General features: G+C 36.0%; 3 protein-coding genes across 3 annotated transcripts; all 3 read left to right on the forward strand.

Moving 5' to 3' along the window:
* Nucleotides 1-28: 28 nt before the first annotated feature.
* MS3_00000198 (uncharacterized protein) lies at nucleotides 29-7,598 on the forward strand. Its single transcript, XM_051208058.1, has 11 exons — nucleotides 29-161; nucleotides 1,303-1,392; nucleotides 1,751-1,813; nucleotides 2,413-2,460; nucleotides 2,508-2,564; nucleotides 3,443-3,481; nucleotides 3,967-4,032; nucleotides 4,996-5,055; nucleotides 5,626-5,694; nucleotides 6,466-6,500; nucleotides 6,949-7,598. Exons 1-11 carry the CDS (start codon nucleotides 95-97, stop codon nucleotides 6,967-6,969), a joined length of 615 nt encoding a protein of 204 aa, XP_051067218.1. The 5' UTR covers nucleotides 29-94; the 3' UTR covers nucleotides 6,970-7,598.
* Nucleotides 7,599-31,163: 23,565 nt separating this feature from the next.
* MS3_00010714 (uncharacterized protein) lies at nucleotides 31,164-38,796 on the forward strand (the record flags this gene model as incomplete). The annotated part of the gene is made up of 2 exons (XM_035729564.2): nucleotides 31,164-31,727; nucleotides 38,779-38,796. 2 exons carry the CDS (start codon nucleotides 31,164-31,166, stop codon nucleotides 38,794-38,796), a joined length of 582 nt encoding a protein of 193 aa, XP_035586665.2.
* A 3,970-nt stretch (nucleotides 38,797-42,766) lies between these two features.
* On the forward strand, nucleotides 42,767-44,299 carry MS3_00000200 (uncharacterized protein). Its single transcript, XM_051208059.1, has one exon. The coding sequence runs from the start codon at nucleotides 43,330-43,332 to the stop codon at nucleotides 43,636-43,638; it is 309 nt and encodes a 102-aa protein (XP_051067219.1). The 5' UTR covers nucleotides 42,767-43,329; the 3' UTR covers nucleotides 43,639-44,299.
* Nucleotides 44,300-60,948: the final 16,649 nt, after the last annotated feature.

The raw sequence follows: 60,948 nt of genomic DNA on the forward strand, positions 1-60,948 counted from the left end.
AACTTTTATATGGTAAATAATATTCACACCATCTTCCTTCTTCATTTCATCATCGTATATAAGCAGAAGAATAAATTCTGTAGTTTCAATGAATATGGTTCGTTTGGTTTTGGTTCACGTTGCTTCGCTGCTTTTTCTCCTTCAAACATCCAAACAGACTGGTAAGTTATCAGTATTATTGAAAATGCACTTTTACAAATACATGCTGAGATATTCACGTCTTATACAGTGTACAAACAGAGTCATATCACTAACATTTTCGCCATCGCCATCATCGTCGTCATCATTCTTTAATCATGACTTAAACATGATGTAAAGCGTATGATGTTTACGTGGATTATTTTACTCCTACTATTGTTTGGGCATATTAGTCTGTTTTATAAATTTGTCGTTTCTCCTTTCTATCTGAATAATGCTAAGATAGGTTCTAGACAAATGTATACCGTTTGAATTCATTGTGATGACTCAACCACATGACACTAATTGACCGGAACACTGATTGAATCGAAATACTTGTTTCTGTTGAAAACCATACGTTGATATTCGACCATTGGCTTTCTCCTTACATGTATCATTTAAGGTGTATCATCTTGGTAATAATTGTCCACCAGGACAAACACAATCACGAACCTTCAGTCAGTCAACATTTTATGAATTTGTGGTTTGAAACCACAAATTAATCAATACAAATACCATTTCACTCCATAATTGAATTTGTCTGACATAATTGCAATCGCAGATCAAACCATATGAAGCGTTATTACAATGAGTAAGTAGGTAATAAATTCATCCGTTGACCGATGAACCGTTACGACTAATTTATGACGAATCTGTGGTTTCACTTCATTTCACTTAGCTTTCTTCTCTTCGCTTCGTTCCTTTGATTATTTCTCCAGATCAATGATCGTCCAAAATACATGAATTTGAAATCCATCCTCATATTTGACCTATTTAATTGCGTTATTCACCAACGCTATTAAATAAGTCGATGAAATATACGGGGATGGGCGATATATATATTTCGACAGACATCCAATTTAACTGGGGTCAGATCCCAGATCAATAAAGTGGTGAGCCTATCGACAACATCGTGCGGTCTAATCGATGTTAAAGTGATGGGTCACAGAATACTACTCGTTTCGATGATGGTCCATGAGTAACCCTTATTCTGTAGTGTTCTGAATCTTGACAATCACATATCTATCTGTAGTGATCTGGTTCACTGCACTTAAATATGAACGTCAGTTCTCAAAAATCAACTGAACTACTTATTGTTGTGACAAATCCTGTTTCTTTTTTCAGATTACTACTCAATGAATTTTAGGGATGTTGCTCAGATGAGGTTTAATAAGTATGTTGAGAACTTAAGAACAGAGATTTATGATTTGCAACGTAAGTAACGGTTTTTTTAATTTTACAAACTATGTATCATACAAACAAATGTGTTCATATAACACACGTTCTATCGTACTATTTGAATGAAGTAGAATTTGATCCACTCGTTTGTATCCAAGGACCTGAATTTGATACATGTGTAATAGTGTTCTTGAAATCATATCAGCTCATTCATTATTTGCTGAGACGTGTTTGATGTTCTGTAATGTAATGACCTTATTTTACCCACACAAATAAAATCGTCTTTTCCTATGTTACTGGTAATTGTTTTCATAAGTAAATGATTTGAACATCCAGTAACAAACGTAATAATAAAACTCATTTTCATGTATGTGTGTGTGTGTTTAATCTCTAGAAACGATGAACAAATCGGTTCAATTCATCAGAGACCATGACAGCAAAATAAAAATTCTGAAAGGTAATTTGATTATTCAATCTTATATGACATAATCGTTTATACTAATGAATTTAAAGTCAAAATAAACTGCGCCCAATTAGTGCAAATCCGTGTTCAGTATGTCCAGTTGCTCGACTGATCCAACTATTTTCAAACCTTAAACATTTATCAATGTGATTCATTGAAAGATTAAATTAATTCTATCACGTTCAGTTTCTTCGTGAAAATTAATTGCCTCTCTATTTGTACACTCATGAAATTATTAACACCATTCATGCGCCCACTCTCTTTATACCTACCAATAAAATGGTAAATTAAAAATATAAAATTCTAGTGTGACAATAGTGCTATCTGTGCTATCTAAGGAAATTCCAGGGATTATTGATGTTTCACTTCCTCTCACCTGATGAACAAAAAACTATTGATCCAGCTTGCCAATATTCTCCAATAATACCACTAGTAGAATGTGTGATTGATGTCGTAATATCAAACCTCATTCATCTTACTTCTGTTACATCACATTATAAATAATTCGAATACAGCACAATACTATTTTTGAAATGTAACTAAATCACCTTGTTATTCAACCGAGTTGCCCAAATTTATTGTGTCTATTTCAGATGAAATCAGAAATTCAGTTCCAAATGGAAGTGAGAATGTTGATCAGTGTATGTCCAGAAATAATCGAGTTCCATAACTACATGAATGATTTTAGATATCAGCTGTAGAACCAACTATTGGACCGGTGATGCAGCCGCCAATGCTTTGTATCGTAAGAGAAATTATTCTCATCCAGTGTTTTAATTTCTATTCAGTATTTCATTATTATTGACTTGCGTTTTGTAGTGTTGAATTCGTTGGCCACAAATCGATCTCACATGTGAAAGTGAACAAAGTCCAACTGTCGAAGATATTATTCTTTACAAAATAAGATTGCAGCCTGATTGACGCCAGTAATTAGACACCCTGTAGTTTATCTTTGATAATTCTGACAAAATACTACAATCTCTCTCAGACATATGTACAGGAATAACACCCTGGTGAAATAGTTAGTTAGAATGAGAGGTTACTGAAGTATGATCCGTCAGTGAATAGTCTACACTAAAGTGTTGGACCTCGATGTGTGCGATCATTATTTTTAGTTGTATACCATAAACAATCCATCAATTTGATATGTGACTGCTCTTTTGCATCACAACTGGTATGCTTAAGCTAGTGTAAGTTTTATTCTGATACTGTAAGCAAACATGCTGTAGAATTAGTCACTTGTTAAAAGAAGTGAAACGAGATGCCTTTCGTCAGGGATTCAACTCTACTGTCCATCAACGCAACTTGAAGTGTAATGCACACTTGTCTCAGGGAATTGAACATTCTCATCAAAAGTTGTAATCAACATCCACATATCATGGTGAGGGTCAATACTTTAGACCAGTAAAACGATATGAATCGTTTATTTGAGATTTTCACTCCATTTCTAGCCAGTATCCGAAACAATTTCAAGAGTTCATATTTTCATGTTGAATCAGTTAGCGATATATTCAATCGTTCATCAAACCACATTCACTTGTCACTACACTAGATGTAAATTATTCATTAATATCCGCATTCAAGGCAAATTCATTTGCAATCTGCTTTTAATGCTTTTCATAGTTATCCAGAATATAAAGAACCATTACAAGAAAGAGAATAGTGAGTAATTTAATAATCGAACTGTTTTCAACATTCGGAGCATATTGACATACTTTAAAGACTGTTTCACTTTTCATCATGAAGTGAAGAGACAAATATGAAACACCGTCTCATACCACTTCGAAAATTCCGTATGCAGTACATTCTTCAAAATGAATGATGCTGTGCATTTAATTTTAATACTTTTAGTATGAATGGTCTAACACTCATCGATTCGTGATGTCAATCAAAAACATAACAAGTGACGATCTCGAGCTGAAAGTGAAGCGAATCATGAGTTCCACATATTTCAACATATCAGATATATCGAAATCCAATTTCCAGACAATACTCTCAGAAAGCTCACATGACAACAGTAGCTCATCAAATTCAGTCCTGAACACTGTTCACGAGTACCACAACACATTATTATTTTCCACTCAAATGTTGTAATTCTGTACGATGTTGCAGCTTGATGTTTGTTCGATTTCTCCAATTCTATATAGCGTTTGCTTACTTGATTTCGGCGGAACTGATTGCATGTTTTAAGGAGAAGGATGAACATTATGAAAGTAAGTCAAAATATTGAAATGCATGTAGTTCATTCCTATGCATCTCAAACATTTGACCGCCTCTTATATTTTTATCGGATCTAATCCATGTTGTTTGCCTGTCATTAACTACGTTTGTTTGATAGTTTAAAGACCGAAACATGGTATAAATGACTTGTGGTCAGCAGTTCAGTAAATAGAGTCGTTTTAATTCTTTCACAGCCTCGCATGCGTCTGTCAAGTATATAAGGCTGTTCGTCTAGTTCACCACAATTAGTGCTTTCGTGATCAGCATTTACGCGTTGCTGATGCATAAACGTCGCTTATGTGATTATAACGAAAGAAAATTAATTCCACATTGGGTCTGATCGACCTCTACTTCACACACTTTATGTCCGTATCATCGTTGCTAATTGCAGTATGCAAAATCTAGTGTTTAGTTAACATCGATAATTTAGCTGGGACTACATGACCATCTTGAGCATTTTCAATTTTGTAAGTATCATTTTCATCTCTAATTAATTGTAGGTTCTATGCAACACAAGTACATCATGTCGACATATAAAGCCGCAGATTTGGTAGGGCATCTTAAATTTACAATGAGAGTTTGTGTGGTGACGTCCAAAATTGGAGTTTATTCAGTTTGTGTGTATTGATTATTTGACTCTTCCATTGATGTGGTAATAACACAACTGATCAGTCTGTTTTGGCAAATGTGCATCTTGTACGGATTGCCTCCATATTGTCACTGAGTCGTAAGTGTTTTTAGCAGACATGGATGGTGGCTAGTAGAATGTCGAAGTAAACATTAACCCTAATATGTAGAGATATCCAATTGAGAAGTCTCTTATTCCTGTGTTAGCCATCATACATCTCTGCTCATAATTCATTTCCCATAGATCAACATGGTTTCTGGTAAAAATGACTGAATATGAATCTGATGAGGTGATTGGTCCTTTATTGTTTCTTTTATCAACTAATTAGAATTGAAGACGGATCATAGTGAAGCATTCTGTAATGGGTTGATACCATACAGAACGAAAGGTAATCTTATTTAATCTATCTCTCTTGATAATTAATGAATATGACAGACATAACCTGACATTCCTTACCGAAACACATACTCACCATTACAAACGTGTATTCTAGAATATCTACTTGCCTTTTCTTTAGTACGCTGAACTCGATTTCCCTCAATCAGGACATCATAGAACGGTCTGTGTCCTCTTTAGTAATAAGTTAAAGTAATCAGTTATCGAAATGAGACAGAAGCTTCATCACCTCCAGAAGCATTGCAACTCAAAATGAATAACAACGGGTGTAGTACTCATGAACGAAGTATTTCATGTTACAGCACAAATCAAGTCAATGGAATCAAAGGTGAAATCACCATTTTGATTTCAAGGACTAAATATTTACAATCACATTGACAATTAGGTGAGAATATGGGGAAATGGTAAAGAGACCAATGTGACTCTTTGTTATTCTTTCGCAGTCCATCTAGTATTATTATACAGTAGTCTGCATTAGTTCGATGCTGAAAACACGTTAAATGATATCTTCAAATAAACAATATTTCTGGGTGTTTTCCTAACTGAAATTATTTTGTTTCAGGTATAGTAGAAATGGACAATTTGTTTTTTGAGAAATCCAAGGCTGTTGCATATATGAATTCCAAATTCTGTGAGAAAAACCAATTGAATATTTTCATTTTTTGATTGATATCATGCACCGATTGACGCTAGACCACCTTTGGAAAGCTGGAAGCACTGGACGGCCGTTTCGTCCTATTGTGGGACTCCTCAGAAGTGCGCGTCCACGATCCAGCTCGCGGGATTCGAACACAGGGCCTTCGGTCTCGCGCGCGATTGCTTAACCTACTGGATCACTGAGCTGGCCGGCATCCAGTGGTGATAGTGTCTAACATCAATAATTTCATTGATTTATTAAGCAACATTGTCAGGTCTACATGCAATTGACTAAACGATGAATATTCACAAACTTTGGTACTATATGAAATGTCAATGAAAGCTTCAATCTGATGGTTTAATGGATGAAGGTAGTCACCAAGACACGGATGCCATAAACAACATAAAACAGTGTATTGATACTTATCTAAATTCGAAAATTCTTGCACAACTGACCCGCCATATTTGTGATAATTTTCAATTCAAATATCAAGGTGGAGACAGTGAGATAGAGTTATACGTTACAGACTATTTCAATGGCTGGAATTAAGCAGACCGACAAACAAATTGCAAGTATTCTAGTAAACATCACTTTCATATGAATATTGTTGAACGAGAACAACATATCGGACAGTTGCTTATACAAATACTCTTTGAGACAAAGGCAGAAAGCAACCACTAATTTATTTTCTTAGTCTTCTCATCAATGACGAGATGGATGTTGAAGTAAATAAACTCTCATTCATTTCATTTTCTCAAATTTCAGTTCAGTATAGACTTCTATTAAAATCACTCAAAGTGGTAAGTAACCAATTGGATCACATTTACTGACAATTATTATATGAAACAATATTTCATGGAAACATGTTGTACGAAGACCACACACTGTGTGCTCGGATAATGGAAGTGCACGAAATAAAGTTACAAACTACTTCAATTCAGTTCATTAGATTCAATTCATGATTCCTGTTGAATTGCAATGTCTTTTCAAATAGTTGTTTGAGATACAGTCTAGTGAAGTGTAGAATTGAATAAATGTTTACGATTGCAGTGCACAGTTGACCATACACGTGATTTTCTGATCCATGACTTCAGTGGGATCTACATCATGTTGCGTAGAAATGAATATATACATGTTGATCAAGATCAATCAGACAGTTTTACCTTTGTACAGTCTTTCATTTCAAATGTTCACTTGTATGGTCTATCATTTTATTAATTATTCATATGTTTTTTGTTTGAACTTCAGGTGATAATGCAAAGTCAATAAATTTGGATTTGGGAATGATGATCCGAACTTCACTCATGTTTCATTTAATCATATGTTGTAACAATTAATTTACTGTCAAAATAACAAATCACAAATTTTCTTTTTCATTAACAATATTAACCGTTAATATGAATTGATTATTAGTTATACATGATCATCACATTGGTGCAATAAAGGATCGTAGGGTCTGAAGTTAAATGTCTATAAATTTGTGTTCACTTGCAATGAGAATTTGGCTAGTGGTTGATGGAAATGAGAATAGTATGGAGAACATGGTGAATAAAAACGATGGATAAAGAGCATTTCTGAAAATGGCGACTGATTTCTGTGAATCACCGTGTTCACTGCAATTTACTCATCTCACTCGACCTTCTGAAAATCACTTTTCTAACTGGAGTAAATGTATAAGTATGAACTAACATCAGATAAGAAAACGGACCAATGGAGTTTCAGGTCCTTTCAGATAGTAAACACCAACTGGAAGTGGAAGTGGTCGTTTTCCATATAAACAGAGGAAACGAAGATTTTTGCAACTAACTACAAAAATGAGGATCTCAACAAATGATTTCTCGGGATCTCGCATCCCCAAAACCTCCATGTTTTGTTGGAGCGTGTTCTTGACATTCACACTCAACTTGGTCACTTGTCTCAGTTGTCGGCGCGCTTGCCTTTTGGATCGTAGGCTGATTTATTTTTTAACCTCTTCATTTTGTTGGGACTGGAGGTAGGTTGGAGCTGGCCAGCAAAACATCGAATGGGGGATTTGTGTTACTCGATGAGGAACATGTGACTCACCGTTTTCGTAGCTGGTTCCGGTGTCGAGTCCCCCTGTCTTGTTCTACCTCTACTTCATACATGTCTTGACCTAGATAACCAGCCACACATGTATCTGTCCAGAGATCATGGTTTGGTATGTTGTCCCGAAAGAACACCGGACGTCCCACTACGTACGTTGGCAGCTCGTGGATAGTAGGTGTGGTGTGGTCCTCTATAGCGTCAGGTTTTAAAGTGTCCTCAGTCTTCCTCCAACTAGGATCTCTGACGGGGACTTCCAGTCTGGCAACTCGTTGTTCGATAAACAAATGAAAAGTTCCATAGAAATTCGACTTTAGTAGAGCCCTTTTAATCGTGTTCACAAATCTTTCTGCAAGGCCATTCGACTGTCAGTGGTTAGGAGGAAAGAGGGAATATTTGATGGCTAGCCGTAGGAGGACTTCTTGATACTGACTGGAAGTACCTTGGGAACCATTATCAGATACAATTATATCAGGCGATCATTTCCAGGAGAAAATCTCCGTCGAGAGCTATGGTGTCTTGTTCGACGTTGGTGACACGACGAAGAGGATTTGCAGCCACCTCGAAAACCGTCAACCACGATTAAACAAATAATTTCGTTGATCGGGCCAGAAAATACTTTAGAGACTGGTGTTATATTAAGCCCACATAGGTTGTTCTGGTGTTTGAACAGATCAATCTATCCATTCTTCTCAAGCCACATATTTACTCCATCACTTATTCGCCTATTAATCCTGACTGTTTATATATCATCGTATGTGTGTTAATTGCTTACCTTACTCATTGTATGCCTGTCTCTTGTTTTTGTTCGACTGTGAATATTGATTCACTTTTGGCTAAGTTGCTCTGGCTCAGTCGCCAAATCCATTACGCGTCATTATGCTTTGTTTCGCTTTCCGATCAGCCATTGTACAAAATATAACTATTCAAAAATCCGTAGCAGCATTCTTACGGTTAATTTTGATAACGGTTAATTTCTGTCAAGCCCTTCCATCTGACAGACAATGTTATCGACATAATAACAATTCGTTTATTTCTTTGCATTAGTAGAATCGCTATTATGCCTACGCAAACGTATATATTTTAACGATTATTGCAGCCCACGGATATTTCTGTCTAACTCAAATCATGACCGCTTAAATATAGGTTGATGTAACAATTCTCCTTCCCCATATATATATATATATATATATATATATATATATATATATATATATATATATATGTACTTGTCTTATTAAAGCTAATTTTAGTCTGATTCGCCATACCTTTAGTTAATGTGACCATGAATTGGCCTCTGTATTCGCTTGCAATTGTTCGTTGGTTTTATCGTTTTAAGTATGCATGGCGTGTTTGTAATCCTGTGGTCTGTGCGATCAGCTAATAAACTGTAGTCGCGGCTTCTTATCGCCTTCTGAATTCTATCCCATGAAGTACGCGTAGTAACGGTTATCAAGGTGAACGTTTAATCAATCTGCGCATACTACAAAACTGGTAATCCTGACATGCAAACACGACTCGATTCCTGGTGGTACATTCCACATTCGCACAATTCAATGTACTTTGTCTCCATTTGGATTGGTTATAATTACAATGGTGCATTCCTACATTATTATTTTCACCATCTTATAAACATTGTTGAATAGAACGAAAACAGCCACTAAACAGCAACATTTCACAAACATTTGGCATATTGGTGCAATTTCGTATGTCTGTTCCATATTACAAACTCTACCACTCGTTATTATCATTGTTATTAACGGTCCATTATTTCTTTTTGACATTTATATGATTTTATGCTTGTACTATCTACTAACTCCGCCTGTAGCTCTTATAGGGTTGCTGCCGGTCCCAAGCCCGGGTAAAGGAGGGTTGGGCATGGGGTTAGCGTCCCCATCCCGTAGAAAACTAACTCGCTAAAAACCAAACCAGAAAAAATCATTCAAACCACTTGAACTCTGCCCTGGGAGTTAGAAGGTCTACATTTAGAAGAATTATGACGCTTCATGGTGAAAGCCGAGTTCCTTCGGAAGCCACGAGGCCGATTCCCCTTCGAACAACCAGAGCAAAAAATTTTATAGGTACATGGAACGTTCGAACAATGTGGGAAACCGGGAAGACCAGTCAAATATCAATGGAAATGAGGAGATACAACTTAGCAGTACTGGGAATCAGCGAAACCCACTGGACCCAAGCTGGACAGAAAAGGCTAGCTACGGGAGAGATGCTGCTATACTCCGGTCACGAAGAGGACAATGCTCCACACACTCAGGGAGTCGCTCTTATGCTGTCCAAAGTAGCACGAAATGCACTTGTAGGATGGGAATCTCACGGATCCACAATCATCGAAGCATCATTCAAAACAAAGAAGGAGGGGATCTTAATGAATATTATCCAATGTTATGCACCCACCAATGATAGCAACGACGAAATTAAAGATCAGTTCTACGAGCGGCTGCAGTCAATCATTGAGAAATGCCCAAGAAAGGACCTAACTATTCTGATGGGAGATCTAAATGCCAAAGTCGGAATAGACAACACTGGATATGAAGATATTATGAGACGACATGGACTGGGAGAAAGAAACGAAAATGGAGAAAGATTTGCAAATCTATGTGCATCCAACAAATTGGTCATAGGAGGCACAATATTTCCACACAAATGTATACACAAGGCTACATGGATCTCACCGAACCACACTACAGAGAACCAAATAGATCATATTTGCATCAACAAAAAATTCTGAAGGACAATGGAAGATGTGAGAACCAGGAGAGGTGCTGACGTAGCTTCAGATCACCACCTAGTTGTAGACAATTTAAAACTGAAGCTACAAAAGAACTGGACAAGTGGACAAACAGCAATACAAAGGTTAAATACAGCCTTCCTTCGAGATACTGACAAACTCAATGAATTCAAGATAGCTCTCAACAACAGGTTCCAAGCCTTACACAATCTACTGAAAGAAGAAGAAACTAGTATGGAGGACAACTGGAAAGGCATCAAAGAAACATTGACTTCAACGTGTCAAAAGGTTCTGGGTCTAAAGAAACACCATCATAAGGAATGGATCTCTATAGAAACACTGGACAAGATCAAAGAACGGAAGAACAAAAAGGCAGCAATTAACAATAGCCGAACACGAGCAGAGAAAGTCCAAGCATAAGCTGAATACATAGAAGCAGACAAGCAAGTGAAGAGGAGCATTAGAGCCGACAGGAAGAAATACGTGGAAGAATTAGCAACGACGGCAGAAAAAGCTGCTAGAGAAGGAAATATGAAACAGCTCTACGATACAACGAAGAAACTATCAGGGAAATACAGTAAACCAGAGAGGCCGGTCAAAGACAAAGAAGGCAAGCCAATCACTGAAATTCAACAACAGCGTAACAGATGGTAGAATACTTCGAGGAACTTCTGAATAGGCCGGCTCCAATGAATCCACCGAACATCAAAGCATCACACACAAATCTTCATATAGATGTCAACCCACCAACGACAGACGAAATTAGAGTGGCCGTCAGACAAATCAAGAACGGGAAAGCAGCAGGACCCGACAACATACCAGCTGAAGCACTGAAATCAGACATCGAAGCAACCACAAGCATGCTTTATCTTCTATTCAAAAAGATTTGGGAGGAGGAACAAGTCCCAGTGGACTGGAAAGAAGGACACCTCGTCAAGATTCCAAAGAAAGGAGATCTGAGCAGATGTGAAAACTACAGAGGCATTACACTAATGTCAATACCAGGGAAAGTCTTCAACAGAGTGTTGCTGAATCGGATGAAGGTTGCAGTAGACGCCCAACTTCGAGATCAACAAGCTGGATTCCGTAAGGATCGGTCGTGCACAGACCGAATTGTAACACTACGGATCATCGTCGAACAATCAGTTGAGTGGAACTCATCACTATACATCAACTTCATTGATTATGAAAAGGCATTCGACAGTGTAGATAGGAGGACATTATGGAAACTTCTTCGACACTACGGAGTTCCTGAGAAGATTGTCAATATTATCCGGAACTCATACGACAGACTACAGTGCAATGTAGTGCATGGAGGACAGCTGACAGATGCATTCCAAGTAAGAACTGGAGTCAAACAAGGCTGTTTACTCTCTCCCTTCCTCTTTCTTCTGGTGGTCGACTGGGTTATGAAGACCTCGACATCTGAAGGAGAACACGGAATACAATGGACAACTCAGAATCAATTAGACGATTTGCACTTCGCAGATGACCTAGCCCTCTTATCTCATACACACGAACAGATGCAGATGAAGACAGCCAGTGTAGCAGCAGTCTCTGCATCAGTAGCCCACAGCATACACAAAGGGAAAACCAAGGTCCTCAAATTTAAAACGGAGAACAGCAATCCAATTACACTTGATGGCGAAACTCTGGAAGATGTAGAGTCCTTCACACACCTGGGAAGCATCATCGATGGACAAGGAGGATCCGATGCAGACGTAAAGGCGAGGATCGGCAAAGCAAGGGTCGCATTCGTACAATTGAAGAACATATGGAACTCAAAACAACTTTCAACCAATACCAAAGTCAGAATCTTCAATACGAACGTCAAGACAGTTAGTTCTATTGTATGGAGCTTAAACTTGGAGAACTACAACAACCACAATCAAGAAAGCACAAGTATTTGTAAATAGCTGTCTACGCAAGATACTCAACATCCATTGGCCGGATACCATCAGCAATAGCCTTCTGTGGGAGAGAACAAACTAGCTTCTTGCTGAAGAAGAAATTGGGAAAAGACGATGGAAATGGATAGGACATACATTAAGCAAATCGTCAAACTGCATCACGAGGCAAGCTCTAACTTGGAATCCTGAAGGGAAGCGAAAAGGAGGAAGGCCAAGAAACACATTGCGTCGGATAAGAGAAGCAGATATGAAAAGGATGAATTACAACTGGACGGAGCTAGAAAGGATTGCCCAGGACAGGGTTGGATGGAGAATGCTGGTGAGCGGCCTATGCTCCTTCACGAGGAGTAACAGGCGTAAGTAAGTAAGTAAGTATCTATTTCTTTAATAAAAATGTTTACGGATAGTATTGAGTTTAGTGTTCCCCGAACGCCGTTCGTGAAGTCCTACAACTTTTCTGTTCCCCAGTTGAAGCAACCAACCCGCAACCATGGTTCATAAGACTAAATTTATTTTTTGGCCAGTCGTAATAATTTGAAAAGAAACTAGCGTGGTCATGCAACCACGCTTCTCATAGACAAAGCAACGGATAGTGTACGATAAGCTTTGGCCAATCCAGACCCCGAGAAGCCAAACGATCTATCAAAACAGGCTGTAATTAGGGCTGTTTCCCCAACCGACCAATAGGCTGAAGATCAGCTTTTTAGTCAAGTGGGAGACAGAACGCCGTCACAGCTAAAAAATTATATGAAAATTCTGTTGGGTGATAGGAAAGCGGATAACAGCATGTTTTGTCAACGTTGTTTACAACGACTCCTGTCGTACGTCGGAGACACATATGCGGACATAGATAATATAGCGAAAATAGCTGGTAGGGTATATAAAAGAGCGAAACAGGAATCCTCAGCTAGACAGCCTGACAATAGATGCAAAACTCGATACGCTACAAGAAAAAACAAGTGTTTTGTGCTAAAGAGTGACTAAATTGACACACACTAAAAGACCACAAAATTGGTCGCGAAATAGTTCACGCACCAGGACCCGTTCAACCTCGAGAACACGTCTAGCAACGTTGATATGTTCGTTTCAGTGAACGTACAGCCACGGAGCCAGAAGGTGCTGACAGCCGCGTAGATTTAATGTAACCAGAGAACGATTTCCCCAACATTCATGATGACAGCATCAGCTAGCATAACCCCTGCAATTAGCCGCCTGTCGTATGTGCAAGGCCAAAAGACGGGTGCGCAATTTCTAGTTGACACGGAGGCGGAAATTAGCGCCGCACCTCCAGCAAGCATTGAAAGATAAAACGTCAACACGTTGCTACTATTGGAAGCATTAAATAAATCGGATATCAAAATATACGGTAAGAGGAAGCTGACCTTGAACTTTGGTCAAGGTGTTTTGTACCGCTGGGATTTTGTCATAGCAGGTGCACCTGTAGAATTATGGTCTACTATGATATTAGTATTGCTCTAATAATAGACCTAATCCTAAATTTGTAGATTTGTCATGATATAACTGCCTAATCCATAAGATCTTACGTGGAAGTCACACCATCGACTACACCAACTCACTGTATCGTATCAATTACCAATACATGATGTAGAACAAGGTTAGGCTAGAGAAAGAACAATATATTTAATATGAATAGAAGATATAAGGTAACATTCCGCAGAGACCACGCCTGCATGGCCGAGCCATACCACTCGATCAACTCCAGTCCATTCAATTCATTATTCGCGCCTTCCCCACCGTTGGGTATTTCTCCGCGTTAAATATTGAATATCTATTTTCTGTGTAGTCTCGTGTTCACGGCTTTGTGGATTGTGTGGCTATTGTCCAATGCCACTACACTACTCTCCCACCAGAATCAACGTGATGTTGGTTCGATACCAAATTGGATGGGATCGTCGCGCGCCGGAGGTTACCAAGAATGGGTAGAATTCTCCGGGTAATGATAAGCTGAAAGATAAATCAAAAAGAAGGCGGCAGCATCTGGTCGGGAAATACATGTAGTAATTCTAAAATATCTGCCTTCATGCTTAAAATGCTTGAAATGAAAATCTGGGTGAAGATTATTTGAGCTATAAAAAATGGGATTACAGTAATAATAATAAAACAATGCGTGTTAATAGCCGTTGGTTAATAACTTGACATATAGGTAGTAAGTATTTTGTGTTTAGAAATATTAAAGTAATGAATATTGTAGAAATGTTTATATCGGTATTAGTTTTGGTTTAAATTATGAAACCAATTATTTATTTATTTTATTTGGACACATGAATATTGGTACAAGAGAGCGCCAATATATGTGCGCCACACAAAACAATGAAAATTCGAAAGGAATACAAAGAAAGAAAAGAAAAAAAGCTAAGGAGCGCAACAAAGAAAAGAGAGAACAATAACGAAGAGATTGGTGCAAGGTAATGTGCTAGTAATCAGGGAACGCAAAGGTACAATCAGAACAAATCTTTCAGGTAAGGCAGACACAACCATTTTTTATGAAGAAAGTAAAAGAAGGTTACAGCAGGATCGCCACTGGCTTCTATTCTGAGCCATATCTGATAACGTCTCTAGCCACTGTGTAGCACCATCTCTCGGACCCCAACCAGGGAGTCGTGAAGGACCAACACAAACCAGTCCTTTGCAGCTTTCTTTCATGCCACGACACCATGTCATGCACTGACCACCTCTCCGCTTCTTCCAACCAGTCCCAGAGTCGGCAAATAATGCACGATGTGGAATTCTCTGGGACGACATTCGTAGAACATGTCCAAGCCACCGAAGTCGGTGTTTCAAGATGGCAACACCAATTGAATTATCATCTCTGTGCCCGAACACACGATGCCGAACCTCTGCATTACTGACATGGTGTTGCCACTGAATGTCAGCAATCCTTCTGAGACAGCGATGATCGAACACAAAGAGTCGTCTAACGTCCTCAACTCGGAGAGGCCAGGTTTCACAAGCATAGAGCAAGACTGCTCTCACCGACGCGTTGTAGATCCGACCTTTTACAGCCAGGCTAACATCACAAAGGCGCCAAAGATGGCCCAGATTGGCATAAGCCGCTCTGGCTTTCACTATACGTGCATTGATCTCATCACTCACACCCCCACCAGCGCTTATGCAGCTACCCAGATACACGAACTTCTCGACTACGTCTATCTGCTCACCATCCAGGGTGAGTACAGGATTGAAATCCTGCCAGTCTTGTAGAAGTACTTTGCACTTCGAAGGTGCAAAGCACAATGAAACCAATTAACAATTATGCCGGTAACCTGTCCATATGTGATTTCCAATTGCATCTGTATTAGTAGGCTAACTGAAAGAACAAAAGTATTACCATGGAAAAGAATTCCAACTAGTGTTCCAGTTAGTTTGATACGGTTTATTTAGTTACGTGGAGATTTTCTCAACCTCGTTTTTACTTGACCGTGATAGAATTTAGTAATACTACTAATACACATGAATGGTTATTAAAAGAAAATTTCAATACATGAGTGATAATTATATGAGTTTTGGACAGATAGCTAAGAACAAATCGTTAAACATGAGTGTATTCGTAAGAGACATGCTCTATACTCAATGTTCTGAGTTGCCATAGACTATTTATACATATTTATACCTGACGGCTGATGATGCATACAAGTTAGTTGCAAGTATGCAGTTTATCATAAGATGGAATACGATTTAATTGAGATATAGTGGTTATAAGTTATTGAAATCAGTTAGGCCTGTGTCATATTACTAGGTGATGTGGTGCTGCAGGATGTATTCGGCTAAATAAGCTTTTACAAGATGATTAACAGTGAGAGATGCTCATGTGATTATCAGGAAGGACACAAGTTGTAACCAAGGGGAGTACACACCCAACTCATGTCTATGATAATGGCTTGAACCTTAGTCAGTGTTGGGGTAAATTCGATATTGATGTTTTCAGTTTGCAGGAGATTTGCTCGACTGCTTATATTGATTATTTGCATGCATGATTGTGTCGCTAAACCATCAATTAGACTGACAAGGTTTTGAGATATTTACTGAATGAGCAACTGGTAGAGAAACATACTGTAATCATCTGTAGTGAATGAAGATAAAAGAAAAACAACACTAGTGATAATTATAAGTCGATTTGATGACCGGTTATGTTATTAGTTTCATTAATTTTATCAATCATATTACGTGATTGTCAAGGCATGACAATGCTTTATGACGATATCCTGAAACTACTATGTTTAACTAGTTATAGTGTTGATTGAGGATTAGCCAGTGGAAAAATAGGTATTTTTTGCTTTAGGTGATTCAAAATTATCAGAAATTTGTAGTGTTACAGAATCCGAGACGCCTAATTATACTATAATTTTAAATTCAGAAATATTCATTTAGTGGTAATTTTAGTAGGCTACGGAGTTTTGACTTTAAACGTTTGTTTAGTCAACAGCTACCTGGGGATTTAGTTATTTGACTAGTACCGTTGATAGTACCTAAATTTGTAATCTAGTTATCTAAACTATGTCTGCATTTTAGGCTGCTACTATGATAAACCAATCCATAAACCCAAATACGATTAGCAACAACGACTATGATGGGTTTATTTATACACGTTAAAGGCGATTCAGATGATTTCTAAATTTAGAAGACATGAAGATATACTGTAACGTATGTACGGGCCAGGTTAACAAGCAGGTTGTTGACGTATATGACAATTAAAAAATAATGAACACGACCAGGCTGCTTATGAAACTTCAGGCAGGAATATGACGCGTTATAAACATTCCATAAGAAGTTACTGCACTCAGCATAGGGACACTTACAAATATATGCCAAAAGCAACTGGAAAACATATATATGTTCAGTACAAAAAATCATTAAGTAAGATAGTTGAACTCGCCTGGATTATTTCTAAAAATTAGATTATTCAGTGGACGACATATATAACGCCATTCGTAAGTAGTAATGATCCAAAAGTATCCAGAATAAAACATGCAGTATGGCAATTAATTCCAGGTTGCTTGATGGTGTTGACGTTTCTGCCACTCGCTCGGATTAGAACAATCGAATGAATTCAGTTAATTGTGTGGTTGTTACTGAACGAGCCATCTAAAATGACCTTATGATTGCAGAAAACCTATAGATGAAACTCACCGTATGTTTTTGGAGAAGTGTCATCCTTGTTGTTTGGCAATGGAACTCGAAAATATGAAATTAGGCAGGCAGTGGTCAGAAGAAAAGATATTACAGGATAGTGCATAGTTTAAAACAGGATGAGGTGTTAGGTGAAGGAACACTGATAATTAGATCCCGAAAACTATTTAGTCCTTGATCGCATTGTTAGTCAATGTATACTTACGCTATTTGCAGGTCATATTTGCTAGAGCTTGATGTTTAAACAAGTCTATGTTGCTGAAGCATGTAAATGCTATTAAAGCTTGTTAACGAACCATCAAAGCTAATTAGTTGATATAGATGATCAACTTTTATTACCGATTGAGCTAGTAAGTTATGTGAACTAATAGATATAACATTACAATAATATATGTGACCATTAATCAAGGGACTATTAGAATAGTGGGTTTACAAAAATAAAATCCGATTGAGAAGGTTAAGGTGGAAATAAGGATTAACAATAATAGGTTGCGTTTCTTTAGTTGGGCTCACCAATGTAGAATTATGATCTACTATGATATTAGTACTGCTCTAATAATAGACCTAATCCTAAATTTGTAGATTTGTCATGATATAACTGCCTAATCCATAAGATCTTACGTGGAAGTCACACCATCGACTACACCAACTCACTGTATCGTATCAATTACCAATACATGATGTAGAACAAGGTTAGGCTAGAGAAAGAACAATATATTTAATATGAATAGAAGATATAAGGTAACATTCCGCAGAGACCACGCCTGCATGGCCGAGCCATACCACTCGATCAACTCCAGTCCATTCAATTCATTATTCGCGCCTTCCCCACCGTTGGGTATTTCTCCGCGTTAAATATTGAATATCTATTTTCTGTGTAGTCTCGTGTTCACGGCTTTGTGGATTGTGTGGCTATTGTCCAATGCCACTACACACCTGTGCCCATTATACACATTGATCCTCTAGAGGGTTTCAATCTGCTAATCAACCCGAGACAAAACCGACTTCTTATCGCCTTCTGAATTCGATCTCGTGAGTCTCATATTAATGGTCATCATTGTGAACCTTTCACGAAACCACGCGCACTACAATTCCATTCTCGTTCTTGACTTGTTTAATTCTGTTATTCACCAACGCGATTTAAGTCATTGATTACACACGATGGTTGGTAACTTGAATATTTCAATAACAAGCAGCAGACGCTTTACCTGAAGTCAGATCCCGGGCCACTAAAAGTCGATATGTATCCTAGACCAGGGTTCCTCAGGCTGGTGTCACACAACCGGTAGTAATTTGGCGTTAAATTCTGCCACTTGTTGAAGATGCATGCATCTGCCTATCAAATCCTCAACGTGCTGTTGCATTGGTGGTTACTATAAGAAGCTTTATGCCATGTACTTCATTTGATTTACTCCAGGATATCTGGTATGAAACTGCTTCAGTACTTTGAACATTGAGAATTCCTGCACAGCCATTCTCTAAGACGGTGGAGAAGTTTGTGCTGATGATGTCGTTAAGAATTACAATGAAAGCTCCACGACCAAACCATCTAACTCAGACAAAAAATGTCCATCATTACCATTCTGAATTCAAACATTCAACATTCGTCTACGGCGTACAACGAACCCCGACGATGACAACGTTCCTTCATTTCAATGTCGAAAACGGTAGACGGTCAACCGTTAATGATGGGGTCGTCCCTGGAAGCGGCTCGTATCCGTGATGCTGATACTGACAAATCACGATTAGTAGTCATCGGGTAACACTCTTCGTGGTCTTCTGTTAAAAGAGTGGATATAGCCATGTCGTCCTCTGCCGTAGGGTGTTCATTGGTATTTGGTATCTTAGCTTCTTTAATCAATCCCCTTGATACCCGTTTTTATATAAATCCCCACGTTGTTTGAAACCAGAAGGCAATGAGAAGCTGTAGCTTCAGTTCATTAGTGGATAGCACTGATCACAGAGCTTTAACTTCATCAAGCAAATTCGAAGTGGAGAGGCGAGTAAGTATATGCATGCTATTACATAGGTAAATTTATAGTCATAGAAATATACCAATAGTCTATTAAGTAAATTAATTATTGAAAATTATCCATAGCCAAAATTGGTTGTAGAATAGTTGGTATAACACAAAATTAATGCAAAACTGAGCGTTTTCGGTAATGAAAATAGAAAATGAGAATTAGCGCAACTAAATTGCAATAATCAGAATTCCTCCAAATAATTTCCGGGCATCTAGCATCCTCAGCATCCACCGAGCAACTAGGTTCAGTAAGCCACCATTTTGCTCCACCAGTCAAGTGTTTATATCACTGACACTTATGGTTCTAGTTAACCCATTGTTGATACTAGAGACTGAATGTTTATCAGTGTTAATATTACGTCCTTGATTTGTCTACCCACTTTTGGTGCTGATGATAACTCGGCTAATGTAGATTAAGACCTTGACGCTGTAGCGGTAAATAAATCCCCAAAATAAATAGCACTAAGTTTTCGACATTGGATGCTGACCATATGTTTTAGTGGACTCATCTAGCTGAAGGCGCTCGGTCAGGCATCCGCACCAGATCACGTGTGGTAACGCCGTGCACAACATCAACCGCAATCGCTAGCCAGATTAGATCAGAGAATTCCGATATATTGGTTATCGCCAAATACGCTCTCCCGATCTCCTCGACTCTGTCTTTTGATTTCTCTGGATGGGAACGAATTATATTAGAGGGTGTTACTGGTAAAAGCGTTGTCAAACACTGATTACCTGTGACATCCTCAACGCAATAGGCTGACCGGATTAACCTTGGGGCTAATACGCGTGAGTTCGAAGTGAGGGAGAGAGACGAAAACTCTTCTATCACCTGATTGACTGACAAGCACGCGAGTGAGAGAAGGCACTACTCGATTTATTCTCAATTCCAATCTGGTTCCAGAGTTCCTGATTTCAGATCAGTGTAAAAAGATACATGAATAACATGAATTACCCGACCACAACGTACAATAATTAGAAAAATACAATTATGTCCAAAACTAGGGATTAGCGTAGAAAATAGATTACAAGATAATACGTCTAAATTACAATAGTTTTCGAACTATAAGGGTTATGGCAGTGAATCATACATCAAATAATAGCTTATGATCCGTAGAAAAGACTGAGGACAAAACTAAATGTTAATGTTTTACAAGCTCTGAATTAAATGAAACGCCGTCCTGAAAAATAGCTGCCGTAGTTTGTCAAAGCTTCTAGTTTCTCTGTTCACATTAGTTGGTTACCGAGTTGGCATTCTGTGAGCACTGCCTCCATATGATCGTTGTATCATAAATTACTAAGAATTAATGGATTCTTCATACCCAACAAACAAGTTACTGACTAACTGAACTCAATGCTTCAACAATTAACGTGTTGTAGACTCGTAGTAAATGATACTAGGTTCTGGTCTCAGTGAATAAATCAATACTAACGTAAATTCCTCCGGTTGGTGAATCCAAAATAGAATGGGACACGAATCCTGGATTCCACTATAAGCGTCAATCCATCAAATATTAATAACTGGTGACACAATGATTAGATCAATGTAAATCACACGATTTGCACATATTCTAAATGAAACCGATTGAAATTCTCTCCCGGAATTCTACAATCGGATAACTGAAACACATTCTTGTCATGATACTCCGTGATACTCCGTGAATGCTCTTGTCAATCTTGATTGGGATTGAATGTGCTGATGAAAGGAATCAATGCAGTTGTAATTTACTGAATATGTGTGATAATTCTGATTTGGAATTGGAATACAAACATAATTGTGGGAATCATGAAGAATGTAAATAACAACTGATGCATGACGCACAAATGAAATATTTAGAGTGTGGCGCCTAAAGTTTACAAAGACACTCTGGAAGTTTGAACTGAATAATGAATTGGTTTTCTACCTTGATTCTTCATTCAGTTATTATTATTGGCTCTCCTTTCAATACAATATTTCTGGTACAAAATAGAATTCTCAGCATAAATTATTTCAACAAGTTTCCTTTTCTTATTGCTTGATCGATCCTTAAGATAAATATTGAGTGGTTAACAGTTAGATGTTAGCAGTTCAGGAACCGACGTTTGAATAAATAACATTCTTTTTGACTCATATTGCAAGCAAGCACGATGTCTGTGATTGTACTGCAAAATGTCAGAAACATTTCATTAACATTCCTGAATACGTTATGCAACTAACGGGCATAATGATGGGTTAAAGCAAACAAGAAAACAGGCAAAGTGTTGAAATATCCAGATGGCGGGAACAGGTAGCCATATATTCAAACAGGTCGCCTGTAACTTCTGCAATTCATCATGTTATGCAGTTTGTCTTAATGAGTAAAGAATTAGGTTGTCAGATCGACTTGAAATGGTAGGAAATTTGGAGAATTTTGATGTGATTTTACAACTAGGCAAATGCTGATAATGTTCACGAAAATTAGAATTGATCAGTGCTGATCAGATCAAGCGACAGGATGTTATTGGAATATATTCGTGTGTTCATATTATGGACAAGACAACATGTTATCCAAATATATGTGGGGAGTATTACCCTGTAAACACATTTATGAACGTAGTATACAAAGGAAAATACAGAACAATGAGGCGATTAACCTCATGACAGTGAAATCAACATTACGAACCGCCTTCAGACGGATAAGTCTGACTGTATCTATTTAATAACTACAGAATTTAAAGGGGGTATTTGTATACATCTGTCGTTAGACATAACTCGGTTTTATGAATGATCTGCAACACTCAGTGTGATACTTCAAGGTCATAGTCAAATGCATGTTGCGGAATAGATGACTTTAAATTTTATAATATAATCTATCAAGCAGAACTGACCATTGTTCACTTATACATTAAATGATACTTCTGTAGAATTATGGTCTACTATAATATTGGTACAGCTCTAATAATAGATCTAATCCTAAAGTTGCAGATTTGTGATGATGAAACTGCGTAATCTATAAGATCTTACGTAAAAGTCACGTCATTGTCTACACTGACTCACCGTATCGTAACGATTACCAATAAACGGTAAAGAACACATTCAGACTGGGAATAGAACTGGAGATAGTGTGGGTTCGAGTCGCGGTTGACTATGATTACCACTACACGATGGTCGCGTACCAGATATCAGAAGGCGATTGTAGGTTGTAGCGAGATATATTTCTTGGTGATCTCGTGGTATCGAAAGAATACCAAGATCGTGCCAAAAGAGTACGAGCGGAATCACCGAGCGAACGTAAGCGCTTGCAAGGTCACAATCGACGGAAGGAAGAATGTCTTCAGTACAGTCAAACAAACAAGTAAGACAATCACTGGTGCAATTGGTTATAATAATAATTGTTTCCATTAAACCAGTCGCGTTCTCTTGATAAAAGTAGGTCACTACAGAACAATATATTCAATATGAGTAAAAGCAAGTCGTACTGAGCAACCACGTCTGCGAAGATGAGCCATGCCATTCGGTTAGTTCGAATTCATTCAATTCATTCTTCTCGTCTTATTCGTCGTTCGGTTTTTCTCCGCGGTAAATGTTGAATGTCTATTTTCCCATTTATCTTGTGTTCAGCCTTGAGGATTGTGTGGATAGAGCTCAGTGCCACTACACTTCTCAAGAAAAAGCCCATGTATTATCTAGCTGCATAGGTGCAGGCAAACTCATACATTCATGATGAACTGGTCAAATGGCATACCTTGTCCTTCGCATTGGCAACCACCAGTGATCGGATAGTCAACAACACTTGTACCAACAATATGCACAATCGTTTTAATAAGTGAACCGATTAGTTTCATATTGAGGAAGTTGGTGCACGCTGTGGATAATACTGAAAATTAAATATTTCAGTGATTAGTTGCAGTTCAGTCTGTGTCTATTGACTAATTATTCAGAACAGGTTATGAAAACATCTGTTCTGAAAATAAACCTTGGTTAAAGCAACAAAACACCTATATGAATTCCCTTCCGAATACAGACGAATTGTACTTATCAACATTAAAGTGGTATTAATACATATTCAGGAGATACTTCACGAACATTGATCAAATACTACAGAAGTACTCAAGTATTAAAAGTAGTAGTTTCCTATTATTCATAAAAACGAGGTCCTTTCACCTTTCCGATTATTCATAGTTACCTTATATTCTCCACGGGAAATAATCCTATGTGAATTTAAGTCAATTTAAGGGTAACGAGCTAATTGACAAGGAATTAGGTCTTGTTCTGAATGTAAATTCAATTTGAAGTGTTACAAGTTTTTGAAACAAAGTATGACACGAAAAAGCTATCATTTTTTCTATCCAACTGATACAAACATATCATCATCTCATGTGTTTAGTGGTAAATTTTGAAGTGATGTCGGATAGAATAAAATAATCGGTGTGAACAGAGAAACAATAAGCTTTGACAAACTAAGGAAGCGATATTTGGGGACGTTGTTACAGGAGAACTAAAGACATTTAGCTGATTACAACATTCATATTGTATATTCATAATTTTTACTGTGTTTTTTGTATATGTTTGTCTTACTCGACTCTTGAACTTGTTTGTTTATATCATTCTTTTCGGACATTTTGGTTTATTTTTGTCATTGGTTTGGTATTTGGGAGTTTTTGCTCCGGGAACCTACAAAATTGAAGGTTCGTTTTGTAATTGTTATAATTATTGTTGTTAGAACGACATTTGGGTCGACTATTTGTGAATTGCGAATAAATTTGGTATTTGAATTGGGGTTTTGGTTCTGTTGTCGATTTGGGTTCGTAATTTGCAAGTAGATCGATAGTTCGTACTTCAATAACGGGAACGAGCAAAAACTTGGTCCTGACACACGTTATTTAGTTTAATTTAATGACCGCACAATTGGTCACAACTGAATGCCAGCGGTTGTTTAATCTCAAATATGATACCGCTATTGTGCAACAGAAGGTTAAATCTTCCGATTTCTGTTCAATAAATGAGCTCAGATCCTATAAATGGTCCGTACGAAGCACTACAAGCGCACCAAACATTCTGTCAAACCTCCTTCACCTTGTTGGTTTTGTGGGGCATGGCATTTTGTGAAAATATGCCCGCTCAAGAACCACAAATGCCGCGAATGTCATCGCATTGGTCATAAAGAAGGCCACTGCTTATCCAATAAACGCTAGACTAAATTTCATAGTGGAAGTACCAAGCGACATCCACAGAGTCACGTTGCAACCTTCAAAGTTGAACTTCCGAGCAAACGGAAGTATGTAAATTTATTAATGAAAGAAAAACCTCTACGACTTCAATTGAATACGGATTTCGATAGTACATGGATTTCCAAGAACACATAGGGTGACCGCGCATCCGACCAACAGAACATGTTGCTCAAAATGCTTCAGTTGATATAATAAGGCTAACAATTCAAGAAACATAGGTTCACTGACGTTTATTATCTGAAAAATAGATATGATTTAGATCTATCAGAATCATACTGGATTGATAAGATTACTAAATTGAACAGTTCATTAAACGAGGTATATTCTCGCATGCCCTCCTCTGAATCTATCTACCTCCTCATGATATTTATGAATCAAATGTTTATGATGTAACATGTTTCCGTGATATTTCTGAATCAAATACATCCAATATAATGTGTTCTTATAATGATTTCAGATCAAATGTCTCCAATAATGCACGCTCTCATAAGATTTCGAAATCTTACACATCTTTTCCTAATGATATGTTCAAAGTGCCCTGGTTCCTTCTATATGCCGAAGACATCTCCAAAACATCCCTGATCGTGTATACATATTGACTTTGCTGGCCCATTCCAAGGTACGGCACCCAGTTTACTTTTCCCATTTTCTCAGATTTCTGCAGCATATCTGGAGTCAAATATGTTTGTTCGTTTCCATACTAACCACAATCGAATGATCAAGTCGATAGATTTGTGGACACCTTCAACTCCTCTTGTAGCTCTTCTAGAGTTACTGCCGGTCCCAAGCCCGAGTAAACGAGGAGAGTTGGGTATGGGTTAGCGACCCCATCCCATAGAAAACTAACTCGCTAAAAACCCAACCAGAAAAAATCATTCAAACCATTTAAACTCTGACCTGGAAGTTAGAATGTCTTCATTTAGAAGAACTATGACGCCTCATGGTGAAAGCCGAGTTCCTTCGGAAACAACGAGGCCGATGCCCCTCTTGCAACCAGAGCAACAATGTTTATAGGTACATGGAACGTTCGAACAATGTGGGAGACTAGGAAGACCAGTCAAATAGCAACGGAAATGAGGAGATACAATCTGGCAGTACTGAGGATCAGTGAAACCCATTACACCCAAGCTGGACAACAAAGGCTAAATAAGCGAGAGGTGTTGCTATACTCGGTCACGCAGAGAAAAATACGGAAAAGTTGCTTTGGCGATAAGCTCCTCAGTTGTGGAGATGCTATTCTCGTCCAAACTGATGGATTTCGCATTTCCACGAAGTTGTTCAGTTAAAGGTCTCACGAGAGACGTGCAGTTTGGTATGAACCGCCCATAGAAACTTACGAGGCCGTTAAACGTGCGTAGTTTCTTGGTTGTGCCGCCACTTTGCTTCTCAGAGGTCGGATGCCTTGAGCATCAACAGTGTGTTCAAGGAAATCTAGGGAGTCAGTTCCGATTTGGCATTTCTGAATTTTTACAACAATGCCATACTTTCACAGTCGTTCGAAAACGGGGTCCATATGCTGGAGATGAAATTCTTTGTTCGGACTTGCGATTAAGTATTCATCAAAATACGCATGTACGAAGTTGTGTCCTCAATAAACGTGATCGATAAATCTCTAGAAAATTTGTGCAGCACTTCTTATTTTAGTATTTCCGTCCACTAACCACCGTTTGCGCCTTTCGATTGGTAGATTATGGTGTTGTGGCACGTCTTGAAATGATTTGCATAAAAACGTCCGAAACAACGAAGGTCCAGTGAACGGGTCTGCGTAAACCCACGTTAGGGTTAACATATCGCTTATCATATGTGGCGATCGGTTTCCACTTTACCGTCTGTAAGTTTAAAACCGATTTGTGAAGCCGGTCGTTAGAATTTGATGAAAGAATGCTAACTTCTGCGCCACTGTTGACGAGGTAGCGAACTTTCACATTCATATCAGTGATGTATAACAGATGGCTATATTCGCCGGCTACAGTCGTCCTCAATGCATGCCGGCTGGAATGTTGCCCGAAACGTTTTTGATGTCAGTCTGTTTAGAACTCGGAAAATTTCAGGTTTTTCTGCAACTTCGAGAGGACTTACCATAACGATTATAGTAGCATCGCCAATCAGGTGTATCTGTTCCTCGAGATTTGGAGACAGATCGATTTCATGAAGAACTCCTTCAAATGGTTTTGGAGAGCCTTTGGTCATGACGAATTTTCAGATAACGTGCCAGAGTCTGGTGATCTCCAGAATCCGATATACAGATGCAGCCAGCTCATCTACAGCGTTATTCCGAAATGAAATAAGCACTGTCTGCACCTGTTGGGGGAAGTTTAAACAAGAACAGTTGTCTAAAAAGGCCTTCGTCAAAAACCCAATGACCAATGACCCCTCACATCCCTGGTAATATTTCTGTTGCTGAGCCATGTTGTAGACCAATGTTGTTGAAAAGTTGGTCCAACCTCTGTCGGTCGGTCATACGTTCATGTTCAAGAATGGCCGTTTGAGTTTCATAAGGTTCTGAAACATCACTAGTAAACATATTAGGTGTGACGTACCAGTCGAATCCGCGCAGTGGTTCTTTCGCCACCGCGAAGAACTGTACACGTCGGTCTGTCACGCCGTATCCATGGAATTCATCTTCCGCATAGCAGAACCCGCTCCGATGTTGTCACGCCAAAATCGTATCAGCTGAAATGAAGGTGGCAAAATAGTTTTGATCTTAAATAATTTAGGGATCCGTTCTGTCATAATGAGTATAAAGTATAGTAATGAACGATGAAAAGGTATCCGAAAATACTAGAACAATATTACAATATGTAAAAATTAGATTTTTAAAAAATGATATACAAAGTCCCACCAAGGAACAGACTCACAGTTCACGAATTGGTGTACCAGATCACGTCAAGCTCACCACTAAAGATATCACAAGTAATCAGAGTTTGACAACGCTTTAACCAGCTTCACCTTTTATAATCGGATTATACCAAGCCAGTCAAATCAGAAGTCAGAAGTGAAGAGGTTCGAAGATATATCTGATAAAACCTCGATAGACCGATAAGTAATCTAAGCTGGTTAGCGGTTGTAGGATGTGTCGCACGGCATACCCATTCGTGATCTGGTGAGGATGCGTAAACGAGTGCCTTCAGATAGGTGAGTCCAATAAAACTAATGCGGTCAGCATGAAATGTCGAAGACTTACAGAGATTTCGATGTTGATGATTTATATACCGCTACACTTTTCCTTATTAATTTTATTGTGGAACAGCGACTGACAATAAACAACTTGCGTTCAATGATAGTGAAAAACTTTGGAGCTGTCTATGATTCATTATCGCCCTATCGATTTCAGATTAGGCTGTTTTCAAATCAACTAACAATCGATAATCCGCTGTCTTGAGTAGAACAATCCAGTTTATACGATTCCTAAAATCACAAAGTTTTTAAATTACATTGTGTTACTAACAAGTATTAAAGTAGTTTGTATTTGTCAGAGCATTTTTCTAACCTCGAAGCTTAAATATCACGTAAATCAAATGGTATAAAAAGGCATAACTGACTTGATAAAGACAGTGATGACTGTTGTGACTTTGAATAACTTACCATGTCACTGATATGAACAAATGGATCTGGATAGGAAATTCATCTGACTATGACATTTTTATGCTATTTCTGACGATGCATTCTGTAAGGAGACATCGACAGTTTCTCTGAATAGCTTCTAATAACCAATAAGATGATATACATCAGTTGAATAATCGATTATCTCTACAAAATTCCAAAGAAATATGGATAGTGAATAATCACATCTTTCTTCATCTTGATTGGACTAATCTCGAATTCGTTAAAAGTTCTAACATGTTATCCAAATACTTCTATAACATCATGGTGAAATACAGTTCTGTAAACAACCACATAATTTAACAAATAATCTATTTTTCAAAGTGAAGATTGTAATGTAGTACTTGGGATTCATGAGGGGAAGACTTTTGAGGACTAGTCAATAGTTAATTAGCCCAAGCAGTATCGGGTAAGATCACAGTTTATTAGTCTGTATCTCACTATATACTTGCGCGATTTATCACCATCATTAGATGATTAGTTTATTCCGATGTTTTCAGCTATTATCATCCCATTTATATGTGTGACCATAAGCATTTGTGCATGATAGCTATACCTGTATCTTTCGTCTCTATAAATTTTGAGTCATATTTTAACCAAATTGAGTAACCATGTTCCCCTACTATTTCTCTTCTTGACTTTATTCACTAACAAAATATGAGAAGTATGTGATCAAAATCTTACTCGTACCTGACATAATCTAAATCTCTAAAAAAATGGATTGAGTTGACTTTTTCTTTTACCTACTCAAACATATTTCTTTTATTCACTTTTTATTACTGACAAATATATTAGTAGCTCAGTTGTACTCTGAAATAGCCATTTGTGATTTACACTGTAAGATATATTTAGCACGTTTGTCTATCATAATTTTAAATAATCACAAGAACAATTTCATTGTTAATAATTGCTCATCAGAAACTTGTCAAATGTTATTGTAAACTATAATTTTTAAGATGAATAAACAAATGCGGACACTCATAAGTTGATTAGCAACATCTTCGACTGTATTGAATCTACATAAGAACAGGAATCATGAAGTACTTCCATCGTTGTATGCTTTATTTAAAGGAACAAACACATAAACTTTGGTCACACAAGTATAAAGGAATTCAAGTCATCAAGATCAAATGCTAAATGTTAATAAATCAACAGAGCACAGAAACAGTTGTGTCTAGATGATATTCAAAAAGAGTCGAAAACCATTGCAGAACTCTCACGACATAAGAAATTGAAAAAACTCATCATCAGTTTGTTTTCCTTAAAAGGGCCCAACTCGTTAACTTCGTTGAAAAAGTCTCTGAGTAATTGAACTAGGATCTAAAACTAACCTCAAAATTCGAGAAACGGATAATACCGCTATATATGAAAAACGCTAAGAAATCATAAAAGCCTTTGAAATTATAGTCCCTCATAAATCAACACAACATTATCTCGTTTTATACAGATCAAAAGATATAGATGTAGAGATTGATAAATTCGATGTTATCTGCAACATAAAGTGAATCAACTGAGAGGAACACTAAATTAGATAATGTCCGTATCCACCTTCACTTATTTATAGACAAATACAAACTAGCGGTGAAATAACATGAAATAGTTCTACTGATATAATATTTTAGTGTTCTGAAAAATAAAACTAGGAACTGGGGGCGATCTTCACTGAAAAGCTTCAATACTTACTTAAGATATAGATGACTAGTTTGGAAAATGGAATGAAGCATATGAAAATTGCATTCTACTATGTTAATCACTACTACAGTAAATAATATGAGACAAAATAAGATCAAATCTGATGTAGTTCTGACAGGGTATTCAAATTATGTTCATGAAGGTTAAATACGAAGTATATTGTTCATTTCAATGGTGGTTAGAGGTAGTCGACAGGATACCCTGGATCCGAGTTTCGTGCTACTTGGCACTCGTCAGCAAGGTGTACCTGTAATCTTGAGGTAACTGATGCTCTCTGGCGGATTCGATCCCGTGTCACCCAGCTTCACAGCCAGGGAGCATCAGTATCGAGTCACCTAGACTGGTGACCACATTACAACTTGGTCGATAGCATTCGATCTGCACTAAGAACGAATTGACACACATGACATTGATCACCACCCAGTGATCAATCAACTGAGATTGTTCATTTCATTTATCTAATCAAATTTACAAGAATATCAATGAATAAAGGGAGATACGAACTCCGCCTGGAGCTCCGTCTGAGGCTATTGTCAATCCCAAACCCGGGTAAAGAAGGAGGGTTGGACATGGTGTTAGTGACCCCATCCCGTAGAAAACTAACTTGCTAAGAAAACGCTCACCAGAAAGAAAAATATTTTAAACTATTTAAACTCTGCCCTGGAAGTTAGAAGGTCTTCATTTAGAAGAGTTATGAAGCCGAGTTCCTTCGGAAGTCACGAGGCTAATGCTACTTCTGACAACCATAGTAACGATTAATTCAGGTACATGGAGTACTCGTACAATGTGAAAAACCAGGAGAGTCTTCTAAATTACTACAGAAAGAGGAATACAAATACTTTTATCAATATAAAAAAGTGGATATTTTAGTCTTCAAATAATAAATTAATAACCATTTCATAATGTCAAAATTCATTAACACATCTCATTTATTGTCTATATATAAAATATGAATTGCGCCATATGGTCGAATGATAGCCAATCACAGTTCAACAAGATTTTGATTGGTCAATTCATTTAAATGTTTATCATTTCTTAAATAATTAGCCTAAGGGGTGTTGCTTCAATATGATTGGATAAAAAGAAAATGAAAGTGAATTCCTCCTTTAAGAAAGATAAATTATTATTTATCATTTTGATAACCATTCAAGTTATTTTAGGGTCATATTTTATTTCTCTTCAATTCATGGAATTTTCTTATTTCATTCAATATTTAATCACTTTAATAGTTTACATTAAATTGATCTATTCAACAACAGAGTTGAATCAACAACAAAACCACCACCACCACCACCATCAACAACAACAACTAGATCGTTTAGCAACATTTTCATTAAAATTTCTAGAATTTCATAATCATGCACATCGACGTATTGATGGTAGTTGTTGTGGTCGTCCTAAACAATCATCATCTTCATTAATAACTACTATAAAAATAGAAACAGAAATATGTAAAGCAGAATGTGCATTAGAATTTCGTATTTGTATTGAACCTTATACAGTAATTAATATATTATCGAATAATACAAAAATTTATAATGGTCCTTGTATGTACGGTGAAGTATATACTGGTCATTGGGGTAATACAGATATTACATATGGATTATTAGAAGCCAGTGTACACTCTATTGGAATTATACATCCATGGCCGGTAAGTTAATGACTGCTTTATTATAATATTAAGTTTATTTTATGAATATTATACAATATCTGAAAGAGATTTTAATGATCGTAAACTAATTCAAGAGAAAGATTGTAGAAAAAATGTATGCGATAATTACTTCGAAGTGTTCGAAATCATGTTTATACATAGAGAATGAGTTTTAAGATACATTCAACTTACTCGAAAATAAACAGAATACACCCATTTAGACATTAAATAAGAAAGATCAATTCAGCGAACTCATTTTCAAAGCTGTACAATTGAAAAATATATATACAGGATGATAATAATACTGATAATAAACTTGTTATACATGATGACAGTGAAACAACCAGACTGCATCTTCTTTGAATTGCCGAAGCAATAGCTGTACATCTGGAAAAACCAGAATTGTATGTGCAAAAGAGACTGGTGCAACCTGTTCTTCTACCATGGTCTTAATGTATTAAAATATTTGTCTCTTTCTTCATACTCTTCTTCCTTTACAGCCATTTGCTGCACTCTCCATCTTCCTCTTAAATTTTCTACCCCTAACTGGTTCATTTTGTTTCCACGATCATCCTTATTACATTTTATCGCAATTTCAACATTTATCTTATCATGTTGAGCTACCCTTTCCCAACGACAATTTCCCTATCTATCCTTTGATGAATACTTAAGCCATTAACAATCAAACGATTATTAAACTTTCCTTGTTTTAAAATTTCTTTAATACCTTTGTTTATTTAACCTCACTGTCACCATGTCTAACCGAAGTTTATTATCGGTATTATTATTATCATCACAAGGGGTTTGTGGAGATTTGTAGAAATTTTCACAGATTGAAATCATGAGTCAGTTGAAGCTAGACCACCATTGAAAACCTGGAAGCACTGGACGGCCGTTTCGTCCTAGTATGGGACTCCTCAGCAGTGCGCATCCACGATCATTTGAAATATGTATAAATATATTTGCGATTGTACAGCATTGAAAATGAATTCGCCGAAAAGAGGGGGAGAACACTTAGCTGAACTAATCTTTCTTACTTGAAAATCACAATAAATTTCATTTACTGAGTTGCTTCAAATTACCGTTATAGTTAATTTATAATGTAACAGGTCGATCATTCTATATCCTTAATAATACACATCATATTTGAAACATGTTTCAACTTTGCCGGTTAGAATTTTTAAAAAAAGCAAAAACAACCATTCACATTTATAAAATAGTTATTCAACCGAAACTCCTTCTGGTTAAATTTCCTTAAACAAAAAAGACTCCATTAAGCGATTGATTTAACTAATCACACTTGATGATACACAGTCACTATCTCCTTTTTACCTTTAGGCTAATGTTATAAATGAGAAGGAAACTGATAGGGTTCAATGCGTGAAAGTAGATGAACGCAATAAATGAGTATTAAATTATACACTGAAAATAAATCAAAACCGTATATGAATAAATTGACTTTTACATGTTTCAAGTACATTGTTCGGCAGTCCAATTTTAATAAACCATACTGAGTAGCCCTATTTATATAAATGAGTATATATAATAAGCAGTATAATAGGATTGAACTGTTGTAACTAATTCACTAAGCCATATGATCTATTCGTTCTTAGTATCGCCCTACTAAGTAGTATTGTATATGAGTAGCTCATCTATTACTTCCTTACTTACCCCTGTTACTCCTCGTGGAGGAACATAGGCTGACTATCAGCACTCTCCATCCAACCCTGTCCTGGGCAATCCTTTCCAACTCTTTCTAGTTTTCACTCATCCTTTTCATATCTTTCATACACATAGTTCCCTTTATTATTTTAAAGAGAGCAAGAACAAAGGTTGGTGCAGAATAATATGAATTCATTTTATTTCGTTAGGTTCTCATCAGCTGCTTACAACCTAAAATATTTGAAATTCAACATTATTACAGATATTGACATACTTATACAACAGAGGGCGATGAAGGATGAATATATGTAACATAGTGTAGCAAAGATTTCGTTAGAGTTAATGAGGTCATAAGATTTTGTTTCGAATATATAGAGTTTGGGAGTGAAGGTTCCAGGAAACTGAAATAGTGATTAGAAATCATATCTGCATATATTTCTCGAGGTAATGTGTTCTTCGGCCTTCGACTTTTCCGCTTCTCTTCAACATTCCAAGTTAGGGTTTGCCTCGTGATATAGTTTGATGACTTCCGTAATGCATGTCCCATCTATTTCCATCGTCTTTTCCTAAGTTCCTCCTCATTTGGAAGCTGATTTGTTCTCTCTCACAGAAGGCTGTCACTGATGGTCTCCGACTAACGGATGTTGAGTATCTTGCGTAGACAGCTATCTATAAAGACTTACACCTTCTTGATGGTGGTTGTTGTAGTCCTCCAAGTTACAGCTCCATACAATAGAACTAACTGTCTTGACGTTCGTATTGAAGATTCTGACTTTGGTATTGGTTGACAGTTGTTTTGAGTTCTATATGTTCTTCAGTTGAAGGAATGCGGCGCTTGCTTTGCCAATCCTCGCCTTTACGTCTGCATCTATTCCTCCTTGTTCATCGATGATATTTCCCATGTAGGTGAAGGATTCTAACACAGACTAATCAAGTGCAAATCCGATTACCATCAACTAGCAAATACAAACACTCGAAAACTCCAATAACTTAATTGTACGATTCTATAGATAGTTTACATTTTACTAAAATTCCTAATCGACAATTTTCTGACTAACTGATACGAACTGACTAAGTAATCAAATTGTTAACACGAACCCCTTAACGATGAAAACAGACAATTTTTCATTCGTTCCAACACATCCAAAAATGAAATTGTCCTATTCATTTCCATTTTCTTCTACTATTGCTCAACATGATTTGTTATTTACCTTATTTGTATTTTGATCCTTAATGTTTTGAAAGTAAGATTTTGATCACTTGACAACGTTCATTATTTGTAAATATTTCTAGGAAGTATTTTATGCATGTTTGATAAAAGTGGAGTGTTCGAATTTTTCACATGTGGTTCAACATCGAGGTGTACAGAACAAGCTGTGAACCACATGTGGAGAGATTCGAACACTTCACTTCTACCTGAAGTTCATGCTGATGATGCCGTTCAGAAAAACGATGAAAGCATCACGACCAAACTATCCAGCTCAAAGAACAAAACTCCATCAATCTCATCCATCTGAGCTACAAATCTTCGCCACCATCTTGAGAATAGTCCTTTCAGGTTAGATTTTATTTGATGATTAAGAGTTAGGTCTCAACTTGATTATGATACACTATCCATAGAAATAGGAATTCTTATTTGATATGTTTAACACTATAATTTTTAAAATAATTAGTTCCTTTGATAAATCTCGACAATGCAATGAGTAGACGAAAGTTTATCAGAATTATGTGATAATATATTTGCGCAAAACACGTACATAGGGAGGAGCAATGGTGATTTGCAATGGGTGAACACATACCAAAATAGCTGCAGAAACAAATGAATTCCAATGATCAAATAAAATCACAGGATAGACAGACATCATCCTACACTGCGGAACATTTGATTGAGACTGGTCATAAGGTTGACATCAAGTCAGCATTTGTAATGTTATACAAAAGTCTTTAAAGGAGTATGCTAAGATTTATTGAACTCTTAGCTATATGAAAACTGAAACCCCCTTTATGTGTTCAAAAACAATTTGTCCTTACACTTAACCTACCATGGTAATACTGATTTATTATCCAGAGTGGTTATCACATTATAAGAGATGGTTAGTAATTAGCAGTGGAAACAAGGTGATGCGTTTCGTCCCACTTCGGACTCGAACTCAGTATCTTTCTCTCCAAACGCCATGACGTTATCCTTTTAGCTACTGAGTCACATTCTTTTCGTGTACTTTGTTTTTTTTTCTTTGTTACGGCTTACCTTTAACCTGTCTAGTTGACCTTTTAGTTTTCATATAGAAACGTCTTAACAAGTATATGATGTGATCAGATATTTCAAAATGTATTGCGCAAATATATCATCACATAACTTTGATAAACTTTCTTCTACCCATCGCATTATCGAAACTATAATTTTTACTCTATGTTGTTGATATACAAACATTTCTAGCGCTGGTTGCAAATGATACTTGAATTTTGCTCATTCTTCCAATCTTCACTGACTTATTACTCACCAAACTGTACTTTTACTTAAGTCTGTTTTATGTATACCTCAAGTGGTAGTCAAATAGGTCATTAACATGTAACTCACTCAATTCAATTTGATTTACATAACCAATTCATAACAAAAATGGCCATCATTTTATTAATCTGATTCAAAGTGAAATAAATCAATGTATACTTGATAAATGGGTTGTATCTTGAATATAAGTTGTTTGAGTGCTAAACTATTGTGAACCATTGATAAATATACAAAATGATTAACGTGTACAACTAAGTTATTCACACACTCACCTACTTACTTACTTACTTACTTACTTACTTACTTACTTACTTACTTATGTCTGTTACCCCTCGTAGAAAAGAATTATCCTTAATACCACTTAGATTTGGTGATGTAATCAACTATAGCCATAGAGATCAATAAAAGTACAACGACTACATTTGTCCATAATATCTTCAATCCTTAGTAGAAGTGTGATATTTAGCCATTTCGGTCACTGTACTATGCATTTAATGAGTCAATATGTGAGTAAGTCTATGAATGAGTAAGCTACTGTTAAACGTTACAGTGTAACTTTCATCAAAGATGTCATTTGAAGTGGTTGGAATTATTCTCAGTTATCTGTAATGAGTCAATCGATGTAGCATATCTGAAATCCCCAAAATGAAAAATTACAAATACAATGAAAGTTAGAATTTGAAATGTAAAGCCAAAGTAAAATCATACTGAAATTCATAAATCACTCACTAAATGAAGAAAAACAAGTGGCTGAAAGTGTTAGATACGTTAGATATGTTTATTGAGCAATGAAAACATCGTGGATTACATAAACGCGAAGCAATTCTATAAAGGTCATTCTAATTATTACCTTGATTGGTTAGTTGGATAGTCGACTGAGAACCAAACTAACTCACTATAACTTTTGGAGTTCTCCATTCACTGTACATGAATAAATCTATAGGCAACTGAATACAAATTGTTCACAAGTGATTGTGACGAAGAGGTCTTTAAACTAATGTTTACAAAGTAACTAGGCAGAAACAATCATCTAGAGTTTAATAACATCCAGCCGTTATCTAACCAATATCATTTAGTAATGAATATAATCCACCTTTCCACCTCTCATTACTCTAGAAATAAATCCGTTCTATTATAAGATGACGTATATACTCAGTTTTTCCTATTTCGTAATGAATACCGCCCACAATATTACCCACATTTTTGTCTTTTTGATTGTAAAATTTGCTATTTGAAGGTAGATGATACACTTACGTGAACAAAATTTGAGTATTGTTATGTGCAAGATGTCTTCATTATGTATAATTGAACAATAGAGTGGTTAGTGATGAGGTTAAACACAAGGTACCAGGAGAACATAGGAAAGTAACTGGTGAGGTTGTGAATCTTCATCATCTGAGGTAAAGGAGAAATGTACTATGCATATTCAACCACTGCACAACTTGATGCACAATATTGATTAGAGTAGGAATATATTGAAGTAAAATTAATCTAATGTAAAGAATATTATTCCCAGACAGTGTCAATTATAGTACAAAATTGTCAGGTATTTATAGGTTTTAGTAAGAACGAAATCATTATTACAGTCCTCCAATCCGCATACAGGGGGTTATTAGCATTGTCTAATCGAGAAGCTACACGTAGGAATTCTAGAATATTCCTCCAAAAGGTGATTGGATGGAATATCTTCGGCTCCTTCTGAGCCCCCTACAGCTTCCTTGAGTTCACCCATGACCCGTCGTCACAGTTTCATGTTGATAATGAAATGAATGTTTACTGATAAGATAAAATAGGGATCACATCACACTATATGTCAGCCTGATCTCATCATATTCGCTCATAGGATCTGAAAATTGTAAATTCACTCTCAACTGAGATGTATGAGTGTTCATTATCTAATAAATGCAATAAATTTAGATGAAATAACTGTTCAGTTCTCTCCTTCGCCCTCCAACACACTCTCTCCTATCTTTAATATTTCTCAAATCAATATCCAACTGTATTGAAACCTGGTGTCTTAAATCCTACGAATGTAAGACTCTAATCTCAGCATTATAATAATGATATAATTTGATTATACGTTCTTATCCTTTTCTCGATTCCTTTCCAACAGAATATTCCTATACTTCATTTTAATGAACATATCTATTAATCAATATTATCTTCATGTTTAGTGAATTGTAGTAAATTGTATAATCAATTCTACCTCTCTCTCTCTCTCACTCTCACACACGCCCTCTCCATCCATCTCTCTCTCCCTCTCTCGTTTGCTCTGATGTGAATTACCATCTGGTCAGTCAATGTTGTTGTTGTTGTTGTGTATGTGTTTTTTTCCCATTTGATTATTTTACACGGGGATTATTACATTCGATGAATAAATTCTACTCAATTCATTGAATCCAATTTTCTCATTATAATGTGCTTATTAAACATGAATATTTAGAAGAATCTTATAGCAGATGATACATTCTATTCTTCTTTCTTAAAGAACCCATTTCTTATATTCTATAGTCAACTAGTTTAAATGGATAACATAACAACAAAACTATATTAGTTTCTATGATATGAGAATAAAGAGAAATATGAAAGGGTAATAAGTTTACAAAACATAAGCATACACCGACATCTATATATATATACACACACACACATACACATACACACACTTACATACATGAATAAGTAGAGTTAAACAGTTAGTGGGAAACGTGAGAATAAAAACAAATGACAATAACACCTGTTACTGTGATATATATATATATATACTACTACTATTAATTATTCAGTAACTTATTAATAATAATGCACTATTTTATCATTCAAGTTTCTCTGTTCTTTTTTTCTCACTCTCACTCTCTCTCCCCCTCTCTTTCTCAAAAGAAAATCCATCACAAATGATCAATAATCCCAATCGATATTTTGATGGAAACCAACTTAAAAAAACCCCACTTTTTGTTGTTTAAAAGGTGAACAATTCTCTTATTTGTCATTTATTATTCATTATGATAACTGGGTAAACTATTTTCTTCTTTAAATGTTTATGTCATATTTCTTCTGAAAGTATATGTATATGTAAGTGTGTGTGTAAGTGTGTGCAAATGTGTGTGTGTGTGTGCATGTACGTATGTATCAGGGAAAAATGAGAACGTGTATTTGACTGCAGTAATAAGTGAATAAAATAACGACGAAAATGTATATTCCCTAATCACATTAATTATTTAATAATTAAAAGAAACATAATATTTACATTTTCCTGTATATAATCTATAGAGTAATTTTTAAAATGTAACCATTAAAAAGTATTCAGTAAGGGGGTTTTTGTCAATATTATAATCATTTAATAGTTGAATTCATGAGTCAATTGAAGCTAGATCAGCATGAGAAACGTGGAAGCACTGAACAACTGCCTCGTCCTAGTATGGGACTTCTCAGCAGTGCGCATCCACGATCCCGCTAGCGGGACCTATCGGTCTGGCGCGCGAACGTTTAACCTCTAGATCATTCAGCCGGTTATTATCCAACGGTGATAATGTCTCACCTCAACCAATCCACGAAATTGAGCCCCCGTCCACCATTGTCTTCAGTGAGTTACTATTTCACAGCAGACCAGGTTGAACTCCACTGGTCACTGTTTCTCACTAGAACTTCAGGAAATACCTGTTGGAGACAGTCATTAGTGAACCCCATACTAGGACGAAATGGTCATCCAGTGCTTCCAAGTTTTCCATTGTGGTCTAGCTTTAATTGACCTATGAATTCAACTATAAAGTTATAAAAATAATGTTGTGACCGCTTTGTAAACACTAACTAAATTAATAATGAATACGTTACATGTGTTTATTATTACTGAGATCACAAACTGATTCAAATTAGACAACTATTGGTAACCATAAAGTATTGGACAGTTGTTTCGTTCTGATATGGTACATAGGTAAGGTATTCACGTACAAGAACAAAGGTCTTTGATTCGACCCCTGGTGGTAGGGTCATAAGTGTGCGCTGCTGTGTAGTCCCATACTAGAATGACACAGACACTCAGTGCTTCTTTGCTTTAAATGATTGTCTAACCTGGATCAGTTCGTGACCTCAATAAAAACATGAATTGACTTCGTAAATAAATGATATCGTACGTTAACCATTGGAACTCTATGCCCTGAGATTTGATCATATTTAGAGGAATTATAGGTGAAACCTTTTGAGAAATCGTCCGATTAGGTAAATTTAAACAATTTTCAACCACTATCTTCATTTTCGATAGCTTTCAAGAAGATCAATCATGCCTTATTATTAACCATCTTCGAATAAACACAGCTTTCATGTAGTAGTTACCAAACTGTGTGAATGACACAATTTATCGTTAGAATGTTGGTATTCTAAAACCAACATACCACGAACTCTCCTCCTAATTATTACAATGAAAGTACACTTTCAGCATAAGTCAATAAGAAACGAGAAAATGACTTTTAGGTTTATGCATAAAACTTACGAAACTACCTTAAAGGAGACAGAAATACCCAAACAAAATAAGACATCGGTTGGAGGTAGTCAATAGGTACCCGTGCTACATGGCATTCGTCAGCAAGGTGTACCTGTGCCATGTCACCAAGCTTCACAGTCAGAGATGTTACCATTGAGCTATTCGAGACATGACCGTTATTCTGTATGTCTGAGATGTGTTTACAACTGATTGATCACTGGGTGGTGATCAGTGTTATATATGTCAGATCCTTCTTAGTGCAGCTCGAATTCTATCGATTAAGTACGTGCAGTCGCGAATTACTTAGTCTAATGGCACATTGACTTGACTGTCCCTAGCTTTATTCCTACTAACAAACGTCTCACATCGAGGTAGATGTTGATCAACCAGACATAATACATATCCTAACTACCTTTATCGATGAAGATACATTACCTAATCAACCAATTTACTATCTTTACTTAATACTGTACAACTAGCCTCATCATTGCTTACACACTACTCCCAAAAACTTGCAATGGTCTTTCGGATATCGGTGTGTAACAGTGCAATTACAGGTAAAATCCAGATTGGTTTTCGCTTCTGTGGCCTTTGTAAAATTATTATAATTATGGACTTATAACTATAGAGCCTGATGATGAAGTTATTGAAAACAATTATTCGCTCAAATATTCTTCATTTTTTGAATATATATATATTGATGGGAAGATTCAAGTAAAACAATACCAAGTGAATTAAACTTTACCCCATTGCAAAAGCAAGTGGCTATCAGGACTCAGTAGCTAAGTGGATAACGCGATGGCGTTTGAGGCGAGCGGTATTGAGTTCGAGTCCCAGGGTGAACATCTACTCTGAGATGCAGGTACATCCAACTGACGAGTCCCAAGCAGGACGAAACGCGCGTCCTCGATTCCACTGCTAGCTACTATCCATCTTTGCTTATAATGCTTGTAAATTAAGGCAATATCGAGGCATACGCACAGTATGCACATATGCCAATAAGAGATTGATCAATTTCAGTCCTAAAACATCAATGGGAAGATTCAAGTAAAACAATATCAAGTGAATATATATTGATTGTTTTTTTTTAGCATTTTAATTGTACAGTAAAACCATAAGACATACACACACACACATGTGCTTTTGTGTAAAGTTTCATTTCACATTCACTAAGAAACAACAACAACATTTTCATTGATTTTACAAAAGGAGGAAAAATAAGAAGGCGGGAACACTAATTCCTTCTCGTATTCATATTTCTGTCATCTTTAAATGATCATTGTAATAAATATTTTCAAATGTTTTGTCAAGGTCACAACAACAGTTGTTGAATATTGAATTAACTTAATATAAATATACATATTAGAAATGTACATGATGACAATTATGATAATGATGAAAAGTGTACAACTGTTATTATATAAATGACTATATTATCTATCTATATATGGGTCTATTTTCTTTTTCTTTTCCTTCATCTACTCTAACATTAATGGTACATAAGTAACTAATAGAGAAGAAGAAGAAGAAGAAAAAACAATGCTACAGTTACATGTAGATAGATAGATAAAGGAAGGATAAGACAAGATTCACATACATGCATACATACACACATGCACACACACACATTCACTTACACAAATGCACAAATATAAACATTGGAGAAATGTAAATGTCATCAAAACACAAAATCACCATTACTGTCATGGTTATTATTAGTATAAGTAGTAGTGGTAGAAAGTGTAAGAGGAAGGGTGAGGGGTGAGGGGGGACGAGTACAAGTGTAGTATTCTCTTTTAATTTACACTAAATGTGAAAATACAATGATATTACACTTTTTTCGATAGATGGAAGACAAGAATGAATGGTGAGCGCACCTACTTAAACACATGAACATTAAACCAAACCTCGTCAGCTGTTCAAACAAACGACCATTTTTTCTTAGAAAAAAACACTTTCGTCTTCATACCAATAAATGAAATCCAAATTGTATAGAATAATTAGTATTATTTTGATGGAGCATTTTTGTCTGAGGTGGATGGTTTTGGTCGTGGAGCTTTCATCGTTCTTCTGAACGACATCATCAGCACAAACTGCAGATAGAAGTGAAGTGTTCGTATTTCTCCATATGTATTTCACAGCTTGTTCTGTGCACCTCGATGTTGATTGGTTCTTATTGACCTTAAATTTGTCATTGTTTACTTCTTTGTTTTGGTTGATGTCGTTCAGAAGAACAATGAAAGCTCCACGACCAAACCATCCAGCTCAGAGAACAAAACTCCATCAAAAAATTTTTATCGTTTACTTAGTAAGTGAATACTGCATATTAAGAGCATCATTTTTACTGAGAATTTCATTTCAAGTCCTAACTTTCACTTCATTTGCTCACTTTATCCATCGATTTGAAATGCGCTACAATACTATGTTCACAGAAGACATATAGATAGCTTTGGATGATTGAAATGAAGTCACCAGTGCAAATGACGCTTCTATATGCAGTATTGACACATTAAATAAACGGTGAAGTACTCTAAAATGTTAGATATTGAACTTATATTAAGGATTGAAGAAAGGATGAATTTCCCTACATATTTTTCGCAAATTATGTATACTCCTCTTCTATTATTTTGTTGCCAAGTGATTGAGAGGAAAGAAAGAAATTCTATAAATCTTAGAATGAAAAATAGAACTTTCGTTTGTTAATATGAGAGTTTGTGAAGATTACTGAATTGTATAGTTGACATCAGAGGTTGGTTTGTTGGTTAGAGAACTACTGAAAACTTGAAAAACACTGGATAGTTGTTTCACTCTAGAATGAAACTCTTCAACATTAAGGGGGGATGTCTACAACATCATCATGGATTAAGCAAACGACATAAGTGTCATGCAAACGACACAGAAAACAAAGTAGAAACACTGTAAAGAAGAAACTAATCGAGATCTCAAAACCACCCATGCAAGAAAACATAAACAACTGCCTGGTTAGCCTATCAACTCGAAAGGGATTAAATTACAATACAAGCGACACCTCAAAACTGGAATTCTTCGCAGCACTAGAGTCATCACTCAGAACTTCCGGAGTAAGTGACGAAACGCAACGAGATATAAGACGAACTATTGTACCGCTAACTTACCGGAAGAAGGACTACAACCAACTGACTTCACAAGAACAAAAAGCTTTAAAGAAACTCAGAACTGGAAAAGATATTGTCACAGTTCCAGCAAAAAAAGAACGCACCACAGTGATTATGGACAAAGAATAATACATCAAGAAAGTCTAGGAACTACTTGACGATAAAAGCATAAATCCACTCAAAAGGTTAAACAACCGAATCTCAAAGACTTTAAACAAGCTCGTCAAAGCAGTATAAAATACAAATCAAGATCAATGGATAATGAAATCCTATGGACCGGTGCTCCCTCAATTTTACACGACCAAAACATCCAGCTCAGAGAAAAAGACTCCATCAAAATCATCTCTTTGAGCTACATATCTTCTCCAGCATCTCAGAACGATAAAATCCCAGACACTGGACTCATATTGAACATTGTGACACAGACATATATTCTACTTCATGAAAAGATATCGATTGCAAGCTTTGAAAAAGTTATCCTTTCATATTTACATTTTTATTCGATATATTAGAAATGCATGCTATTTATTTATCATCATATACTCACTAGTGACTGGCTTTAGGATGGATTTCTTGTAGTTCTAGTGAGAAGCCGTGACCAATGGAGTTCAGTCCGTGTTGGGTAGAGACAAACATCTACCTCAGACATTGAATGAATAGTTACACAAGATTATGAATCATTCGAAGTCAAACATTAACACCGTTAAATATTAGCCAACTCAGTGGTCTGTAAGCTAAGCATTCGTACATGAGACTGAAGACCCTGGGTTCGAATCCTTTTCAGTGTGGGATCGTTAAAGAGTCTCAGCTTACATCGACTCACGTATTCAACTATTAAACTCTGTTTATTTATTAAAACTTCACTTCAATTGTTTCATATTTGCCGAAAAACTTATTTTATATTCAATATTTAAAATTATAGTTGAAATTTAATCTTTTATGTAAGTGTGTTTTATGCGGTTTGTGTTTAGCGCTAAACACAAATCAAATTTCTGACACTATACATTATGTATATTCATTTATATATAACAAACAAGCAAAATATAAATACCCAAGAGATTTTCTTTTCAAACAATTTGACTATGACTACTATGATCATGTTCAAGAACAAGATGCTGAGGATTCGGTTGTGTGTGTGACTGTGTGTGTGATTGTGTGTGTGTGTGTGTGGATGTGCCAATAAATGTATACACCCGTTTGAATGAGTCCTTGTTTTGTACATATGGGAAGTTATTACATCTTATTAAAGAAAATATTTTTGATGAATGATGTTATTGTCGATATTACTGATGATGTATGACATTCCATTGACGTGAACCTAATTAGATTAAACATGAATGAAATGAGAAATGGTGGTTAGTAAATCTTTCTATCACAATATAGCTACTAATACTACTACTACACTTATATGAAATGTATTCCTTTCTTCTATGTATATATATATGTGGTGTTTAAATGAATAAATGAAGGGGACAATTGTACACATACTCATTTACTTATTTACAAATATAGGCACTCACATTTGTATCACATACAGACAAATTTGAGACGAAATAAATTTTGACACAATTACTCAAGGGGAATTATGATTATAATTCAAATCAGTTGATGAGGTAGACAGTGTGGGGGGGGGTAGGGGAGGTAGAAGAGGATGATATAAATGAAATCATATAGAGCACTAGAAATCGATTGTATTTAGTAAGATCAATTAAACATTCTAAGAAAAAAAAGAGAATAAATAGGAATGAACACAAGGTTAGTAACTTTTTAAGAGATAACTATTGAATTCAGTCGTTTTGTGCAGTTTTATTTAGAAGTGAAAATATTTGCCATGATAATGAAATACTTAGCAATAATTTCTACTTCTACTATGATTAGTTACTTACTTATTTTCGCCTGTTACTGCCAATGGAGCATAGGCCGCCAACTCACATTCTCTAACCCACTCTATCCTGGATCTTCCTTTCTAATTCTATCCAACTGTTGGTCATTCTTCTCATGTTTGTCTGTCTCCATTTCTCGATATAATGTGTTCTTTGGTCTTCCTCTTCTACTGTTTTAGCCCTGAGGATTCCATTGAGGGTTTGTCTTGTGACGTAGTTGGATGCTTTCCTCCTTGTGTGTCCTATCCACTTCCAGCAATTCTTCCTTATTTCTTCCGCCACTGGGATCTGGTATGTTCTTTCCCACAGTAAGTTATTGCTGATAGTGTTTGGGCGACGGATCTCAAGTATTTTGTGCAGGCAACTTTTAATAAACACTTGCATCTTCTCGATGATTACTAACAAGTTTTTATAAAACATTTAATAGTTGAATCTATGAGTCAATTGAAGCTACACCACCATGGAGAACCTGGAGGCACTGTACAGCCATTTTGTCCTAGTATGGGACTCCTCAGCAGTGCGTACCCACGATCCCGCCTCACGAGATTCGAACCCAGGACCTATCAGTCTCGCTCGTGAGCACTTAACCACTAGATTAATGAGCCTGCTATCATCCAACGATGTTAATGTCTAACTTCAATTAATCCACGAAATTGCACCACCGTCCACCATTGTCTTCAGTGAGTTACTATTTTAGTGGCTCGTTGATCTGACTCCAATTTATATTCTATGGATATTTGCTATCACCTATTCTCGTATATAATCATCGACTTAAATCGCGTTATCCAATAACGAAATTAAATAAGTCGAATAACGAGAATCGACTTGAGAATACATATATTTCGTACATGAAGCGAATGAAACATAGCAAAGCAAAAATGACACGTATGGAAGATGGCTGGGGAGCCAACTCCATTTTAATTAAGCGTTACTCAATATTTATAGGCAGACAAAATAAACTACAGACATGTGATGAATCATGGGACATGAAGTGTGCACACATATACGCTCATAAAAAAAACAGTCTAGATTGATAAGCGAATAAATAACAAGGTCAAAGTATGACTCGAGTAGAGTGAATAGAATAGGATGTCCGAAAGCTAGAATAAGGTATATGGGCTAAACATAATAACTGACACTACACTATCACACAACAATCCCAGTTCGAATCTCGTAGAGTGGGGTCGTGGATGCACACTGTTGAGCAGTCCCATATTAGGATGAAACGGCCATCCAATGCTTCCAGGATTTCCACAGTGGTCTATTTCCAATGGACTCATGAATTAAATTATTAGATTGTTATTTATTTAATACAAAATATGAGCACAATATTTTGTTGTTGTTAATTTGATTACTGAATATTGTGTGTGTTATAGACAATCTTATTAGAAGAAAAATATAAAACAAAGAGATTTCCAATCATTCCTATAGATATACCCATATATGTACACTGATACACACTACCATGTGAACGTATGTACTCACTGATATACACATATACATACATACATACATACATACATGCATACATATAGATGCACATACATACATGCACACACAATGTACATAATGAGCAGTGACGATCGAAATACTTTCGAAAAATACTAACTAGGAGATTATTATTATAGAATATAATAATGTGGATAAACTATTGAATATTCACTTCATTTTGTCGTTGTTATCATAAATTAAATTAACTCTTGTTTATTCAATGGACAAGTTCATTATTCATTCATTCATTCATTCAAACAACAACAACAAAAACCCTGTTACTGTCACCTTCTTTTTCGTTCTCTTTTCGTTCAGTTTTTGTTTTGGGCTACACTATGGATAGAATTAAGGTTATGGATAGTAACATGGTATACGTATACACACACAAATGCACCAGTGTATAACCAATAGTACAATGAATTTTCTAGTGTTATTTTATGCACTTCATCTTAGTTAATTTTCTCCATACTATTGTTGCTTACTAACTAGCCTTCTTCTTCTTCTGTTCTTTCCATGAATTGTGTTTTCAGCAATTTTTGATTCATTCTACTTACTACTACTACTACTACTACTACTACTACTACTACTACTACTACTACTACTACTACTACTATCAGTAGAAGTGATAGTAGTATATGTGTGTGAAACATCCGTTCTCCACATAATTTCTCATTCCTTTATTCTTTTTTTTACGATTACTTATTTGTTTATCCTGTGGAGTTTTTTTCTTCCTCAATCTAACGGCACTAATTAAATTTATGGTCATTTGTAAAGAATCTATTCGAGCGTGTGATTATTTGTGAGTACATGCGTACACGCGTGCGTGCGTGCACGTGTGTGTGGGGATACGAGCTCATTTTTTTATCCCTGATTTCCCTTTAATATTGGCCCCCACTAAATATATCTCTGTATGAGTTGCTTAATTATTTAGTCAATTGATTAGTGAATAAATGAATGAATGGATGGATTTACTACTTACAAGTAGTTTGTTTCATTTATTTTAACAATCATCATAATAAACTGAACAGACATATTTTATTTTAAGAAAAGATAACCACATAACGTAGAAATTAGGTTTACTTGTCTATGTATCCATATAAATATTCAAGCATTAATATATACCCAAGAATGTATATAGTTTTATATATCTATCTACACACACACACACACACACACAAGTTTTGTTTTGTATATTCTATTGATGTTATTTTTGCTGCTTCAAGTTATGCATATTCATGAATGTTGTTTAATTAAGTAGTATCTGTTGTGTTATACTTCTGATTAAATATTTATTCTATGTATATATATATCTAGTCAATAATAAAGACAGAATATGCCCTAAGGATCGAAAATATGATGATAAGATAGACCTTTACTATTCACTCAACATGTTTAAATAGAATATGAACTATGAGTAATGAATAGTTTCCGAGAGAATAATTGATTCCAGATATGATTGAATGCTGAGAATGTTATATAACAAATTGATTGATGATGAAAGATACAAACTACTAGTTGTCGAATATGGGAATTTATATCGATTATACTTGGTATTACTTACTTACTTACTTACTTATTTACTTACGCTTATTACTCCTAATGGAGCATAGGCCGCCGACCAGCATTCTCCAACCCACTCTGTCCTCCGCCTTCTTTTCTAATTCCATCCAATTTTTGTTCATTTTCTCATGCCTATATCCACTTCCCGGCGTAATCTGTCCTTTGGTCTCACTCTCCTCCTTTCGCCTTCAGGATTCCATGTGAGGGCTAACCTTATGACGCAGTTGGGTGCTTTCCTCAATGTGTGTCCTATCCACTTCCAGCGCCTCTTCCTGATTTCTTCCCACGCTAGGATCTGGTTTGTTCTCTCCCATAGTACGTTATTGCTAATAGTGTCCGGCCAACGGGTCCGAAGTATTTTGCGTCGACAACTGTTAATAAACACCTGTAGTTTCTGAATGATGGCTTTTGTAGTTCTCCAGGTTTCCGCCCCATACAGTAGAATTGTTTTGACATTTGTATTGAAAATCCTGACCTTGGTGTTAGTTGACAGTTGTTTTGAGTTTCAGATGTTCTTTAGTTGCAAATATACTGCTCTCGCTTTACTGATCCGCACTTCCACATCTACATCAGATCCACCATGTTCATCAATGATGCTGTCCAAATATGTAAAGGTTTTCACATCTTCTAAATCTTCTCCATCAATTGTGATTAGATTGGTGCATGCTGTGTTGTATCGGAGAATCTTGCTTTTCACTTTCTGCATATTGAGACCTACTGCTGCTGAGGCTGTTGCCACACTGCATTTGTTGTTGCGTTTGCGATAGGACGGGCAGATCATCTGCAAAGTCAAGATCGTCCAGCTGTATCCTAGATGTCCACTGTATCCCATGCTTCCCTTCATATATTGACGTCTTTAAGATCCAGTCGATCACCAGGAGAAAGAGAAAGGGTGGGAGTAAGCAACCTTGTCTGACACCGGTCTTTACTTCGAATGGGTCTGTGACATGTCCTCCATGAACGATTTTTCAGTTTAATCCATCATCCATTATGATGGATACTTGATATAAAGAATAATAAATTAATAGCTCATAGTCCCTTAAGCTTTATTCATCGTTTCTAACTACCTGATTGAGGTTGATCCAATTATCTTAAACAATCAATAGAGACAATGTATGATAAAGCACAGAATACGTTTCAGTGACATATATTTATTCACTCTTTGTATTCCCTTAGATGTTGGGTTTGGGGATTCACTCATACTTTTTTCTCTCTATGAATTCACTCTTTCTTTTTGAATCACGTTGTGTATATCGAATCTTTTCTACTACTTAAAACATTATCACTAGTTCTATTATTCTGGCATTAGTCTTCATCTCACAGTGCTAATTTAATACTGTAACGTGAGTTGATGGATATATCTGTCGGGAATTAAATTTAAGGTTTTCATTACGAACTGACACCAGCTATAATGCTAAAACTCTATTTAGCCAAATGGATAAGTGGACTTCACATCAAAATCCGAGATTTGTTATCTTATACCGGATTAGTTCATCCACAAATTATTTGGTCTCGCCAATTGTCTTTTCAACGAAATCATTTACTTAAGCTGTACATTCGTATTTATAGTTATATTTGTTATATTTGCTTTAATGAGTAGTAATTCTTAGTAGTACCTATTAAGTCATTATTTAATAGTTGAATTCATGAATCAATTGAAGTTACACCACCATTGTACAGCCATGAGTCTCCTCAGCAGTGCACATCCATGATCCCGCCTCGCAAGATTCGAATCCAGGATCAAACGATCTCATTCGCCAGTGCTTAAGTTCTACACCGGCCAGCATCCAACGGTGTTAATATCTCACTTCAACCAATCCACGAAATTGAATCACCGTTCAGTACTTCCAGGTTTTCCATGATGGTCTAGCTTCAATTGACTCATAAATTCAACCATTAAATTACTATAATATCCACAAAAACCCTCCTCTGATTAAAGTTAATATTATTATGATTATTATTATTAGGTGATTAATAAATATTTTGTTATCGATTCATTATTATTCGTTATGTTTCTGCTGATTTTGATCATAGTGGTTGCCGTCAATTTCTCTCTCACCATTTTGTATAGTCCAACAAAATTGAACACGCAAAAGTGACAACAACAACAACAACGAAAAGTCCAGATTGATGAAGATTTTAATAGTAGGATGAAAGTTAAATAATTATGCTGATGTACTTCTATTTGTGTCGACACATATATACAGATGTATGTATGTATATATATGTGTGTGTATGTGGACAATCCCATTCATTCATTCATTTACTCACTTACTCACTCACTCACTCACTCACTTACTCACATACACACATAGTTACACAAGTAAAGTGGAATACTGAAAAGCACAAACAAAATGAAAATAAACACAGTTAATAATTATCTACATACATCAACAAACCCACAAAAGATAATAACTTTATTATTATGAGTATAAAAATTTTAATTAGTAGTATCTTAGACAGTAGTAGTAGTAGTAGTAGTAGTGGTAGTAATAACAGCAGTTATTATAGTACTATATATCTATTCAGTGGTAGGATTAAATAAAACATTTCATAAGTATTAAAGTTTCTTTTTATATATGTGTATATCCATGTACATGTATGCATGTATGCGTGCACGTGTGTAGGTGTGCGTGTGTGTGTGCTCATGTGTGTGTTGAAAAGTAATCGAGTTCCTACTCATAACCATAGAGTCGCATGGGATTTAACTAGATTTAATTATATACAAAGGTTTTTACCAAAAAAGGGGAATAAATTTTAAACTAAAATTTTTTTTTCTCTTTTTCTCATAAATACTACTTAAAACAAATATATTATGATTATAATCATTCACAAGTTAGAATAGACAGAAATCGATTGATTGATTGGTTAGTTCGTTAAATCAATAAGGGTTGATACTAAGAAAGTCCATGAGTGAATGAATGAATGAGTGAGTGAGTGAGCAAACGAGACAATAATATAAAAGTTGTAAAAAAGGTTTGATGAGATAAATAATGAATTTCAATAGTTCTTCTCTTTTTTTTTCATGGAGTTTTAATTCTCTAAGCAAGATGATTTAGTTGTGGAGCTTGACATCGTTCTTCAGAACGACATTATCCACAGTACAAACTTCAGGTAGAAGTAAAATGTTTGAATTTCTCCACGTATGGTTCATAGTTTTGGATTAAATGAAATAACGTCCCTCCAAAAGTGGCTTCCATAGTTTATCAAAGCTTCTTGTTTCTCTGTTCACATCACAAGTATTAGTGTATAAGATAGTTCAACATTGTTTTACTCTACAATATTCATTTCTCTTCTATATGCATCATGTTCAAGATCGACTTCATAATAATAATAATAATAATAATAATAATAACAATAATAGTAATGGTAATAATAATAATAGTGGAGAAGATTCGTAGCTCAAGTGGATGATTTTGATGGAGTTTTGTCCTGGATGCTTTGGTCGTGAAGCTTTCATCGTTCTTCTGAACGACATCATTATCAGCAAAAACTTCAGATACAAATGAAGCGTTTCAATTTCTCCATATACAGGACAAGTTGTGAACCACATATAAAGAAATTCGAATGCTTCATTTTTATCCGAAGTTTGTGCTAATGATGATGTCGTTCAGATAAACGATGAAAGCTCCACTAAGAAAATATCCAGGTCAGAGAAAAACTCCATCAAAATAATAATATCAGATGGGTTTTGTGGATATTATAGTAATTTCAATGGATAAGATCATGAGTCAGTTGAAGCTAGACCACCATGGAAAACCGGGAAGCATTGGATGGCCGTTTCGTCCTATGGTGGGACTCCTGAGCAGTGCGCATCCACGACCTCCTCCCTGCGAGACTCGAACCCAGGACCCACTGGTTTCGCGCTCGAGCACTTAACCACTAGACCACTGAGCCATCCAGTGCGTCTAGGTTTTCCATGGTGATCTAGCTTCAATTGACTCATAATCTTAACCATCGAAAATAACAATAGTCTAAGTAGTGAATTAGATCACACTAGGGAATATCAATTCAGGAAAACACTAGAACTTCCTTTATTCAAATTTGATTCATTTGTCATATTCAATATACATTGAATTATTTCAAAATAAGAATAATAATAATAACGAACTCTTCAGTTTCTTCTTTTCTTTTCTGTTTACATATACATCGATCTGTATTTCGCGGGATATTGAAAATTCAAATGATGATTGTTTTTCTTGAACAAAAAAAGAGAAAGGAATAAGCGATATTTAAACAAGGAAATTGAATTAGATCCCATGTGTACACGTGTGTGTATACATATCACCATGTCCTCTATTTATGATCTATATCCATATTGTAACTAAGGTATAAATAATAATAATAATAATAATGACTCAAATCATTTCCGAATGTTTGTTTGTTTGTTCTATCTCCTATTCCATTGGAAATTAATTAAACAGGACATTGTCGTTATTATTATTATTTTTTTATTTTTTTTTGTTTGGAGAAAAAAAATTTTTTTAGTTTTGTTCATGAATTGAATTTGAAATTTATCAAAGAAGAAAAAAAATTTTTTTATTTTTATTTTTAACAGTCCATTGATTTCAAATGAATTTTGTTGTTACCTATTTTTTTCTGATTTATTGAATATGATGTAATTTGTATTTATTGTTGTTGTGGGTGATAGTGATCGTGGTGGTGGTGGTGATGGTGGTGGTGGGGATGACGGTGATGGTCATGTTATTGGTTTTTTAGGAAAGTGTTTATTAGGGTGGAAATTTAATTATTCAGTAATTTTTTCTTTTAAAGAAAATTGATTTTGATGTCTTCAATGCCACCATAGTAACAAATATTTGAAATTAAAAACAGAAAAAAACTAGATTCAATGAATGAATGAATGAATGAGGATTGCTTGTTTTTGGGGGGTAATAATAACAACAACAAAAAGAAATAAAGAAGAAGACAGTTGTTCATTTGAAAAAAAGAGTTAGATACAATTTCAATGAACTGACTTTGACCTTAAAGATTGAAATATAAAATAAGTTAATCAATGAAGTGATTATTTTATTTATATATTTAAACATATAAATATTGGTGGATGTGTCGCTCAATTTCGTGGATTAGTTGAAGTGAGACATTAACACCGTTGGATGACAGCCGGCTCAGTGGTCTAGTTGGCTAAGCGCCTGGCGCGAGACTGATAGATCCTGGGTTCGAATCCTGCGAGGTGGGGTCGTGGATGCGCGTTGCCGAGAAGCCCCACAATACGACGAAACGGCCGTCCAGTTCTTCCAGCTTTTCCATGGCGGTCTAGCTTCATGATCTCAACTGTTGAAATTATATAAATATTTGTACAAAGAGGCAACAAATACGTATGTCACACACTTCGTCATTTGATTTATGTGGGGGTTGGGATCTTACACGAGTCTCTAGACTGAAACAGTTAGTTTTCTTAGGAGAACACTTTCCGGAGCCTTTGATCTAAAGGTCTGATCCACAAGGCTGTGGAGCAATGTAAGGAGATGCAATCCAATAGTTGCCGGTGTCCAGAAATAGGTTCATACACCATTTGTTCCTTCGGGGTCCTTGAACCGATGTACACCATTTGTTTGAATTCAGGGTTTTCCAACATCTCTAAGTGGACCCTCTGTGTTCACAAACTCGGTTAAAGCTCCGGACATTCGTGTTTCGTCCTTTTAATTTTGTAAAGAACACCCCCGTCACGAAAAGGCAGTGGGTAGGACTTCCGTGATAGTGTTTGTATGTACATGGCCATGTGAGAGGACTTCGAGAGATAGAGAGATGACTCTTTCCACTCTCGGCCGTACCACGGCATTTGGAGGTTACTGATTACAGTATTATAATGAAGGTTAAAGGCTTGTTTGAGACCTGGAAAATCCGAGTTCAATAATCGGTGGAAATAATGAATGTTTAGTGTTTAGGGTGACTCACACTAAAACGAATGATTTGTTTAGTACTCTCGCGTTTTCAATGACTGTCGAAATAAGATTAGTCTGTGATGTACAACGGAAAAATAATTAAATGTTTCCTTTAACATGAGGTTGCCTACTGAAAAGTATAGAAATTTACTTCGTTATAATTTTCAAGTATTTTCAAGAGAATTTCATCATCATGTATGGAAATTAGCTAAAGGGTATTTGGAGGTAAGCGAAGTAATGGTTAACTGATTCATCTTGCTTTAAGATTTCTTAGCAATCTATACTTGTAGTCATGTGTTATATTGTACCAGTCAGCTTCAAGTCTCTTAGTAACGACTGTACATTTAAATTATTGAATTGCCAACTAAACAGTACACATTGTTCAACATCATTAGTTTGACAAAATAGTTCATTCACCTCCGTATTCGTAAAATTCCAGTTTTGATTACCTTTGAAATAGAAATACTCTTAATCTGCTTTGGTTTTTAAAATGTACTCAACCTGTTTTCATTTTATGAGGAAAATCATGTCCAAATTACAAACACATAACCTCACAAAACGTCTTAGACAAATGTTTGTCGATTTAGAACAAGAAAAAACTATTTATTAAATTATAATTAGAGGTAATGATGGCTAGCAGTGGAATCTAAGATGTGGGTTTCATCCTATTCGGGACTCGTCAGCCGGATGCACCTGCATCCTAGAATTGATGTTTACTTCGACACTCAAACCCAGTGCCGTTCGCATCACACACCATCCAGTTATCCACTTAGCTGCTAAGTCCTGATAGCCAATACAAAACTGAATTAAACTTCATCCCGTTGCACAAGTTAGCGACTATCTGCACTCAGTAGCTAAATGGATAACACGATGGTATTTTAAGTGAATGGTACTGGGCTCGAGTCCCAGAGTGAATGGAACGAACGTCCTGGATTCCACTACTGGCCACCATCATTTCCGTTTATAGTGTTTTTGACTTAAGATAATATCGAAGGAATCCTCACAAGATGCACTCCTAAAAATCAATGAGAAGGTTCAAACAACCAATACTTTCTAACTTCATTATCTTTGGTAACCCAAACACTTAGCTCAAAATAGTCCAATAGTAATTAAACATTGAATCATAAAAAATATTTATATCCACTTAATCTGTTGTTAGGTAAATCTTTCATATGACTGTTGCTAACACTAAAATATGTTCAAATATACAAATATTCTTAATTCGAGAATACATTTGATCATGCTTAATTAACTTTGAAGTACTATCAAATAATGTTTATTCATGCATCTATTCTATATCAGCTGATTCGGACCAAATGTTACTTCATTATGAGCACATCAAAACTAGTTGACACAATTGTTTCATGTTTCATATTCAATAATAACTTAATTTCATATCAACTTAGTTACACATTAAGCATAAATCTTTACAAACTTCTTTACTACTCATTAAAAGTATGACTTGTTAACCAACCAATCAGATTTAAGATTACAAACTGTCGATTCAAAATACAGTGACGGATAACTTATATCTTATTAAAAAGTAAGATATATGTAACATTTTATGAACATTTAGTTACCAAGACAAATCAAATTAAGAAATATGATTAGTTTGAAGAATAGGGACTGATTTCAAGGATTCTTTAGATGATGTCAAGGATGTGATGAATTTTCTATAGAGGAATTAATAGAAACTAAATGGAATGGTAATGGACATAAGACTAACATTAAATTAAAATTATTCACAATTAAAGCTTTTTTTCCAAGTTATTCGTAAACACTACTGTTCCCTCTTACTATTAGCACTAAATCATAAACCAATCAGCTTATGATAATAGGATTCTGGGGGAAATTTAGGGGTTTTGGTGCCACTTCCCCAAACTTTTCTATAGCGGCTTCCCCAAAATCGGGAGATCGGGAAGGCTCAAAATTTTAATCTTAACGTATTTTTGAGGTTTTATGTGAGTAATTATTCATTTGCATCACCTTTATTCTGACTGGCTAAGATTTGATAGATATTGCTTTTCCCCAGTCATTTTGAGAGTCATTCGACATCAACAGTAAAGTAGCCGAGACTCTAATTTATGGACGAGCCAATCAGAGGCGTTTTAGATATTTCAAGGTTACGGCGCCAACTTCAGTGCTAACTGTTAATGTAAGATCGGTTCACATGGAATTTTGTACAAAACGTGATGATTGAGCGGCCATAACAAATAAAACGGCGAGACTATAATTTGTGGACGAATCACACAGGTATAAGATAATAGATCTCAGATTTTAACGCGAAAGCCTTTCATTCATTCGGCTAAATAGAGTTTTGGCATTATAGCTGATGTCAGTTCGTGATGAAAACCCCATATATAATTGCTCAAGCAAATTACGACAATTATTGCGAACTGGATAATAAAAGCACCAGTAACGCTGGCTGCAGCCAGGTACTACAATATATACGGATGTTTGGAGAGCGTACAGACTCCTACATAGACTTGGTCATGTGTGTCGTGTCGTTATCCACAAGTAGCATTTGGTGCACTCAACAACCAGAGTGCACATAGACAATGTCGAAGCTATGTGGTCGAGGCTGAAAGAGTTTTTGAGACTTTATCATGGCTCCAGAGGCCGACTATTCTGTAGCTGTATGGATAATTTCCTCTGCTGCATGTATAACGATTTTAGAACCTCTGAATCTCTTTCTAACCTCGACAAATCTTTGAACCACGTTAGAGAAGTGTATCCACTTTATTTCCTTGGTTTTGTATAACATATTTTTACTCTATACTGACTGTTTTCTGATTAACTAATGTTTCTCAAGGTCACTTAAAATTCGTTCAAAGGTCGTCCATAAATTAGAGTCTCGCCGTAAAGCAGGTTTCTATTTTATTTCATTTATTTATTTGAACACATAAATATTAGTACAAAGAGGCACCAAATAGATATGAGCCACATAAATCATTTGATTTGTGATTGGGCTGTGATACTGTCCGGGTGCCCAGACCTTCTTAGGAGGCCAAACGTGGAGCCTTTGATCTAGAAGTCTGATCCACAAGACAATGGAGCAACGTAAGGAGATGCAGTCCCATGGTAGCCGGTGAACAACAATTGGTTCATGCACCATTTGCTCCTTCAGGATACTGGAGCCCATGTACACCATTGGTTTGGAATCAGGGTTTTCCAACTTACCTAGATGGACTCTCCATATCCACCAACCTGGTTACAGCGCCAGACATTCGATTTTCGTCCTCTCAATTTCGCAAACAACAGTAATGCTGCTAAAGATTAGTGAGTAGGAGAACTGACTCTCTCTACTCTTGGCCGTTCCAGAGTATTTGGGGATGGGTTTCTATCTTCAATCTACTATCTCTAAATAAATAAATAAATGGACAAATATAAATTTCCCCCTCTCTTTGTTTATTATCTTTTCCAGCGTTTATTCACAGTAATATTAGAAGCATATGATTTAGTTAATCAAAATGAAAAATATTTAATTGATCGAGCTATACATCGTGGTCTGTTACGTCCATTAATTTCTTCTATGAAACAATCTAAAGATTGGCATCAGGTTACTATATCAACACAATATTCCGGTTATACATTTTGTATACAATTAACATGTGAACTAAATCATTATGGTAATGATTGTACAAAAGTATGTCAAACAAATGATAATCATACAAAATTTAAATGTGATGCAAATGGTGATAAAATATGTGAACCTGGTTGGAGTGGAACTGAATGCGATAAAGGTAATTCAGTGAATTATTTATTATTCTGTCTGTTTATCTTTAACATTCTACAATCTTTTAATTTGTAAGTAGCATCCGTCATAAATTGATTTCATATGAGGTATCAAAGAAAACCAAGATGATCTAGATAAGTGTTTTGTGCCAGTAAAGAACAACCTAGTAATACATATTCACTAGAAATCATAACTGGTGGAATTCGGACACATCGGGGATGAGACATTTATCATTAATAGGACTGGATAATCATTAAACAAAATATGGAAAGCTGGTTGAGATTGAAATTGTACTATTTGGCACTGACCCACTGATTCAAATGACTAAGCGTTTGCTTTATTATCATTATTACTGTAGGTAGTTTATAGAGACTGTTGGCCGTAATAATTTAAATTATGGATATGAAGTTTTTGGGTTCGATGGCTAGTTGGGTTTTGAGTGTGAACTTCTATATAGTCTCATACTAAGACCAACCAGTTGTCTGGTGATCCTTGATGAGTTTATTCTGTGATGAATATAACCAGTTATTTTTCATGCCTATTTGTGTGATGTAAATATTGTTCAGATGGGTAATCATGAATATAAGTTATTAGACTGACCCTAACTAATTTCTAAGTGATTACCATCTAAGGGTTGAGTTTATGAGTCATTTGAAGCGAGACCACCATAAAAAACTCGGAAGCACTGGACAGTCGTTTCGTCCTAGTATGGGACTACCCAGCAGTGCTCACTCACGATACCGCCCAGCAGGATTCGAAACCGGGATCGATCGGTCTAGCACGCGAGCGCTTAACCTCTAGACCACTGGGCTGGCATCCATGGTGGTCTAACTTTAATTGGCTTATGAACTCAATCATTATTATTATTACAATATCCACAAAAAACTTCTGATTACTATTTAGTTTGATTCTAGTTTCATCATTGTTCATAATGCTGACATACTTAGATGTATGAAATTTTGGACACCCTCATGCTGGGAATAACTAAAATTTACTTGACAAGAGCCATATTCTTCCCTCTTTTAAATGAAATATTGTAAGTAATACAGGTTGAAGCGAGGCAAAAACTATCGGTGTTGAATAAACTAAGGGATTTCATTTGGATATTATTGTAGTGGCTTTGCTTCGTTAATCGACCACCTCGATGTTTGAAATCAGAAAGCAATGAGAAGCGGCAACTACAGTTTATTAGCGAATAGCCGAAATCACAAAGCTATAAGCATATTAGGCGAATTCGAAGAGGAGAGGTGAATAAGTATATATGAGCAAATATATAGGCAAATTTATAGTCATCAAATTGCATAAGGGCACAGCAAGCCAAAGCAAAAACTAATAATAGGATTTAAGTACATATGCACATGGGGAGAAGAATGAATCATCGAGTGATATTTAAGCGATCAACATTTTAGCTCGAGTCCGTTATGTGCTCTAGTGATCATAACATTACAAAGAAGTTGACGTATTGCTACTGTTCAAATAACATTGTCTGTTAAGTAGATTGATGAAAGGGCCTAACAAAAATTAACCATGATAGAAATTGGTTGTAGGATAGTTGCTATATTATATCATCCATCTAATCCATATTTTAATACAGTAGCTAAGTGCATAACGTGATGGTGTTTAAAGCGAACGGTACTGGGTTCGAGTCTCAGAATGAACATCAACTCTGAGATGCAGGCACATTCAGCTGATAAGTCCCAAATAGAACGAAACGCACATCTTGTATTCCACTGCTAGCCACTAACCACTTTTACTTTAAAAAAAACTTGTGATTTAAGGCTATATCAAGGTAATCCGCACAGGATACTTATATGCCAACAAGAGACTAGTCAATTTCAGTCCTAAGTAACAATCGAAAGATACAAGTAAGAAAACAACACCAAGTGAATTTAACTATTAATTTACTTTTCCTTTTTTTTTCTTTTTTTTCGGTTATTTTTGCAAAAAATTCACTTCTGAACTTTTCTTTCCTTTACTCATTCTCTTTACCCCCCCCTCTCTCACTTTATTTTCTTCCTTCATAATCAATCATAAAATCAAAAGACAAATTCCATTTTCAACTTTCAAAGTTTATGAAATGAGAAAAACAAAAAAAAGAGAGAAAAACAAAAAAAAGAAAAATATTGACGGTTGTAATGAAAAAGATTTAAATTGATTAAACTAGTGACATTTTTATTTGATTATTATCTAAACAACTATTACTCCCAAATGCTTTGGTACAGTCGAGAGTGAAGAGAGTCAGTTCTCCTACTCACTAACTTTTAGTGGCATTACTGTTGTTTATGAAATTCAGAGGACGAAAATCGAATGTCTGGCGCTGTAACCAGGTTGGTGGATATGGAGAGTCCACCTATGGGAGTAGGAAAACCCTGATTCCAAACCAATGGTATACATGGGCTCCAATATCCTGAAGGAGCAAATGGTGCATGAACCAATTGTTGTTCACCGGCTACCATGGGACTGCATCTCCTTACGTTGCTCCACTGTCTTGTGGATCAGACCTTTATGTCAAAGGCTCCGGTTGTGGCCCCTTAGGGAAATCACCTACTTCGTTTTGGGCACCCAGTCAGTATTCCAGCCCTCACATAAATCGAATGATTTATGTGGCGCATAACTATTTGGCGCCTTCTTGTAACAATGGTAATGTTTTTCTTCTTTTGTACCACTTTTTATATGATGAAGAAAACAAGCGAAACAAACTGTAATTTAGATGATGTGTAAATACTGAACAATTTTATGAGAATAGGTTTATATTTAAGAATTAACAATAGTGAATAAGATAATCATTATACTTACTTACGCCTGTTACCTCTTGTAGAGGAGTATAAACCGCTCACTAACATTCTTCACCCAACTCTATTCTCAA

This window comes from Schistosoma haematobium, chromosome 2, assembly GCF_000699445.3.
Source record: "Schistosoma haematobium chromosome 2, whole genome shotgun sequence".
Classification (NCBI taxonomy): Eukaryota; Metazoa; Platyhelminthes; class Trematoda; order Strigeidida; family Schistosomatidae; genus Schistosoma; species Schistosoma haematobium.

Excerpts from the sequence above, each read along its gene's own strand:
- MS3_00000198 (XM_051208058.1), top strand. The coding sequence starts at position 95 with ATGGTTCGTTTGGTTTTGGTTCACGTTGCTTCGCTGCTTTTTCTCCTT. Across the intron at positions 162-1,302 it reads TCAAACATCCAAACAGACTG|ATTACTACTCAATGAATTTT; the intron begins GTAAGTTATCAG and ends TTCTTTTTTCAG. Across the intron at positions 1,393-1,750 it reads AGAGATTTATGATTTGCAAC|AAACGATGAACAAATCGGTT; the intron begins GTAAGTAACGGT and ends TTTAATCTCTAG.
- MS3_00000200 (XM_051208059.1), top strand. The coding sequence starts at position 43,330 with ATGCAAGAAAACATAAACAACTGCCTGGTTAGCCTATCAACTCGAAAG.